At 35.4% G+C, this 63,017-nt stretch overlaps 3 protein-coding genes across 3 annotated transcripts; all 3 read right to left on the reverse strand.

Moving 5' to 3' along the window:
* Nucleotides 1-11,603: 11,603 nt before the first annotated feature.
* On the reverse strand, nt 11,604-27,525 carry stim2a (tromal interaction molecule 2a). Its single transcript, XM_073842859.1, has 12 exons — nt 27,011-27,525; nt 26,725-26,855; nt 24,142-24,256; nt 23,928-24,039; nt 21,996-22,111; nt 21,346-21,523; nt 20,992-21,169; nt 20,748-20,909; nt 19,165-19,265; nt 18,792-19,030; nt 17,744-17,927; nt 11,604-17,354 (listed from the first exon to the last, which is right to left on the reverse strand). The coding sequence occupies exons 1-12, from the start codon at nt 27,126-27,128 to the stop codon at nt 16,010-16,012; spliced, it is 2,979 nt and encodes a 992-aa protein (XP_073698960.1). The 5' UTR covers nt 27,129-27,525; the 3' UTR covers nt 11,604-16,009.
* Nucleotides 27,526-30,787: 3,262 nt separating this feature from the next.
* rbpja (recombination signal binding protein for immunoglobulin kappa J region a) lies at nt 30,788-39,513 on the reverse strand. Its single transcript, XM_073842823.1, has 10 exons — nt 39,467-39,513; nt 39,274-39,369; nt 38,092-38,257; nt 37,264-37,438; nt 37,052-37,189; nt 36,786-36,898; nt 36,452-36,592; nt 36,146-36,301; nt 35,937-36,040; nt 30,788-35,454 (listed from the first exon to the last, which is right to left on the reverse strand). The coding sequence occupies exons 2-10, from the start codon at nt 39,360-39,362 to the stop codon at nt 35,112-35,114; spliced, it is 1,425 nt and encodes a 474-aa protein (XP_073698924.1). The 5' UTR covers nt 39,363-39,369; nt 39,467-39,513; the 3' UTR covers nt 30,788-35,111.
* An 8,521-nt stretch (nt 39,514-48,034) lies between these two features.
* Nucleotides 48,035-59,031, reverse strand: slc34a2a (solute carrier family 34 member 2a). The gene is made up of 13 exons (XM_073842947.1): nt 58,810-59,031; nt 57,248-57,311; nt 57,044-57,154; nt 55,673-55,801; nt 55,289-55,432; nt 54,970-55,081; nt 52,611-52,806; nt 52,240-52,335; nt 52,053-52,140; nt 51,801-51,968; nt 51,558-51,674; nt 49,920-50,044; nt 48,035-49,829 (listed from the first exon to the last, which is right to left on the reverse strand). The coding sequence occupies exons 2-13, from the start codon at nt 57,306-57,308 to the stop codon at nt 49,275-49,277; spliced, it is 1,902 nt and encodes a 633-aa protein (XP_073699048.1). The 5' UTR covers nt 57,309-57,311; nt 58,810-59,031; the 3' UTR covers nt 48,035-49,274.
* Nucleotides 59,032-63,017: the final 3,986 nt, after the last annotated feature.

Below are 63,017 nucleotides of genomic sequence, written 5' to 3' on the forward strand. Positions count from 1 at the left end.
GGTGTGAACTGACATTTAATGGTATGTTATTAATTCTGTTTTTTCCTCCTTTTGTGCCATGCAATAGGCCTTCACTTGACATTAACACACCAGAGGAGGACTCCAATTCCAAGTCCAACCTACAGCATAGCAAGAGATCCCGTCTGTCTTCTACATCTTCTACTGTTGGAGAAGATGGCAGGGAAAGTGAAAATGATGCTGTATCAACAGAAAGGTGGCGTAGCTCAGACGAAATAGACACTGAACCTCTTTTGCTAGAGTTCACGCCTGTTCAAGTACCTGGTCCAAAGGTTTTACGAAACACGTGTAGCAGTCCTCTGCAGTTTTTTCAGCTGTTGTTTCCAAAAATAATGATGCAGTCTATTGTAGGGCACACAAATGTCTATGGGACCAAGTGCGAAGATGTGGGTGAGCGCTGGCGCTACATTTCTCTAAAAGAGTTGAAGGCGTACATAGGGCTTGTAATTTACACAGGTCTTTTGAAGTGCTCTTTACTGACAGAATACTGGAGGGAGTCCCGGTACTTCAGTCCATCCTTTCCTGCACAAGTCATGTCTTATCAAAAATTTATGACGATCGGCAATACCCTTCATTTCAGCAATACCAAAGAGGATGAGCAAAATCACTCAAAGAAGGGAACAGCAGCCTATGAACAGTTAGGTAAAATTCTACCTCCGTATCAGCTCATTCGAGAAGCCTGCAAGACCTATTTTCATCCCTTTCAGAACCTCACCATTGATGAAAGAATAGTGGCACCACAGTCTAGAACTGGACTCAAAGGCATGGAAAACAAATCCACAGATAGAGGGTACAAACTCTTTGCGCTGACCGACTGCACCTGTGGCTATACTTGGGACTTCTTTATTTATGAGGGGAAGTCATGTGCATCGCAGAACGAGGGCCTTAGCTATGAGTCCGTTATGGCACTGGTGGATGAAAATATGTTGGGCTCTGGGTACAAACTGTTCGTGGATAAATTTTACACCAGTCCCACTCTCTTCAGTGACCTTCTGGGTAAAAATATATATGCTTGTGGTCCTGTTTTGCCAACCAGGAAAGGCTTCCCAAAAATCTTGGTGAACAAATTGTCGAAGAACGCTCCACGCGGCACCATGCGTTGGATTAGGGACAGCGATCTTCTGTTTGTCGAGTGGAAAGACTCACAGGAAGTGCAGATGTGCTCCACCTTCCATAAAGCCTATGAAGGTGATACTGTGCAGAGGAAGGTGAAGGATGATTCACACTGGACCCTTATGGAGGTTCCCATTCCAGCTGTGGTCTTGGACTACAACAGGTTAGTAGAATTTCGATGGAAATCGTAATACACCATACACTCTTAAAAATAAAAGTTCAAAAGGTTCTTCAAGCGATGCCATAGAAGAACCATTTTTGGTTCTACAAAGAACCATTCAGTCAAAGGTGCTTTAAAGAACCATTTCTTGTTTACCTTTTTATAATCTGAAGAACCTTGTCACAAAGAACCTTTTGTGAAACAGAAAGGTTCTTCAGATGTTAAAGGTTTTTTATGGAACCATTTAGACAAAAAGGTTCTTCTATGGCATCGTGAAGCACCTTTATTTTTAAGAGTGTAGTAACTTGTGCTGTCCAGCAAACCTCTTCCAGAGTAGGATTTATATCCTGATCTAAAGGAATTTGATTGATTTTATCAACTCTGAACCTGCTTTGAAAGTAGAGGACGCTTAGGTAATTTTGTTTTGCCTGTGTATTATCACAGGAGTGTTTACCTTTAAAGGAACTGTATGTAAGAAATGTATTTCAGTTAATCATAAAATGGATCACTAGACATTAAGAAATCATGTTAATTTCAAATACTTATATCACTGACAGTGGTCCGGCCAGGATATTGTCATTTAAAAGTGAAAGTTGCAGCCCACAACTGATGTTATTATTGTCATTTTGTGTTTTGGTCTGAGGCTCCACCCTCCAGCTATCTAATAATCATGAAGTCAGTAGAGTTTCGTGATCGGGGTTGCCAGCTCAGCTCTAGTTACAGCTGCAGAACGTGTCAGATAAAACCTGTATATCGTTACAAAACCTAAAAGCCTCGTTATGAATCCGAAATACGTTGTGACAAAGTCTGAAATAAAACATGGAGAGATAAAACATAGGAGATGCCCTTGAAAGATGGAGACGGCTGAAAACGGAGAAGAATTTGAAGACAGATGCCAACGTTGCTAATTTTCTCCTGGACAGGTAAGATTCATCTATGTTTGGCTAACTTTGCTTCCGTACACAGTGGATTTTCCACGGTCGGCCGTGCTAAATGCGTTCATAAAAAGCTTTATATCGCACCACTAGCAGGGTATGAAAACAATCTATGTTCCGACTGAAATGTGGTATTACAGTACATCTTTACGAAATATTTGGCTAATCGCCATTAGTAAATGTTTGCGATACATAATTACTTTGCAAAACATCTCTCGTGAAGCATAAACATAATTAACAGAAGAAAAAAAAAATACTGCTAGGACTCGTCACTTGCCATTGGAAGCTCCTTGTAGCAGCCTACGTTCCTGCTGGATCCTGCAGCTTAGCTGGCAACCTGGAGTCAGGGGGGAGGGGGAGGGGATACACCGTTCTACAGTATTTTGAAAGTGATTGCAGTACCAGTTTTGGCCACAATCCTACATATGGTTCCTTTAAGTTTGAAGTTTCCTTTTAGGTTTAAATTATTGGCTTTTTCTTTTTACCTAGGAACGTCAGGACAATGGAACCATCCAATTTCATCACTGGACATTACAGACTTCTACATAAACCAAAGAAGTGGTATCAGTGTGTTTTTTATCATCTTTTGGACATCGCTGTAGAGAATGCGTTCATTTTGCATGAACAAGTGGCTGAGAGAAACAAACAAAAACCTCTGACACGGAAAACATTCCTCGAGACGCTTGTTTTACAGCTTACAGAAATGGATGCTGAGAACAGTTCTGAATCTCCACCAGATTTCTTGGCTCATCCTGCGGTTCCAGTCTCGCCTTCTCTTTCCACTCCTATCTCCTATGCTCCTCCCACACCTCCCAAATCATCACTTCCTGATGGATCCCACAGGCCCAAGCACTTAGTGCCGGACAGTACTGTTGGTAGGCGCAAATGCAAGCTCTGCCGACTGAAAACTCCAGTCATGTGTGTGACTTGTGACGTCCCATTGTGCTTTCTACCCAAGCGTGACTGTTTTAATGAGTGGCATGAAACCAAGTTTTTTGATTCATGATGGTATTGAATTTGAACAGATGTTTTTCTTCTACTTTATTTCCAGACACTTGTTTGGATTTTCAAATAAAGGTTTTGTTCTAAAATAGAAATAAATATGGGTATTTCAAATATCATCTACTTTCACAAAAGTTTGGGCTTCATCAAGTGTTTTTGATGTTTATGAAAGAAGTTTCTTATACTCACTGAGGCTGCATTTATTTGATTAAATTCGATTTTACAATTGAACATAGTTTTTATTAATATACAGTTTAGGTCAAAAGTTCACATACACCTTGCAGAATCTGCAAAATGTTCATTATTTTACAAAAATAAGAGAGATCATACAAAATGCATATTATTTTATTTAGTACTGACCTAAATAAGATATTTCACATAAAAGACGTTTACATATAGTCCATCATAGAATATAATAGTTGAATTTATCAAAATGACCCTGTTCAAAAATTTACATATACGCTTTATTCTTAATACTGTGTTGCTACCTGAATGATCCACAGCTGTTTTTTGTTTAGTGATGGTTTTTCATGAGTCCCTTGTTTGTCCTGAACAGTTAAACTGCCTGTTGCTCTTCAAAAAAAAAAAATTTATGTCCCACAAATTCTTTGGTTTTTCAGCATTTTTCTGTATTTGAACCCTTTCCAACAATGACTGTATGATTTTTAGAACCACCTTTTCACACTGGGGACAACTGAAGGGCTTATTTTGCCTAAATATCATTTTTTTTTTTTTTTTCATTTAGTACTGCCCTTCAGAAGCTACAGAAGATACATACATGTTTCCCAGAACAGCATAAGAACGGGAACAGACGTGAAGGTACAGCGGGCAGACAAACAAGAGACTATAAACAACTATCCATAAATAAATAAATAAAAAACAGCTCATTCAGGTAACACAGTATTAAGAATCAAGTCTATGTAAACTTTTGAACAGGGTAATTTTTATAAATTCAACTATTATTTTCTCTTGTGGACTACATGTAAATGTCTTTTTTGTGAAATATCTTATGGAAAATAACTTGCATTTTCTTATTTTAGTAACATAATTCACATTTTGCAGATTCTGCAAGGTGTATGTAAACTTTTGACCTCAACTGTATTTTCAAATATATTTTATTCCTCTAATGAAAAAACTGACTTTCAAGCAGCCATTACTCCAGTTCTCAGCATTGCATAATCATTCTCATTTAATAAGTAGCATACAGGCACATTTAACTGGTTGTTTTTATTTTTGGCAGACTAGATTTCACATTTGTTAAATGACACATTTGTGTGACCCCCAATCTGTTACATGCTCATATGGAAAACTTTCTGGTTTCCTTCCTAACTGAGAATGAAAGACCGTTCTGCTGTAATTAGTCAAAACTGAGAATGTCAACATGCAGAGATGTCTAAACAGTGGCCTTTCAACTGAACTCGAAAAACATCACACTCAAACATATAAAAATAAAACTTTATAAATATATAGTTTTAGATCTACTTCTATATATTAAATCACTTTGTTTTATGTGTTTTTTCTATTACAGCCCTGTATATGTGTGGGCAGAGATGTGTCGATTTGTATTATAATGGTGCTCCACTGTAAAAACAAGAAAATATTCAAAATAACAATTTGCAGTCCATAAGTATACACTTTTTAATTATAAAAATAATCATGATTGCAGTTTCATAAAAAAAAAAAAAAAAAAAAAAACAGGAACGTTCTGACGATTATTTTACATAACAGTGATCTTTACATAACAGTGATCTTAACACTAATGTGAATACCCTGTTAAAAAACAGCTAAGGACCAGCTTAAACCAGCATCCCAGCATCAAAACCTACCTAACCATCATATGCTGTTAGGAGAGTACACAATGGCTACATTTTCACAGTCAAGACTGTTATACATATTTAGGTGATGTAACAGTTAAAGATAAAAAATGTATGTAAAATGTATTGCATCTTTCAGAATTAGGGCTTTTCGCCTTGCGCTTAACCCCGGGTGTAGGCATTTTAAAAGTTTAAAACCAGGTCAATGAAGAGGTTAAAAAAAAGAGACGTTTCATTCTTACCTTTATAGTCTGAAAAGTCCATTCAGGAAAAGCTTTTCCCATCAATGTCCCCAACACCACAAATATGCAAAAAAAGACCGCAACAGAGGGATATACTGTGTAAAACTACGGCAAGCCGTTTTAGCCTAAAATATACTAAGCGTTACTCATCGTAATTGCATTTTTACTAGTAACAATTCAATTAGAGAGCTCTATAATTAATTTTTTACTAGTAACAATGCCAATTGGAGCGCTCTCTTATTGAATTCTTACTAGTAACAATTATAATTAGAGCGCTCTCTAATTCAATTATTACTAGTAAAAATGCAATTACAGAGCACTACAATTCATTTTTTACTTGTAAAGAACCACATTAAAGATATGTTTAATTGCAGAGCTCTGTAATTGAATTAAAGAGATCTCTAATTCAGTTCCTACTAGTAACAATTGAATTAGAGAGCTCTCTAAATGGAATTGCTACTAGTAAAAACTGAATTAGAAAGCTCTCTGATTGGAATTTCTACTAGTAAAAATTGATTTAGAGAGCTCTCTAATTGGAACTGTTACTAGTAATAACTAGTAATAATAACTTATATTTCTGACTGTTTATCAAGATACATTCCTAACCGAATGCTACGTTCCTCTAGTGCTGGACTTTTAACATATTACACAGTAAATCTGAAGCGATCTGGCGGTACTTCTTTTATTTTTATTTTATTTTTAATACTTAGATTGGTTATACTCTTTTCTTACTTTATGTAATTGTTTATTTTATATATATTTTTAATTTGCTTATATTTGTTAAGTTTAAAGTTTTAATTATTCTACATTGATGTTTTTATGTTTGTTTCATGCCTCGTTCTCGTTTATTTAGATCTCCATTAGCTGTTAAAAACAGCTAGTCTTCCTGGAGTCTATACAACATGCTGCTACAATACATTCACATAATTTTCCAATGATCACCAATGATCACACTAATAAAGTATAAAACAAATACACAAAAACAACCCAGCAACCAAACAAAACAAACAGAAACAAACACCGACCTAGTTTATAATCACATTATTTCCAAAATAAATCGGCAAACTCTATAGATTACATTGACAGTTGTTTATAAAAAAAAAAAAAAATAATAATAATATACAGTATAAATCATAAAATGATTAATGTTTAATGCCTGTGAAGTACTTTGAGTTGCATTTATGTATGAAAAGTGCTATACAAATAAAATTATTATTATTATTATTATTAATTAAATTGTAGAGCTCTGTAATTAAAAATTGATGAAGTCAATGGAGACATATGACTAGTAAAAATTCATTTGTAGAGTTCTCTAATTGAAATTGTTTCTAGTAGGAATTGAATTAGAGAGCACTGTAATTGTAACTAGTAAAAATTTATTTAAAGAGCTTTCTAATTGCCATTGTTACTAGTAGGAATTGGGTTATAGAGCTCTCTAATTGAATTGTTACTTGTAAAAATGCTTTTACAACGAGTAATGCTTAATATATTTTAGGCTAAAATGGCTTGCCATATGAAACATGAGTTTCTGAATACACAGGATTTATCAACTCCGGGTTTATTATGAACAGTCTGAAATATGCTCTGCGTCTACCAGCAGTTTCGAATGACCGAGGGTTACCAAGAGTTCCAGAATCATCTTCTTTAGCCTATGTTCTTTTTATTTTGACCTCAGTGTAAGTACAAAAGTCTGAATTCGGGACGGTCTTTTTCTTCAGCATGGAAAGTGTGTTCAGTGATGCGTAGCACACTTCATCTTCACTCTGTGGGAAAATAAAACTTTTTATGTAGGCTACTTAATATCAACAAATTAACATAGGCTAGGCCTACTGCGTTGTCAGGATGTACATATGTAATGCAGTACCTCATAATGTCTGTTCTCAGTCTGTGTTGCTGCAGAAACTGGAAATTGAAATTAAAATAACTATTCAAAATGTAAATCAAATATTGCAATATCAGAATAATCATCTAGTGTCTGGCACGCCATGACTCTGTCTCTGGTGAAGTAATTAAGTTGAGGAGTGAATGATCACCTGTAGTTTTCCTCTGACAGAGGCAGAACGCACAGATGGAGAAGAGGAGAACACACACTGGACACACACTGAACAGCAGCTTCCAGCAGAGGTCTGATACAGGAGGAGTGAAGGTGCTGTTGAACCTCTCTACATGTGGAGACACTGTCTCTAAAGAAACGTAAGTGAAAGTTACTGCACATTTTGTATTGATAATACACCGGGGCTAGACTGGTAACATTAAAGGCTGACTACACTGCATGCGACAAAGCGACCATTTCTATCTATCTATCTATCTATCTATCTACAGAGATGAAGAAATAATAAAGCCACTTGATTTGAAATTTTGCATATACAGGTGTGCCAAAAAATGTACATCTCAAGGGAAAGTCCATTAATTTCAATAATTGGTTTCAAAAAGTGAAACTTGTATGATATAGTATTTGTTCACTACACACAAAGTGAAATATTTCAAGCCTTTGTTATAAATTTTAATGATTATGGATTAAAGATGAAAAAAAAACAAATCCAGTATTTCACAAAATTAGAATATCATGACAAAGTTCAACACTGTAGGCTCCCTGTGTCCCAATCTAGTCAGCTAATTAACGCAAAACACCTGCAAAGACTTCCTCAGTCTTTAAATTGTCTCAGTCTGGCTTAGTAGGCATCAGAATCATGGGGAATACTGCTGACTTGACGGTTGTGCAGAAGACCATCATTGACAGGAGGAAAAGTCTCAAAAAGGCAATTGCAATAGAAGCTGGATGCTCACAGAGCGCAGTATCGAAGTATATTAACAGAGTGTTAAGAGAAAGGGAAAAATGTGGCTGGAAAAGGTGCACAAGTGACAGGGATGACCGTAACCTTGAGAAGATTGTCAAGCAAGGGCGGTTCATAAATCTGGGGGAGCTTCATAAGGAGTGGACTGAGGCTGGTGTCAGTGCATCAAGAACCGTCACATACAGAAGTCTGCATGACATGGGCTACAGCTGGAGAATTCCATGCGTCAAGCCACTCCTGAACCAAAAACAACATCAGAAGCAACTGTGCTGGGCTAAGGAGAAAAAGTACTGGTCTGTTGCCCAGTGGTCCCAAATCCTGTTTTCAGATGAAAGCAAATGTTGCATTTCATTTGGAAATCAAATTTGCAATTCTGGAGGAAGACCGGAGAGGCACAAAAGTCAAGCTGTTTAAAGTTCAGTGTGAAGTTTTCAGTCAGTGATGGTTTGGGGAGCCATGTCATCTGCTGGTGTGGGTTCATTCTCTTTTATCAAGTCCACAGTCAACGTAGGCGTCTACCAGGAAATTTTAGAGCACTTCATGCTTCCTGCTGCCAACAAGCTTTTTGGAGATGGTGATTTTATTTTCCTGCAGGATTTGGCACCTGCCCATAAAGCCAAAACTACCAGTACCTGGTTTAATAGCCATGGAATAACTGTACTTGATTGGCCGGCAAACTAGCCTGACTAAAACCCCATTGAAAATCTATGGGGTATTGTCAAGAGAAAGATGAGGCAACTTGGGCCACCAACTTGGGCTACCATAACACCTCAACTTGTCAAAGGCTGATCGCCTCCATGCCACACCGCCTTGATGCTGGAATTAGTGCAAAAGGAGGCCCAACTGAGGACATAATACAGTACATTAACACACTTTTCAGAAGGCCAACATGTGTTTAAGATCCTTTTTTTTATTGGTCACATGAAATATTCTAATTTTGTGAAATACTGGATTTGGTTTTTATTTGTCTTCAATCCATAATCATCAAAATTTAAACAAATAAAGGCTTGAAATATTTCACTTTGTGTGTAGTGAAATAATAAAACATAAGATCCACTATTTGAAACAAATTATTGAAATAAATGGACTTTACCTCGATATTCAAATTTTTTGGCACATACCTGTGTATACACTACCAGTTTTTTTAACATTAAGATTTTTAATGTTTTTAAAGAAGTCTCTTGTACTTAATAAGCCTGCATATTTTTTACTATTTAAAATAACTGTTTTTTTAATGTAATGTATTCAAAGCTGAATTTTTAGCATCATTACTTCAGTCACATAATCCCTCAGAAATCATTCCAATAAGCTGATTTGCTGCCCAACAAACATGTATTATGTTTAAAAAGGTGGAGCATATTCTTTCACGGGTTTCTTTGATGAATAGAAAGTTTGGAAGAATAGCAATTATCTGAAATAGATAACATTATGCATGTCTTTATCATAACTTTTGATCACTTTAAAGCATCTTTGCTGAATAAAATTCATTCATTTCTATAATAAAAAAATATATATACTGACTATTTGAGCTTATTTGAATGCTATAGTGTATAATGTTACAAAAACCTTTTTTATTCAGATAAATGCTGATCCTTGGGTTCTTTCTATGTACCATATATCATGTGACACTAAAGACTAATGTTTTTTATTTTTATTTTCACTTTTTAAAAAGTATATTATTAGCATAACAATTTGACAGGGGTTTGTCAAATATTGCCACAGTTTCTTAAAATTTAACTCAATGAAGTAACATATTCGTAGAAATAATTTCTTACCCAAGACAGATAGTCGAGTACTTCTATTTCCATACTGGTACCCCGAGCTTCTGATGCTGTTTACATCACGTACTTCTCTTTTATTTATTGCACAGTAATACAGTCCCTCATCAAAGACACTGACGTTTGTAATATGTAGATCATAGGAATTACTGGAGCTGTTGGATACAAAACTGAAACGTGGAAATATTCCCATGAACAGATCATTAGCCTCTATTAACAGAGATGGTTGATGCTTATGTGAGCAGTTTCTCCACCAAACAATGTGTGATCCAAATGGAATGTTACAGTCACAGTAGAGAGTGATGCTGTCTCCTGCTTTAACTCTCATGTCCACTTCTGTCCCAAACACTCTCTGCTGTTCACAGAACAAAACACCTGCAAAAGCAAATACAAGTTCAAATATGTGAAATAATGACTGTCAATCAAATCAAAAGAATGCAACAATAAAGACAAAATGGACTTACCTACAAGTGTGATGACAATAACTATTGCTCGCTCCATCTCAGTGACTTATAAGAAAAGAAAAGCAAAGGGTCTTAAATGTAAATGTCATCTGACTGTGGTGGGAGGGATGTCTGACAAAGGGCTTAAGAGGTTGGGGATTTTTTCTTCTTCTTTTACTTAGATTAGGTGTTTTGTTCAATTCATTAGTATTTTAATTAGAATACATTATTGTCAACGTTTGATTTAGTAAAGCTCTGAAAGTAAAATACAAAGAAATGTCAAAAAATACATTTTCATTCTAATATAAAGTGATTTTTAAAATGTACCAAATGTTTTATTGTTGTCAGCATATCAGGGTTATTTGTGCCAATCAGTTCATGTTAAACCTAAGCTGAATTGAAATGCTGTAACTAGCCACATGTTGAGATTTAACTGTCTTTGTAAAAGCCCTTTGATTTTCAGAGGTAACATTTAAGAAGGCCATAACAGGAAACCTAATGTCACATCCTGTTATACAAATCACTTCTAAAGTTCTGTCAACTTCATTAATACCTCTTTCTTCAGTGAAATTCTAAATGTTTATTTTGACTTATGCCTAAATTTGCTATGTGTGCATGTTTTTTGAGTGTTTTTGTGATAATGTTTTTGCTTGTGATGTGTATTGCTCTGAAGCCTAATAAGATGTTCATACATTTCTGTAACCAAAACCTCAACCCACACATTTTTTCCATTTAGGTTTGTCATGTAAACTAAACAAGTACACACTGGTGCAGTGCGATCTGAAAGTTGTGGTTTTCCTGTTTCCTGCATCCTTTTGAATTTTTCGTTTAAAAAAACAGTATATGCAAATGAAAAATTAACCTCAAATATGCAATTGATTAGTTTTGTTATAAACTAATGAAGTCAATACAGCTATACTGTATATTAACACACACAGTTCAATTTAAACAGACAAATGCTCAAAAAATAGCATCAGCAATCAGTAACAACCACTGGAAACAACTGTGGTTAAAAACGTCAAAGAATGATTTGACACTTCACAAGAACCCCCTAAACAGCATCAAATCATCAAAGATTCTGGAAAACACCCTTTTTTTGGTAGATCAAACATTTCTAAAATTGGTAAGAAAAATGCAGACTCAAACTAGGGAGTTTCATGACACTTTAAATAACCAATGCTACCAGCCAACAAAGTGGTTTCTCATTGAAAATAATAACAACCAAAATATAAAACATATAAGTCGGATGCATTGTAACTACATTGTATCTTTAGAAACAAAAATAGGCTTACATGTTTGTTTGTAAATATCTTGTTTATTTGCTATTGCTTCAGAACATATGTCAGATCATTTTCAATGTCAGTCTTTATCTAAAATATTCACAGGCATCATGCAAAGTTTGGCAAATCCAGACACTAATTGTGGATATTTTCAAGGTGATAAAGATCTGTAAATCCATGACTGCTTGAATGTACATGTTCCAGCAATGTCAAACTATTTGATTAATGTAATAGCTGACCCCAAAATGAAAATTTTCTAAAAATGTACTTACCCTCAGGCATCCAAGAGGAGTTTGTTTCTTCATCGGAACAGATTTAGAGGAAATGTAGCATTACATCACTTGCTCACCAATGGATCCTCTGCAGTGAATGGCTGCCATCAGAATGAGTGCTCAAACAGCCGATAACATCACAATTATCCATAAATAATCCGAATGACTCCAGTCCATCAATTAACATCTTGTGAAGCAAACCCAGCAGGTACATATCATACGACGTTGATATTTGGTTAATTTTGGTTGTGACGTCAAATGACAAGTCAAGATCTAATGACAAACGTTAATTTGATGTCCAATATTGACGTCAGCTGATGCTGATATTTAGTTGTTTTTAGGTTGTGTTGCAAAGTATCCAAATTACAACATCAATCCAACATAATACTGATGTCAAACACTGATATTTAGTCATGAGGTATGGTGACCAAAACCCAACGTCTCCTAAACGTCATAATGGTAACATTCTGATGTCAATTCAATTTTCATTTTCAACCAAAATGCAACGCCTGTCCAACATCAGAGGTTGATGTCAGTCTGACGTTGGGTTCTGAAGACAACCTGATTTTCATCTTCAACCAAACTACAATGTCTGTCCAACATCAGAGGTTGACGTCAATCTGATTTTAGGTTCTGGCGTCAATTCGATTTTCAATATTCAACCAAAATGCAACGTCTGTCCGACGTATCAGATTGATGTCAATCTGACGTTGGGATCTGGCATCAATTCGTTTTTTATTTTCAACCAAAATGCAACGTCTGTCCAACATCTCAGATCAACATCAATCTGATGTTGGGTTCTGATGTCAATTCGATTTTCAATTTCAACCAAAATGCCACGTCAGTCTGACGTCTCAGATTAACATGAATCTAATGTTGGGTTCTGATGTCAATTTGTCTTTCCGACATTGGGGTCTATCGTATATCTGGGGCCTCATTTATAAAACTTTCTTACGCACTGATTTGATCTTAGAGTGTTTGTACGATCAAATCCACGTCAAAGTACAGATTTATAAAAACCGTCTTTGACGTGGAAAAGTACTTATCTCCACGTCAGATTCCAGCTTGGCGTACAACCGTTTCCTTGTGGTAATGCCTGGTATTGCAGATAGTTCAGCCTCACTATAATTTGATTTCTTGCGCTTCTTTTTGCTTGCCATTGTCACAGAGTTTTTGCTTTAGGAATGAGCTCATTTTATATGTTAATTAATTAAGCAGGGGCGTTTCGACGGTGGAACATTCAGCTGCACACAATTCCACGATCATTTGTGATTTATAACCGAATGACTGGCGCACGCATGGATTTCGTGTGTACGTTCGTTTCTCTGAATCGCTCTTACGATCAAATCAGAAAAGTTCTTAGATAAAATCAAGGATGGTTTCTACGCAAGTCTTTATAAATGAGGCCCCTGATGTTATACTGACGTCCAGTGCTTGCTGGGTCTGTAATAAACAAATGCATCATGAAGACGTTATAACTCAACTAGTCGTCTATCCATAATATTTCTCCAGTGAAGAAGTCATCTTTTCGTAATCAAGAGAGAAATATGTTTATAAGTGAAAACAATCCTAAACAGTTCTAAACAAATATGTTGGTAGGATTTGGTCTCAGAGGACAACACCAAAGCGACAGCTTAAAGTTAAAATGCCTTGATGGATTTGTTTCTTATAAGTGCTTCACTGCAGAAGATCCACTGGTGAGCAGGTGATATAATGCTACATTTCTCCAAATCTTTTCCGATGAAGAAACAGACTCATCTACATCTTGGATGGCCTGGGAGTAAGTAAATATTTAGCAAATTTTTAGTTCTTTAATGTACATTTTTAATCTGATTATATATTTTCACAACATCATACAGAATGGAAAAGGGCGGGATCCCACAAAATATCTTAAATGGCATTAAGATGAATGTCATTTCAAGAAGAATATTTCTCTATTCAAATTGAGAGAATTGCATACTGAAAAAATGTTGCCCCAAGTGCTGTACAATAAAATCAGCCAGACACCAAGGTAATACATATACCAGTCATAAAATGTGTGTACGGTCAAGGTCAAAAACTTCTGTAAAGGTTGTAAACTATGTTTTGGAAAATAAATGTCAGTCTTTGATGCCAAATATAACATATGTGACCCTGGACAACAAAACCAGTCATAAGCGTCAGTTTTTTAAAATGTAGATTTATATATAATATGTGACCCTGGACCACAAAACCAGTCTTAAGTCGCTGGGGTATATTTGTAGCAATAGCCAAAAATACATAGTATGGGTCAAAATGATTGATTTTTCTTTTATGCCAAAAATCATTAGGAAATTAAGTAAAGATCATGTTCCATGAAGATGTTTTGTAAAATTCCTACTGTAAACATATCAAAATGTAATTTTTGATTAGTAATATGCATTGTTAAGTACTTAATTTGGAGAACTTTAAAGGTGATTTTCTCAGTATTTTGATTTTTTTGCACCCTCAGATTCCAGATTTTCAAATAGATGTATCTCGGCCAAATACTGTCCTATCCTAACAAACCATACATCAATAGAAAGCTTGTTTATTGAGCTTTCATATGATACATCTCAGTTTTGTAAAATTTAACCTTATGACTGGTTTTGTGGTGCAGGGTCACATATATTGAATATTTAATGTCATGAATATTTTATTCATGAATAAATAAGCTTTTTATTTATTTGTGGTTTGTTAGGATAGGACAATATTTGGCCGTGATACATCTACAGTAGTCAACATTTGAAGTGGATCAAAAAAGTTCATCAAAGTTGTCCTAAGCCAAGAATGGCTATTGTTTTGGTTTTAGGACAACTTTGATGAAAGGTTTTGATCCACTTCAAATGTTGACTACTATATTTGAAAATCTGGAATCTGTGGATGCAAAAACATCAAAATATTGAGAAAATCGACCTTTAAAGTTGTCTAAATGAAGTTCTTAGCAATGAATATTTTTAATCAAAAATTTAGTTTAATTTCAAAAGAAATGTACACTATATTTTCATAGAACATGATCTTTACTATCCTAAAGATTTTTGGAATAAAAGAACAATACAATGCATTTTTGGTTATTGCTACAAATATACCTGTCACAGTTCTGTCTGTTTGTCTACTTGGTTTCTCCCTTTGTCTCCCCCCGTCGATCTGTCTGCTTTGGTTTTGCCCTCGTTTGTCCTGATCCCCGTCACCTGTTTCATGATTAGTTTTTCTTTATAAGTCTGTCTTTGAGTTCTTTACACTGTCGGCCTTTATTTGATGTTATTCGTTACGTGTGTGGATGTTCCTGTCTGTTTCTTGAAGAATATATTAAATATAGTGTTTATTGTTTCTCGTCTCGTCCGTCCAGCACGAGCACGTCATACCATAACAACACCCATGCTACTTAAGACTGTTTTTTTTTTTTTTTGGTCTAGGGTCACATATAATTAAATAGAAATATCATCTTTCTTTATTAAACTGCAGCTATTAAACTTTGAAAGATATGAAAGTAAAAATAAAAAATAATCCTTATTTAATCATTTATTTAATTATTTAAAACTTGTAAATAAATATGTAAATAAATATATTATATAGCACTTAATTACAGCTTCATTTAAATCAAATCAAAATACATTTATTAATAGGCTCATTTTTTAATATTAATTAAATATTAATATTGCTAGTCATGAAGTAAATATAGTATATTAGTTAACCTTCGGTAATTACTTTGTTTTCTTATCTTGCCTGAATTTTAATGACATTTTGTAAAAACCAGAAAGTAAACCAAATTAATAAAGTAAAGCACGTTGCGATTGTCTTCAATGCTACAATGATCTGTTAATATGCAAAAGTCTCATTACATCAGAGCAGAAAGCACACGACCATTTCTGCACAAATTATTTCAAATGATGAACACATCCACAATAAAGAAAGAAAAATGTGCAATTAATATCTCATTCAACAGCTTCACTGGACAGAACATCTTACGCCAAACAGTAGCTCTGAATCCAACTTGGAAAAGTGAAGCTCTGCTCCTTTGTTTCACAAGTTTGCATCCATTTAGCTGAGGCTCTAAGAAAAACCTTGGGCACTCCTTTTACGTTTTAGTTTACAAGCCAGCTTTCCAAGAAGAGACTTTGGCCTTTAAAAGTGTCTGAATTCCGACTTCTTGTTGACCTTTATGAGTTTTTATCTTTTTCTTTTTCCTTTTCCTTTTTCTTTTTGAATATATTCTTGAGCTTTGAAGATTTCTTGCTCTTGTCCTTACCGCTAGATTCTGAAGTAGACAAATTTGCTGATTGTCCTTCATTTCCAAAAAGGCTTTGGGATAAGGAAGACACTGAAGCCGCGTGACTGAGATCCCCAGGACTGGACATAAGAGGGTTCTCATATGACTTTTCTAGAATGCCATCATACACTAATGTACTGAGCGAGTCTGAGGCTGATTTCCAGAGCTTTAGGGAACCAACGGTGAGGTCAGGAGGGCCAAACTGTCCTGGGTTTGCAACTAGAAACTCCTCCTGCGATATCTTGCGCCTTGGAGCCTCCAGAGATAGACCCACAATCTCTCTCTGCATTTTTCCAGTGGGAGTTTCCACAGAGCGTTGTATCCGTTGTGTCTCCATTGCGACTTCTTGCTCATCTCGAGAGATTTTTTTGGAGGGAATTTCCATGCGGATATCCCTGTTCTCTTTAAAGGACTTGCTTCTCTCAAATTCCTCTTTCAGTATGTTCCTTGAAGCAGTATCCATGGAAATGTCTCTCATTTTTAGTCTTTCAAAATCCGTGGGCACATCAAATTCATCTTGTGCCATCATTCGTGAAGGGATGTCTCTGGATGAATCTGTTTTGCCTAACGTCTTAAATTTTTTAGAGCTTTCCACTGAACTATCAAAGGTTGCATCAAAGGAGTTTTCCCTAAACACTTTTCCCCGCTGGATAGTAGTTGGAAAATCCAGGTTTTCTTTGTGTTTAATGGAAGTGTTCATTACTGCATCTGAATATCTACTTCCACTTGTGGTATTTATATCAAATTCTGCTTTTGGTATCACTCTAGAAATACTGTCCATATGATCTTTTCTCTCTCTGAGTGATCGTTGTCTCTGACTATCCATGCTGATCGCTGCTGGAGAAATCTTTTCTGTATAGTACCTCATTGTGGAATCTAAAGATAGATCCCTGGGTAACTTCCTTAAATCTATGCTGGTCTCTGTTTCTCCTCTACTCAGTTGTTTGGGAGGGTCCATTAAGGCCTCTAGTTCATCTCTAGATGTCTTTCTTGATGGAGTATTAATGTCCAGTTCGTCTCGTGAAACTTTTCTTGAGGCATTCACCATCAAAGATTCGTCCATCTCCTCCTCTGAGATTTTGCGTGAGGGACTGTCTTCTTCATCCAGGGAGATCTTTCGGGGCATTTTATCAGAGAAAATATACTTTCTCCGAGGAGGGACATCAAGGGTGCTGTACATTCTGCTGATGGATGACCCAATAGAATCTGTATCTGAAGATGTTTCCATAGACTCCCTGTCAGAGAGAGGAACACTCAGGAAATGTTCAACCAAAAAAGATATTCATAAACTAACATTATCCTGGATTAATAAATTTTTAAAGGGGACATCGGATGTTCATTTTCCACAAGTTGGTATGATTCTTTAGGGTCTTCATGAAATGTCTGCAACACACTTTGGTTAAAAGTCATCAACGGTCATGTAAAACAACACCCTTTTTACCTTTTCAAAAATAGCTTTGTTCTCAGCAACCTGTTTCTCTGCATATCTTTTTAAATTATAAGACATTTATATGGAAACACCATTTAAAAGTGAATTTTGCATCCAATGTCCCCTATATGAATCTTTGAGCTGCTCTTTTCTATGCAGTTTAAAAACATAAGCCAAAATGCCTGGATGACATACTGTTTTACAAGAGGGGAGAATTTGATATGCTCTTCTTCTTCATCTCCATATCGGCGTAGTGGAGATCGTATGGGAATCAGTAGGTCTGGGTCAGGAGATACGATGACTGGTGATGGCACAATATGCCCAGATCGGCGAGAGCGAACCAGAGACCGTGGAGAACACTTCAGAGGTGCAACTGTGACTGAAAAGTAAAGCATGAATAATCAAGCATAAATCGAAAGCTATTTTTGATTACAATGAATAAAATGTCCTGATTGATATTACATTTTGATATCAGATTAACTGGCACAATAATCTCACTTTGTTTAATGTACAGTGGTGGCCAAAATTATTAGAACACTAGTATTTTCACCAGCTTAAAAATGATTTTAAGTCAGCTATTTCTACCTTTTGCTGTAGTGTGTCAGTAGGAAATATCAGTTTACATTTCCAAACATTCATTTTGCCATTGTTGTAATAATCCAGTCAGATTTTTGTTTGCACAAGGAGTCTGACAACAGCCAGTGCTCCACACAAAGATCTGATCTCATCATCATCTGTCTGGAATGACATGAAGAAACTGAACAAACTGAGACAGAATAAATTCAGAAGAACTGTGGCAATGTCCACAAGATGCTTCATGAAACCTACAAAGCTACAGTACTGTTACAAGTTTTAGGCACTTGTGTAAAAATGCTGTAAAATTAGGATGCTGTCAAAAATAGATTGTCTTTATCAATTTACTTTTATTAACTAAATTAAATCAACATTTGGTGTGACCATCCTTTACGTTTAAAGCAGCTTTTGTCCTAGGTGCACTTGCACATAGTTTTTAGGTAGGTCTCTTGAAGCATTTTGGAGACGTTGCCACAGTTCTTCTGGATTTAGTCTGTTTCAATTTGTTCTGTTTCTTCATGCCATTCCAGACAGACTGGACACACTACAGCAAAAGATAGAAATAACTGACTTAAAACCATTTTTTTATCTGGTGAAAATACTAGTGTTCTAATCATTTTGGCCATCACTGTATATAAAAACAGAAGAAAGAACAAACCAAAGTACCAACCAGGAATCTGTGGTATAATTTGTGGCATTTCTTCCTCCATGTCCTCCACTGAAACAGGCACTTGATAGGACTGCATTGCAGCCCGGGGCATTAGCATCCAGTTGGGGTCTGGGTAGAGTGTAGCGGTGAGACTGGGTAGGCCTGCATTTTTCATCACAGGAAATCCACACAAGCCCTCAATCTGCTGCCACCGGTGCAGACGCTCCCGTAGGCAGGCAGTCACCTCTGCCAGTGCATTCCTTTAACAAAATACATATGCAGGTTACTGTAAGTGTACTCAAGATTTGTATATTGCCTTGAAATTTAAAATTTAGCATTGATACATTTTGAAAAATTTTCCTTTTTTCTTGCATTATTTATGTAGAGTAATTACTTGGCCTCCAGAATTCTCTGATCCACTTGATCCAATGAGGAGCTATGTGCAACATGTAGCGTACCCAACACAGAACTCCTTTTTTTCTTGATTTTCTCAGCCTGTGCAAAAGTAAAAAGTGATTGAATAATTACAGATTGTAAATATTAAAGAATTAGCCCACTGCAAAATTAAAATTTCCTGGTAATTTACTCACCCCCATGTCATCCAAGATGTTCATGGCTTTCTTTCTTCAGTCCAAAGGAAATTAAGGTTTCTAAAGCAACCATTCCAGGATTTTCTCCATATAGTGGACTTCAATGGGGATCAACAGGTTGAAGGTCCATATTGCAGTTTCATGGCAGCTTCAAAGGGTTCTACACGATCCCAGCCAAGGAATAAGGATCTTATCTAGCAAAACAATCTAACATTTTCAAAAAAAAAAAATTTATACTAACATTTTTATACTTTTTAACCACAAATGCTTGTCTTGCACTAGCTGTGCATCCACGACTTCATGCATTACATAGTCACTAGGGATGCACCGAAATGAAAATTCTTGGCTGAAGCCGAACAAACTTAAATACTGGGTCGAAGGCCGATTACCGATTTTCCCCCATGTATTTTGCCAATTTTTTTCATCATTGCATAAATTAAATAGCCAAAATGTGCTTTTTAGTTTTGTCTTGCTTTAAAAAAAAAAAAAAAAAAAAAATTACAAAACAACAATTTAAAAATATTTACTTAACACTGAACTTTTTTAACATTCTAGTAGACATTATAGCCTACCAACAAACCACAATTTAACTTAAAATTAATAAGTTAGTAAAATAATACTCTTTTCCATTTTTAAGACCCCCTTCTTGAATCAGGCATGTGTTTTTTAATGTACAAATAAATACAGCCTTGCTGGGCAAAGAAGAATGTTATAGTAAATATATTAATATACAGTAGCTTTTAATAGAGAGTTATCATTATTTTTGTCTTTTTTATTTTATTTTACAGAACAACAGTAAAATGACAATACTAACATTTATGAATGTTGACTTTTATTTTAGCGGAAACCCGCAAAGTGAACGTGCAAAGAAAGTCTTTACAGTAAAAGGTAACACAATGATGTTGGACGATTTTAAAGTTGGAGGAGAAATAAGATGTCGTTTCTCGCTCTATCCTTTCTTTTTGTACCGAAGTACAGAGACGAATAGCTAACTACTTGTGACATTTCCAATGAGATTACATAATGTGTGAACTTGAAGATGAGCATTTGTGGTTAAAAAGTAGATACATTTTTATTTTTTTAGAAAATGGCCAATCGTTTCGCTAGACAAGACCCTTATTCCTCGCCGGGGATCATGTAAAGCCTCTTGAAGCTGCACTGAAACTGCAATTCGGACTTTCAACCTGCTGATCCCCAGTGAAGTCCTGGAACCTGCAATGTCTTCCTTAAAAACCTTAATTTCTTAAATTCTAATAAAATACATGAACATCTTGGATGACATAGGGGTGAGTAAATTTTCAGGAAATTTTTATTCTGGAAATGAACTCAAAAGGCTAAACAACTGAAACCTAAAATTTGATTTGAGATTCATTAATCACTAAAATACCTCATCTTTTGCTGTGGCGAGTTGTTGCTCTGCACTTTGCTTCTTGACATTGTAGTACTGGACCTCTACCTCATGGGTGAGCTGTAGCCACAGCTGCAAAGATTCAGGAAGTGACCAAAGGCACTGCATGTCTTTTTCGGCCCTCTTCAATGCATTACGCACCTGTAAAAGGAGCCCAGAGAACCATGGGATGTAGTGGAGTCTTGTTAGGAGATGTTTAACCCTGAGAAATGCAGATCTTTACCTGTTCAAGCTCTTCTTCTGCATAACGAAGACGGGTGAGTTCACTCACTGCTCCATCTCGGAGTCTGTGCAGGCGGTTGGCCTCTTCCTGAGCTCCCTCAATCTCATCCCTCATCTTTTCCTCTAGATTCTTCTTTTCTACCGTCACTGTGCGCTTCTCTTCCTGGGCCTTTTCCAACCTTCAAACACATTTTTAAAAAAAGACCGATATAAAACCAGTAAAACCACTACTGGATTCCTGAATTATGAAAAATTATGAATTGAGACTTGTTGAATCAAGTTTGAATCAAACAGGTTTATTTATTTTGGTGAATAACCGTATGATTTATTTTAGAAATCTAAAAGATGCACTCACTGTCCCTGTAAGTCCCTGAGGCTTTGTTCAGCGCTTTGCAAGCTTTCCAGGTCCTTCATCATCTTTGAAATATGTATCTTAGATGCTTTATTCTGTACTCGTGCAAACCAGCATCCACCGATCCCCATTACTACTGACACTATCAGAAGCAGGTCTTTCATCCAGTTGTGTGGGGGTCCTGGAGCAAAGGTACAGGGGGATATTAGTCAGACAGGCAATGAAACATTTTGTGATGACTGTGTGCTTATTGTGCATGCTGACAGTATATCTGCTGAATACATTTTACACTCTCAGAGATGCATTCTGCTGTGTGTTCTCAACAGTAGTGCATGGATATTTGATTTCGCATGCTTAAATGATACACATCAGTCAGAGCTATATTTAAGAATGACATTTGAAAAGCCAAGCCTGTTCGATCAGAATTCATTATACTGTTTCTTCAGTTCCAATCGAACATACAATGCGTACAATTTAATGGATGGAATCACTGCCACTGGACTGCACAAGTTGTTTAGTGCAGCCATTTGACTTCACAATTCATTTTCAAACGAGCTTATGTTGATCAGAGACTGAAATGTTCATATCCTGAGTCTATAACAGAGTTTGAAACATGGTCAAAATATGTCAATATATGTAAAGTGTATACATACGTGTAGGTGGGCCAAAAAGCACTACATCCAGGGCTTTGAGCTTGAGTTTTTGTTTGTGTTGCTGGTCCTGGATCTTCAGATATGTGCTCATAAATGATGGCTCATTGGAAGCAATCCTGTAAATACAAAGCAAGAAATTATTAGTTGTATCACTTAATCATTCAGATTAACTAAACACATTACCATTTTTGGGGTGAATACAATTTGATTTTAAAGATATTAATTCTTCTGTTCAGAAATTATGCAAAAAAGTAATCAAAGTACGGATTCCACAAAAATATGAAGCAGCAAAACTGTTTTTAACTTTGATAATTATTAGAAAATGTTTCTTGAATAGCACATCAAAATATTACAATAATTTCTCATACAGCACTGAAGAAAGAGTCATGTAGCACTGAAACTAGAGTAATCATGCTGAAAATTCAGGTTTGCCATCACAGGAATAAATTACATTTTAAAATATATTAAAATAGAAAACAGTTTTTTTTAATTATCTTAATGTTTAACTGTTTTTATGTATTTTTCAAAGGACGTGTCACATTTATTTAAAGCACCTACCTCATTTTACATTATAGCGTTTTCATTCTGTTCTCTGTGACTTCTAATGCTATTAAAAATAGCTATATAATAATATATTGGAACTATAATACCTAGCACTGTAAACTGATATGCCTATTAAGTGTTTAACCTTTGAGAATAGGTTTGATTTAGGGTAGAGACAGGATTAGAGGCTAAAAACGATATATATATATGTGACCCTGGACCACAAAACCAGTCTTAAGTAGCACAGGTATATTTGTAGCAATAGCCAAAAACACATTGTATGGGTTTTTCTTTTATGCCAAAAATCATTAGGTTTTTAAGTAAAGATCATGTTCCATGAAGATATTTTGTAAATTTCCTGCCGTAAATAATATGTGACCCTGGACCACAAATCCAGTCTTAAGTCGCTGGGGTATATTTGTAGCAATAGCCAAAAATACATTGTATGGGTCAAAATTATAGATTTTTCTTTTATGCCAAAAATCATTAGGAAATTAAGTAAAGATCATGTTCCATTAAGATTTTTTTGTAAAATTCCTACTATAAATATATCAAAATGTAATTTTTGATTAGTAATATGCATTGTTAAGAACTTAATTTGGAGAACTTTAAAGGTGATTTTCTCAGTATTTTGATTTTTTTGCACCCTCAGATTCCAGATTTTCAAATAGATGTATCTCGGCCAAATATTGTCCTATCCTAACAAACCATACATCAATAGAAAGCTTATTTATTGAGCTTTCATATGTTGTATACATCTCAATTTTGTAAAATTTTACCTTATGACTGGTTTTGTGGTCCAGGGTCACATATATCAAAACATTTTGATTAGTAATATTCAAGGCTATATTCAAGAATTTCTTTTGGACAACTTTAAAGGCGATTTTCTCAGTATTTAGATTTTTTTGCACCCTCAGATTTCAGATTTTCAAATAATTTTGTTTAGTATCTCGGCCAAATATTGTCATGGAAAGCTGTAGACATGTAATTTTTATGTAATTTATATTATTTACATAAATAGTATATAAAGGATTTGTAAGACTTTTTACATTTCTAAATCTGTGCACTTACATTTTAGATGATATAGAAACATCTATCCACCTTATTCTTTAACGTGGAAGTAAGCTTATGATGAGAAGAAAAACAACATGCAGTAACTGTAAAACCTGTGTGTTCATAAGTCAATTACATTAAAATAACATAGTAAGACACCAATTTGCAATATTAAGGAGCAAAACAAGCTGTTTTGTACAGCTAAAAACAGCTGGACGCGGATGAGACTGGAAGCCAGAAACATAAAATGTACAAATTGCACTTGGCAAAACTTTAGACAAATTTAAAATGATTCCAGGCTGAATTTTCATTTGGTTCAATCTTGATTTGTCTCACCTGGGCAAGGTGTTCCCACTGACACGCAGCTCTTTGAAACCCTTTTCATACTGAGGCAACTCAACAAACTCTCGTAGCCACCACAAGACATCCTCCTGAGTCCAGTTATGAACTGACAAGGTGAAAGAAAGCAGTGAAAAAGGCCAAAGAAGGAAAGAAAGTCACTATTTTACATTGGGAACACGGCAAGACTCAATCATGGAGACCATCTTACCCTCAGAAGATTTCCAGGCCTTCCAAAGCTCCTCCAAAGTAATATGCTGGTCCTCCTGATGGAGTTTACTGTGCTTGTTTGCCTGTTGTTGCTGCTGCATATCCTCAATGATGAACTACAGTAAGAAACAGATGAAGAAATGCAGACGCAAGAGAAATTTAAATTAACTTAAAAAAAACAACCTACACAAATCCTACAAATGCAGTGACACTTGAAACAACAGCTGAGTAAACATTCAAGATCAAAAGAGCTCAAGTGTCTGCGTATGTGTTTTGCTATCTGTCTCTGCCGTAATCAGACGCACCACGTGATTCCAGGCTTCTTTGCTGCTTCGATCAACCTAAAACATATCTATAGCAACAAGGAAAAGTAACCCAATACTAGAGACTGACGTACTTCAGGACGCTACTTAGAAACTCATCCCACCCTGTTATGTTCTCCCACTGCCAAGCCTGAACAGTGTGTCTTAGGTGCTGGATGGAAACATGTGTTTCTAAATTGACCAACAGGCTCAGGAAAAGAACTCAAGGGTGCTCTGGCATAACACTTCAGCTCTTACACAAACATCACATAGACATACCAAAATGGTAAAGCTGAGCTTGTTAGTCTGAATGTGAATTTAGAAGTTTCACAACCTCAGATTAATATATTATTTTAATATATTATTTTTAACATTAATTATGTTTTTAACTGATTAGAAGTGGTTTATTTAGGGTAAGGTTGGGATTAGAGGCTCGAAATGATCTATAAACACTACCAGTCAAAATGATTTTTTATGTTTTTGGAAAGAAGTCTCTTTTGCTCACCAAGCCTGCATTTTCTCAATCCATTTAAAATATTTTTACAATTTAAAATAACCATTCTCTATTTGAATATATTTAATAAAAAAAAAAAATAAAAAAAAAGCTGAATTCATTATTCCAGTCACATGATCCTTCAGAAATCATTCAAAAATTCTGATTTGCTGCTCAAAAATGTTTTTATTATTATGTTGAAAATAGCTGAGTAATTTTTTTTAAGGTTTCTTTGATGAACAGGAAGGTCAGAAGAACAGCATTTATCTAAAGTAGAAATCTTTTGTGACATTATAAAATTCTTATAGTTTTGTTCTATTATAGTTTTATCATTTCTTATCAAAAAAAAAATTAGAATGATTTCTGAAGGGTCATGTGAAACTGATGCTGAAAATTTAGATTATATACACTACCGTTCAAAAGTTTGGGGTCAGTACATTTTTATTGTTTCTTTTTTTGTTTTTTAAAAAATTAATACTTTTATTCACCAAGGATGTATTAAGTTAATAATTAAAAGTTTATTAAAAGTTAATAATAATTTACATTGTTATAAAAAATATATATTTTGAATAAACACTGTACTTTTTAAACTTTTTATTCATAAAAGAATCCTGGAAAAAAAAATCACAGGTTCCAAAAAAATATTTAGCAGCACAACAGTTGATATTATCCAACATTGATCATTCTAATAATAAATCAACATATTAGAATGATTTCTGAAAGATCATGTGACACTTAAGACTGGAGTAACAGCTGATAAAAATTCAGTTTTTCATCACAGGAATAAATCCTATTTTAAAGTATGTTAAAATAAAAAAACATTATTTTATATTGTAAAAACATTTTGCAATATTACTGTTTTTTTTCTGTATTTTTAATCAAATAAATGCAGCCTTGATGAGCATAAGAGACTTCTTTAAAGACTATTACAAGTCTTACTGACCCCAAACTTTTAAAACGGTACTGCATGTATATTATTTATTTATTTATTTATTTTTAAGTAAAAATATTTCACAATATTACTGCTTTTGCTGTATTTTGGATCAATTAAATGCAGGCTTGGTGAGCAGAAGAGACTTATTTATGTACTTTATTTATATTTCTAATACATCTAAAACAAAAAGGATTTGAATAGTTTTTAATGGCTTTCTAGAGTTGTGCATTTACATTTTAGATGCTTTTGAAATGTCTATATTGTATGTTTCAATATTCACAGCAAATTCCAGGTCTGCTGCGTTTGTTTGCAGGGAACAATTAGGTCAAAATGTAGTGATTTATCAATTTGGCTACAATAATAATAATATCAAAATGACTAAATAAAAAAATAAGAAAACTTATTTTGTGTATTTTGTGTAATATTTCACTGTAAAATAATTAGGTATTTAAAAATTTTATTGCAACTGTAAAATTATAAAACTACTATTTAGCTGTCTTAATTTCCTCACACTTTGAAACATACACAGCATATTAGTTAATTAAATAGCAGCCTTTGTGATAATCGTACGGAGCCATATCACAATTTTGGTTTTATTTTGATTAATTGTGCAGCCCTACTTTTAAAGCTTTGAAAAGTTGGATAATTTTTGGCAGTTATTCTTAAGAAAAAGTTATGATCAGCTATACAATATTTAATCAGCTGTTTAAACTGCTCTTTTCTTATCCATTTGACTGCAAATTTCATGAAAGTGCATTGGCCAGGAGGTGTGGAAAGTAAACCCTGCAGGATTGACATTAGGGTGCGAGGAAACTTCTTTCTGATTGTTTGTGAACATCTGTGAATGTTAATTACCTCAACACTCTCTTCCACCTCAATGCCTCCATCCTGATCATCATCCATCTCTCTATGGATGTGCTGAAGAGCCTCCAAGCTGAAGCGGTCAGCCTCTGTCATACATGGAGGGCTCACTTGCCAACATGGATCTGTGATGAAAAGTGGACAGAAAAGTGTTCACTTTACCATTTCACTGCAAATTGCATGGATGTGCAGAATGCGCAGTAGCATTCTGAAGTTCAGTGAATATTAACATTTTATTTATTTTTTTTTTTTTTTTAGATATTTGGTCATGCACACGTGCCTGTTGAGGTCACAGTCGTGTCCTTGTACAGTCCAGGGTGCTGCGGTTCATGGCTGGAACAGACGCAGATGATGATCCCGCGCAGCATGAGCAATACGGCGAGACAGAACGTATGCATCGCAGGGTTCAAGTGCCGCTTACTGTCTATGATTTAAAAAACACATGTGCATCCAAATGCAACGTTATGTGATATTGACGCTATAAACAGCTCCAGCTCCAAGAAAAGCTCCGGTTAGAAAAGCAACAGTGTGTACATTTCACAAAAAAGTAAATCATAAAAAACTGTTCGAAATGTTTGTTTGCAACTCCAAAGTATAAATAACAGCGTTCAAAAAGGCAGACACATCCCAAAAGCAGTTTTCGGCTAAAAAAGCTTCCTTGTTACATTCCAAAGCAAAGGAAAAACGAAATAAACAGAATAATAAACATGACTTAAAAAACAAAGTTGGTTCCACTTTAAAACCACGAAGTCAAAAGCAAAAACACCATGTCAAAGAATAGAAATCCTTCTGAAAGCCGGGTTCCTTATGAACGAAGTCCCTTATGAAGAAGCGATAGTACTTCTCTTTAGGAACGTTTAGATAATGAGTACTTGAAAGTGTTCTAGTTGCTAAATGTCACCAAACTTTGCGAGCTCACATTTTGCGTACGTCTGCTCTTCTAATGCCAGTAGCTAAGTCACTAATCCTTAAACGGCGTCTGACTCATGAATATTAATTAGATGGCGTGGCGCTTGCCAAGTAAACTGATTTGCTGAGGTATGAATATTAATTAGTTTATGTGATTGGACGCTACAAGAACTTTAGAAGAAACGTCAGTAATGACCAATTAATATTAATCATATTATAAAATATTCAATAACGGGTACGGATATTGTTCAAAACTAATACAAATGCGATTCATACAAAATGACTTTGAGTATCTTTCACATATAATGAACTTTAATTTGTGTGGCTTGAGGTAAAACAATGACTTAAATATGTTGAGTAAAATCGTTTCTAATATTGTCCTGTCTTGACTGACTTTTATTAACTTATTTTGTAACTTTTTTTAAAATCTCCACAACCAACACTACAATTATGAAATGCCAGTTCTGACAATATTAGGCATTTTTCATTAATAGGCTTTAATCAAGAACTTAAATTTGAAGGACTTTCACAGTAAAAACCACATTTACTCGACATGTACACACACAAACACCGCACAAACACATGCACCATCCTGGTCCTAGGATTAAATTTAGAGCCCTATCAGATTAACATGGCCGAAGACTCATACACTCAGAAACGGCAACAGAAAGAAAGTTTCAAGTTACACCTCAACAACTCCATATGGTCTAAAAATAAAACTGGGGCTTGACCGAGTGGATGCCAAGCAGTGGGGGGAAACGTTAGGCCCTTGGAGCATGTACAAGTGACAGGTGTCTGTCATTGTAATTCAGGGCAAACTCACTTCAAAGTGAATATGAGAAACACCATCTCATTTCCGCCCCTGGTGGCCGCATAGATGTCATCAATCTATAAAGGGGGAAAAACACATTCTGATTTGCTTCTCATGAGGGATCGTTTAGCATAGAATGTTCTTGGTGACTTTAAAACATGGGTTTGGTTGTATGTATGTTTTAGCATGTCAAGTCTAATGTTTCTTTTTACTGGTTAGTGTTTGAAAAAGAATTTATGGGATTCCACCATAATAACTGGAGAATCTCTCATAAACAGTAGAGGGGAACTTGTATAACTCAATTATCATTTCAAGAGCCTTAGTGGTGTTGAGGTCTGATTTGTTTTTGGCACACCACAATGTAAGCCAATCCACTTCCCTGCTGTTTATATTGTGCACAGTAAGAGTGGTTAACAGTGGTTATGATCGGAATGATATACCATCATACCACTACTGTAAGGTTTCCTAAACACTGCTACTCAGCAGTGGCATGCCTAAACAGGGGATTCCCCCACAGCAAAAAAATAAATCTCTAGAAACATTTTTTTCCGGTACGAGGTACACATGAAGCAAGGGTTAGTTTACCAAAAATTGTGTCATTAATTACTCACCCTCATGTCATTCCAAACCTGTAAGACTTTCGTTCATCTTCGGAGCACAGATTTATGATGAAATCCGAGAGCTTTCTGACCCTGCACAGACAGCAATGCAACTGACACGCTTAAGGCTCAGAAAGGTAGTAAGGACATTGTTAAAATCGTCCATGTGACATCAGTGGTTCAACCTTAATTTTATGAAGCTATGAGAATACTTTTCATGTGCAAGGGAAACTAAAATAACAATTTTATTCAACAATTTCTTCTCTATCGTGTCTTCGACACGCATTCATCAGAGTACCATAATGCAAAAAAATATTAAGCAGCAAATCATTCATAAAAATAAGAACCATTATTCATAATCAAGCATCAAATCAGAGGAACAAAATTATTTCTGAAGGATCATGTGACACTAAAGACAAGTAATGTCTGCTCACAGAAATGCAGTTAAAGTCAAAAGTTTACATACACCTTGCAGAATCTGCAAAATGTTAATTATTTTATCAAAATAAGAGGGATAAGATCACACAAAATGCATGTTATTGTTTATTTAGTACTGACCTGAATAAAATATTTCACATAAAATGTTTACACATAGGCCACAAGAAAAAATAATAGTTTGAGTTTTCATACACTTGTTTCTTTATACTGTGTTGTTATCTGAACGATGCACAGCTGTTTTTTTTTTTTTTAATGATAGTTGTTCATGAGTCCCTTGTTTGTCCTGCCTGCTGTTCTTCAAAAAAAAACCTTCAGGTCCCACAAATTCTTTGGGTTTTTAAGCATTTTTTGTGCATTTGAACTCTTTCCAACAATAGTTGCGCTTCCATTACCCTTTAAATTGCGCAAATTGAAATTGCGAATTGAAAATACGCCTAATGGAAACGCGTAAATTGCACAAAAACTCAATATATCACAAAAAAGTTTTTACGGTCACATGGTTTTTCAGCCAATTTGAAAAAGGAATATTTCGAAAAAGGAATATATTTCGCAAAACAGAAATGGAAATTTTTTTTTTCGCATCTACAGGTCACATTCGATTAAATCCCATAAAATCTGTTGCCATGACTTATCGCAAGAGAAAAAAAAAATTATGTTTCAGTCGCAGAACATTGGTTAATGGAAACGGCGTCATTTCATAATACTTTTTAATCGACGTTTATAAAATATCGGTAAAGGAAATGCAGCTAATGACTATGATTTTGAGATCCATCTTTTCACACTAAGGAGAACTGAGGGACTATTATGGGATATGCAACTATTACAGAAGGTTCAAAGGCTAACTGATGCTTCAGAAGGAAACAATGCATTAGGGTCGGGGTGAAAACTGTGAAACTGTGAAAATGTGTACATTTGTCTTATTTTGCCTAAATATCACATTTGTTTCATTTAATACTAACCTTCAGAAGCTACAGAAGATACTTAATAGTTAAATTTACCCTGATCTTCAAATTCAAAAAGTTTTCACTTTTCCCCTTAGTGTGTAAAGATGGATCTCAAAATCTCAATCATTGTTGGAAAGGGTTCAAATACACAAAAATGCTAAAAAAAAATAATAATTTGTGCGACCTAAAGGATTTTTCTTAAGAACAGCGGACAGTTTAACTGTTCAGGACAAACAATTGAAGAAAAAAAAAAAAAAAACAGGTAACAACACAGTATTAAGAATCAAGTCTATGTAAACTTTTGAACGGGGTCATTTCTATTAATTCAACTATTCATCTCTTGTGGACTATATGTAAACGTCTTTTACTTGCAATATCTTATTCATGTCAGTACTAAAAAAAATAACATGAATTTTGTACGATCCCTCTTATTTTGGTAAAATAATTAACATTTAGCAGATTCTGCAATATGGTCAATATGGTCCAGCATTTTTCAGATCCTACTGACTTTCATTGTATTGGCAAAAACAGCCATTGTGATCTATAGAAAAACAAAAATCATACAGTTTTGGAATGACATGAGGGTGAACAAATGATGACAGAATGGCCATTTTTGCCTAAACTATCCCTTTACGCACACAGTAGTCATAGGGCAGTACTGTAATGTCAGTACCACGAGTCCTTGATGGTTTTGTATCATGCAATCAATTTAGCACAGTATAGATAAAAACAAACAACTTGACACTTTTTGAATCTATTACAGTGTTTAGTGATCCATTCCAAAAGCAACAGATACACTGGCCCTTTAGGAGTTAGACAGCACCAATACAGTTCAAATCTGCTAGAGAGCATGCACTCAAAACCAGAACAGCTGGTAGCCATTTGGCAAAGGCTGGTAACTTCCAAAATGTAAAACAATCCATTGAAACAGTTGAGAAAACAGACACCAATTTTCACCTTTTTTTTCTACAGACAGTGATCTAACACACTAGTTTCTGTTCAATGTAAGCACAGTGGCACAGGTGACAGGCAAACTAACTAATGTGATAGAAAAGATGAAAATCAACATGGTTAGTCTTGATCAGGTCCTCTGATTCGAACACACTGGAAGACAAGAGGAAAATAACACTGAAAACATAAGTGGAAAAGTTATGCGTGACCTTCACAATTTGACCTTTAGATTTGGCAGTTTCCTTTTCGGCACTTGCACAAGGTATGCTTTTTTTTTTTTTTAAATATTCTTCCCTGATTGAGGAATTGCTCACAGTAGATACTATTTAATGGCTTTGCAAGAATTACTGGGTTTTGGCTTTTACTTCTTCCAAAGCAAGTTTCTAATGCAGACCAAACAAGGCCTGACTACTTAAAAATGAGGAGATACAAAACAAGTTTCATAGTAGTTTTCCCTCAATCATGGAAGAAATATTTAGAAATATGAACATAATCGTTAAAAGAATACAAGAATGTTATATAAAATAATCAATATAACATTTAGACTCATATATTAATATTAGCCATGGTAGAAACCGATAAATTAAAAGAACCAAAACCACTGAGGAACTCAAGGCTGTTCCTATAAAAATCCCAAAGAGTAACAAAATGCAGTCCATACTGATTAAAAGCAAATTCCAGAGCGTGCTATTTCACAAGTGTCTCTTTCTCTCCAACCAGACGATGCATACAGAGTTGTATGGGGGAAAAGTACAACAAAAGAAACCCAGATGCAAAGAAAGAGCAGAATTGAGATGACATTATGCTCTGTGAATTATACTGAAAAAATATAAACAATCACACCCTTTTCAGAAAAGGACATCATTTGTAGTGTAATATTTCACCAACAGATCCTGTTATTAAGCAGTAGTGGTTTAAGGCCTCATTTTTAGTTTGCTTTAGACTACAGCTATTACAGAAGTGAACATTTGGTACTACACATTTTAAAATTAAAAAATTGCATGTGACATGAATTTTAAAGGGCACATTTTATGTAGCGAAGGCTGTGCCACTTTTGCAGTTTCATAAATCAAAATATATGAAAGGTAGGTTAAGATTTCCTGTAATCAACAAACCAAACATCTTCACGCAGCAAGTGCTTTTTCCAATTCTTTCCATTTAGCGTGACACAGATAAGCTAGTGGACTACCAGGGTTGCCAGGTCTGCATAATAAAACCAGCCCAATTGGTTATTAAACTGGCTCCAATCACATTCCGGTGGGTCCTCCTCAGTCAAAATCAGGTTCTAAGGGGGCAAGATGGTTTGTCTCAACCCGCGACAACAATATAAAAATAGCCAAATTCCGTGGGAAAACTGCATACTTGGCAACACTGTTGACTACAAGCAGGGATGGGTCCAAAAACAAGCTAGTCAATTAGTGAGGTTGACTAGTTTATCTAGATTTTTAGTATAACCGTACACATTCAAACATCCATTTGTGCATCCCAGTACAAGTTAAAAATTGCTAACTATAAGACTGATTAGTTGATTAGCTGATCAGGCAACTCATTCAGGGCCAGATTTACTAGGGTTAATTAGCACGAGACTGCAATACCATAAAAGTGTCAACAGGAGTGGAAAGTTTTGTGCAAATTAATGTATACAAACACAGCCACATAATTTCCAATGCAATGCAATCTACCAAGAGCAGCGCAAATTAGCAACCAAGCATGTCGGGCATAAAACAGGTTAAGACAGGCTTTTTTGGTGTTAAAGGTTCATTATGTAATATTGACAGCTAGCGATTGAAATGGGTTTCTGCCGCCCCCTCCTCCTGAGAGTCGACGCTCACACCGGTTGCCAGATTGAGGACAAGCAACAGGAACGAGTGCAGCTAACAATAGAAGGCAGTTGAGCTGAGTTGATTTATCCGCATTTTAATATGCCTCTGGTCATAGAGCTTTTTAGATGGATGCTGACTCAGAGTCAATTCGTTTGCTGCCTTCAGTGGCTTTAAAATACTGTGTTTTCCACCAACTGGCAACCCGGGCGGCAGTGGGCAGAATCACACAAACTAAAATGCAGACTTTCCAACACCGAATGCACATTTTCAAAGTAGAATAACTGGGCTGTAGCATTGTTTTTTAAAGAAACATGTATGTTAGCATGTTTCCTAAATACCTGTGAAGGTATTATGGTGTTTTTATGCTTTGGTACAGTCAAAAATTACATGCAGCATCTTAAAAAGAAAAAAGAAAAAAAAACTACAAATGCATATGTAATACGCACTGTGTGTCTTTAGTAAATCCTGACTATAGTTAATAACACCAAAAGAGAGTTTGCGCTCGTGCAAGCTGTTAGTAAATCTGGCCCTAAATTGGTTGATTCTGGAAATAAGTCATTTTGCACACCCCTATCTGGAAATACGGATTCCAAACTTTCATTCATTCATTCATGCTACTTGTAACATAACTGTACTTACAGAATTGCCACACTTTCTTCTCTAAATGATTTAACCACATGACAACAAAACAGCAATCTTCTACATGCTGATTTTAGTCAGTAATCATGACACTGAAAGCGTGAATGATATGCAAACAAGACCTGTACAGTCCTTCCCTACCACAGAATTTGAGTCAACCTATTAGAAAAATGGCTGACCCATTAAAAAGATTTGTGCGTTTATGTTCAACTAAATGTAAGCCATTTGGTGTGGAATTTTTATAGGCTACTGTTATGTTGGCAGCTTGAATATTACAGCCAGTACAAAAGGGCCAGATCAATGGCTACGCATATTTGATGAGTACGATACGGCACGTAAGGTCAACCGGCAATGTCAGTTAAAGCTTTTGTGTTAAAGACTTCATATGAGAAAAAAAAGTTTAACAAAGCAGAGCCACCTTCTCCCAAATACGCAAAAATGGCAACAATATTACATCTCGGTTTAGTGGAGAAAACAAAGAATGGGAAAAAGACCAATATACATGACAAAAATATTATTACAAAACAGAAAGGGTCTGGTGAAACTCCAGATGACTTAAGGCATTTGCCAAGACGAGTAAAGGCAGCTATAAGTTCAGGCTTTTAAAATGCATGAACCTTTTCCTTCTGAGCCCAAACGCTCACAAGAAATATACAAAACTATTTGGTAACAAAAGTTTACTATATGTTATAAAACTGAAAAAGGTGAAAAATGTACCTTAGCTAAAGCTTATAAAATTATATATCAATAAAAATAATAATAATAATAATATTCCTTGGTCCGTAAAAACTATATTACTATGATAACTTTTCTTCCAAGCCCAGTGCATTAAGCCCTTTAATAGAAAACATCATCTCCCAAAGCCATTTCCAGCTTGCACTTACTCAGAAAAGGCTTTGTTTTAAAGAGAAAGTGTTTTTTGTTGTTTTTTGATTGTTTTTTTTGTTTTCATGTAAGGCTAATGCATTGATCCCGTGGCAATCTTGATCCACGGCACACTCACTTCCGTTGCCACTTCCTCCGACACGAGGAAACAGATTGAAAAAGAACCGCAACAAAGAAAGACAGAGAGAGAGTAGAAAAGAGAAATCTTCATTTGTTCTGTCCAGTCTTTGTATGAAGTCTCATCTCTCTTTTCCTCTCTCTCTGTGGCACCATTATCCGTTTTTGTGATCCGTATCCCATGAATCTATGCAGGAGAGTCTACGAGTGGACGAATCACCATCTCTCACATACTCACACACGCAAACACACCGAGATTCCCAGGTTAGGAGACAGACATAGCCGAGGAAGAGGAAGATGAAGACACGCTCCCCGCTGCCGCATATCCTGCCTGGCTGTCGACGGCTGACTGCAGCAGTAGGCTGGAGGAGGAGGAGGATGAAGATGGTGAGGTGGAGGTGCTGTTAGCCCGCAGTATGGCTCCTGCGGCGCTGCAGTGAGGACGTGGTCCTGGCTCTGGCGTGTAGGTAAAAGTCAAAGCTGTGGAGTAAATGATGCCGTCGTTACGGACCAAAGTCACAGGAACCTGCACTGGCTGCCGAACCCAACGCCACCCCTCACGGAAAGCAGAGATGTCGGGAACCACGCAGAGCACACTTTCGCCACACCTGGAGGATACAGAATGCGTAACTATGACAATCATGTAATGAATATTCTCATTATGTTTGTTATCATTTCTATCATTAATTGCACACCCTCGTATCATTACAAACCCATAAAACCTTTGTTCATCTTTAAAACACAAAATTAAGGTATTTTTGATCAAATCCAAGTGCTTTCTGACTCTGCATAGACAGAAACGCAAATACCACGTTCAAGGCCCAAAAAGGTTACATGTACTATTTTACAATGTCTGTCCATACTACCTTTCTGGGTCTTGAACTTGGTAGTTGCATTGCTGTCTATGCAGGGTCAGAAAGCTCTCAGATTTCATCAAAAAATATCTTAATTTGTGTTCATTTTTGGGTGAACTATCCATTTAAATGCCAGATACAGTTTATTGTGCAACCAGGATATAATACCAGGACTCTTATTTTGAAATGTCTATATTTACTACTGTACAAGAGTGTAATTGGTGTGTTGGTTTCACCTGTACATTGTGTCTGCCTCGACATCTCCAAACCAGACTCTGAGGTTAGGCGTGAAATTCTGTCCTGTTAGTTCCAGCATGGCAACATCTCCTCCTCCGTTCAGCTACAACATGAAGAGTTTAAGGTTACTTTCTTATAAATAATATGACAATTCTTCCATGCTTTTTTAATATAAAACAGCTTGACGTAAGATGTAGTCATGCATTACCTGTAAACTTTCAACAACAGGCACGGGTGTGACAGGTGAGGGTACAGGGCCCATCCCCTCATAGAAAGTGTACTCTGCTTTGTCTGTGCTGATGATTGTCCATGACGCCCCATCGTTGATCATCTCTTTGTTCGTTTCTTTGGGACAGGGTGTGGCCTGAGAGTAGTAGGAAAATATTTTAATTGTTTACCATTAAAAAGGCTACAGAACCTCAAATCATTAAGAAAGAGAACCAAAACTGCAATTCTAAAAGAGATAACATGTTTTGATCAATTATAGTACATTATTTTAAATCTGTGGACTGACCTGGAACTGAATTATCCTCTCTTGTGACAGGCAGAGATACATCCTCTCTGTATCTTTTAGGTAGAAGGCACATTTATGTAGCTGGGACACAGGATCATCTGCATCCATTAGTGCTGTCTGCTTGTCCACTTTACGAATGATCTACACACAGACACACAACATTTCAGTTCCTAAAAATCCTTTGCTACACAAACACATTTGTACAAAAAATTTATAACGTCAATACACAGTCATTCCATGATTGAACAGAACACAAGCTCTTAGCCAAACCCTTTTAATCATGAACATTCACAGTCATTCTGACTTATGAACACTAAAGTGGATAATAGCTTACCAATCGGGGTAGAGCCATGCCTGTCACGGAACACACCAGCTTCACCGTCTGACCATAATGGATGTAACCATCTCTGACTGTAAACTCTTCACCCTCTGACTCTTCATCATCCACTGGAATTCAGAATTACACATTATTACCAATTCATGGTTAACAAGAAAAACTGATTTTAACTAAAAAGTCTTTCTTTCATTAGACGTAACAAACTCTGTGTGGCGCTATTTTAATATATAGTGTCTAATAGATATCCATGCTGAATAACTTACATAGATGAATGTAGAAGGCTCCCCACTGTTGTGAACTTGCATGAAAGTTTCCCCCTTCCACATGAAGGTATCGCGTACTGACAGTCTGAGACCGTAAGCGGTTAAAAAGAGCCACCTTCGTCCCAGAAGCTATGCACACTGTAAGAGACAATTGTGAAAATTCTGGACAAATTCTGACTTATTTAGTGACCCAAGAAATTCTTTTGACTCACGGTCTGCATTCTTCAGCGACTGTTTCTTTTTGGAAGGTTTGGAGATGACCTTGATTCGTTTGCTGAGGAAGACACCGATATCTGCGCTATTCCCGTAGAACATTTTCACTGACAGCATGAAGTGCTTCCGTTTGTCCGAGTCAGAAATGTACAAAGTTTTTGCTGTGCAAAAATTCTGCAGAAGCAAAGCACAAAAGTTATTTTGTAATCTTCTTGAAATTATTTTAGAAAGGCAGTTACAACAGAATGTTTTCACTGAACGTAAACAATGCCAGTGAACCGAACAAAACTCACATACTTTGCTGATTACTGCTGCTGAAAATGTCAATTATTGTCATGTTTTGGGCTATACTAATTGGTCAGTATGGGAAAAACATCTGGAGTACTATAGACTGCCAAAAGACTAACAAGTCAAGGAGAAGAGTGCAAAAAACTGTCTGAGAAACAAAAGAAGTTTGTGGTTGGCCAAACTGAACCAGGATTTCCAGGGCAAGATCTTGACAAAATTCTTGTTTGTTTCTATCATTTCAAGTCAGGTAGGTAAAAATATTTTCATATAATACCTTTACCACCTATTAACTTAAGTGTGTCATAATATTGCACCTTTTCCTGTTTACCAAGCCCTTCTCAATATGATTTAGCAGCTTCCACGTTTTTTTTTTTTTCCGGGGTTTAGACAGCATAAATTAGCAGAACAGCGTATTCAGTAGTACATTAACCATGTAGTCAATGCTGTTGTTTACATCCAAGTATCGCCTGTATAGCCAAATTGCGACGTAAGTGCAAATCCTCTATACATGCGTTGCTATAATAAAATCCATAAAGCACCTTGCCCTCCAAGTTGAGCTGCTGCATTTCTTGTTCACTGTTTCCAATGCCGATAAAGGCACAAGGTTGAGACTCCTGCTCTGAGCAGCCCTCTCTCTCCATCTGCTCCTTCTTTTTCTTCCAGCCACAACCCATCAGGTACACACATGGTGGAGGACAGAAAAATCTAAGAGAGTCAAAAAGAATTTACATGTACATTAAATTGTGTTGTGCATTAACTCAATTTTACCAAAACTAATTTAATCTACAAAAAATGCAATGTTTTACTTCTTAAAAAGTGTTGTATTCCCAAGTGAAACAAGATATTCAACAAGCAAAAAAGGAGTGTGAGACCTACAGTAACTGGACTGCAAACAGCAACCTTTACAACCCCATTAACATCTCTATTGGGGTCTATTGAAGTGAAGGTGTAAACAGGATCCACAATCAGCAGCAATAAGAAATGCATGTAACAAATGCGTCCTGATGCATTCCAGAACACAGCAAAGGATATCACTTATGTGACCCTGGACCACAAAACCAGTCTTTAGTAGCACGGGTATATTTGTAGCAATAGCCAAGGTCAAAATGACAAATTTTGAATCAATTTTCAATCAATATTGAGTAAAGATCATGTTCCATGAAAACATTTAGTAAATTTCCTACTGTAAATATATCAAAACGTAACTTTTGATTAGTAATATGCATAGCTAAGGACTTCATTTGGTTGACTTTCTCAATATTTAGATTTTTTTGCACCCTCAGATTCCAGATTTTCAAAGAGTTGTATCTCAGCCAAATATTGTCCAACAAATACATCAATGGAAATATTATTTATTAAGCTTCCAGATAATATATAAATCTTAATTTTAAAAAAATTGACCCTTATGACTGGTTTTGTGGTCCAGGAGCACATGTGCATAAATTCTGAGATTTCATAATTCAGAATATATCCAACCATAAGCGTTTATTAGAGACATGTAAATAACAAGTAAAATGCAAATTTTTCTCAGCTGACCATTCATGATTTCAGATTACAGTGACGATTCACGAAGACTAAGCATTTTTTAAGACCTGTAAGACCTGAAATGTTTATTAATCTTAATAGGCTCAGTTGTGATTTCATGTAGACCGTACAGTCAGTCAATAACACTCATCAACAGTTAATAACACCTTTGTTTACAGCTAAAATCCATCACTCACCTTTTTTCATTGCCGTACGATTTCTGTGCGACTTTTGCATGCAGTATGAGTACTGTCTGATCTCCTCTCTCCTTCAAGTAGTTGCGCATCGCCTCCCTGGAAAACCACAAAATACAATAGAAAAGTTAAGCGGTCATTTCCTAATATATAGCTGATAAACATCACACATGTAATGTCTTAACAGTGCATTTACCTTGTTAAACGCTTTGGCTGAGGGAGCTCCCCAAATTTCCTACAAAACGAAATAAGACACAGTCAAGACACTTCAAACATCTGATCCACACTACAAAATATTAATAATGATACAAAACAAAACTGTCAGAGCTTAGTTATCTGCCTACCAAGACAGCATTTTTAAGCAGGATAAACAAGTTCAAACGTGCATGAAATCCCCCAGTTTGCTGTCTATTTAGACAGCTCACTAGGTTTTGAGACACAGCCAAAATAAACCTAAAAGTGGAAATTGATACTGGCATTTTACATATTATGGGACGGGAGGTTACAAATACACAATTTTAAAGCTAAAAGTTGTTTAACTGAGAAACAAAGATAACGTTTTGAATCCTCTTGAAAGCTCTCAGCTTCTGTTACGGACCCACTAGACCAGCTAACTTGGCTGGCTAACATCTGCTAACCTGCCCCCTCTCTCTCTTACTCTCTCACTCACTCGTACACCAACTCACAAGTTGGCTCAAATTTTATACAAGTATTTTTAAAGATTAAACAATGTTAAAGAACCAAAACACGGCGTTAATAAACCCCTACAGTGTTTACAGTTACATATCTGCTGTCTATAGTATACAGTGTTTATGGAAAACTGCTAAAAATCCATCAGCTAACTAAAAGCTAAGCGGCTAACTGAATAAAAGAGCCCATCGTTGAAAACCCCCCAAACCACAGAAAAGTACGCCGAAACAGGCCGCCAACGCAGAGACAAGCGGCCATGGGTGTACGGAATTAAACCAACGCAAGTTATCTTCATTAAACAGACGAAACTTATTTTAGCTGTGACTTTTCCATCCCCCGTCCGTTGATAATTTCGCTGCTTACCCTGTCACAACAGGCGCCATCTTCACCAACTCTCTCTAATAACGCCAACAATCGCGAGACTTCCTCACACTGCCACAGACTGCATTTAGACGAGGGGGAGGGGCAGTGTGAGAAATAATACAGGAAGGGGGGACACAGGCGTGGGAAAGTTCCGAAGTCGCGCGAGAATTCACGGTCGCTTTTTATGGGAGCGTATGAGAGCTGGTCCCTTGGTCTCGCGAGAGTGAGTTGCGGACGGCGGCCAGCCAAACGCGTGTGAAAGTTCTCACGATGGGAAGACAGACCGCACCTTTTAAGCGCGGGCCGTGAGAAAAAAAATTTCTACAAGGAAAGAAGCCCGGGGACTAGGGCACCTACACCAGGAAATAGCGATCTGACGTGAAGCAGTTGAAAAAGGATGTTGTTATTAAAAGTCTTTAAAAGTTAGAAGTATAATAGGTTAAGTTTTGACCTCTTTCAACTGCATACGTTCCAGTAAACATTTTGAAATTGTTTACCTAACTTACACATTATATGTGGTCTAATTCATGCGATAGATCTACGATAACAACTAAAATGCTTTCACATCACCAGATGGCAGTGTTGTTTCACTATGGAAATGCTGCTTTATACCACACTGGAGAAAAAAAAATAAGGTATGTGATTTATTTCGAAACAATTAACGCAAAAAATTACTAGTAAATCAAATAATTACAACTAAACACCAGGTAACTCAATTAAATGAACATTGCATTTTTAAGTAGAAAGACTGAAATAATAGTATATCTTGTAAAGCGTAGGCTACTCCAATAATCATTGAACATCACTTTACAATGCATAAGCATTATGGCTGAGATAAGATAGACATCAACCATTGTATAAATTACAGGTAAAAACATTACCAATTCTATAGAAAGTACCACAAGTAGGTTCAGAAGTGGCCTAACACAGGTCCTTTTTTGGCAAAGCCTTGAAAATTAAAGATCTGTAATATTAAATACACAACAGTGTTGTTTTAGTATCACTGAGATGCTATTACAGCTTTTTATATTTTGAATTCATCCGAAAGTATAATACCAGTAAAGTCTGACCTTTTTATGATTTTTTAATGCAAAAATGTGTTTTCTGTGAGGTTTAGGTTTTACCGAGTTGCTCTTTTTAACTCAACACAACATGAACTGTTGAGGTCAAAAGTTTACACCCCCCCCCTTTTTTTTTCAGAATCTGCAAAATGTTAATTGTTTTACCAAAATAAGAGCAATCATACAAAATGCATATTATTGTTTATTTAGTACTGACCTGAATAAGATATTTTACATAAAATATGTTTACATATAGTCCACAAAAGAAAATAATACTTGAATTTATACATTTATAAAAATAACCCTGTTCAAAAGTTTATATCCCCTAATTCTTAGTACTGTGTTCTTACCTGAATGATCCACAGCTGTTCTTTTCGCAACATTTTAGTGTATTTGAACCCTTTTTCACAATGACTGTATGATTTTAAGATCCATCTTTTTACACTGACAACTCATTGCAACTATTTAGAAGGTTCAAACGCCCACTGATGCTCCAGAAGAAAAAGCCATGCATTAAGAGCCTTTTTGAATTTCAAGATCAGGGTAAATGTAACTTATTTTGTCTTCTAGAAAACATGTAACTATCTTCTGTAGCCTCTGAAGGGCAGTACTAAATTAAAAAAATATATATGATATTTAGGCAAAATAAGAAAAATGTACACATCTCCATTCTGTTAAAAAGTTTTCACCCCTGGCTCTTAATGCATAGTTTTTTCTTCTGGAGCATCAGTGAGTGTTTGAACCTTCTGTAATAGATGCATATGAGTCCCTCAGTTGCCCTCAATGTGAAAAAATAGATCTCAAAATCATACAGCAAAAATGCTGGAAAACCAAAGAATTTGTGGGATCACAAGGATTTTTCTTAAGAAAGTTTAACTGTTCAGGACAAACAAGGGACTCATGAACAACTATCACTAAACAAAAAAACACAGCTGTGAATCATCAGGTAAGAACACATTATTAAGAATCAAAAGGATGTAAACTTTTGAACAGGCTCATTTTTATGAATTCAACTATTATTTTCTCTTGTTGACTATATTTAAACACATTTTCTGTGAAATGCCTTATTCAGGTGAGTACTAAATAAACAATAACATGCGTTTTGTATGATCCCTCTTATTTACGTAAAATAATTAACATTTTGCAGATTCTGAAAGGGGGATGTAAACTTTTGACCTCACATGTAAGAAGAGTACAGTAGGCTAATATAGAAAATGTGCCTGCTAAATTAATACTTACATAATGATGTATTTTGCCCTTTGTTAAATCAACAGCAATAAGGCCATGAGTTCATGAAGTCTTTGAGAACATTTTAATTACTTAATTTCATTTTTAATTACTTAACATAATTGTCTTAAATGACATAATTTTTAAAACAATATGTATTTAATAGGGATACATATACATTTATAGACAATTTATAAGCTGTTCAAAAACAATACATATATATATATATATATATGGAAATATACTTGATCAAAATCTGATCTGCTGCCTGTTATTTATACAGTCACAATTATATTTGAATTTGGGGTTTTAGTGAACTCTTTAATGGTGTTATAGGCATTTAACTCTCAAGTTGTGTAAAAGTACAAAGGTTTAATGACAGACAGCCTGGTTTATTTGGGAACATGATGTCTTGGATCATTTGACATTAAGATTACCTGCCTACCTAATTATTATATAATCTTATTCCATGGTCAGCTTGAATACAGGTTTCTGATTGGCTGGCAGGTATGCAGTAAAACCGTTTAATTCACAGGTAGTTCTAAGGCAGTTTAATCACCAATTCAATTCAAGTTTTCAATTCAAGTTTATTTGTATAGCGCTTTTCACAATACAAATCGTTTCAAAGCAGCTGTACAAAAAAAAAATGTAGGCTAATATATTTAGTAGCTTATTAGTGGTGACTACTGTATGTTAAGTCGATGTACATATGGTATAAATATTAAAAACAGTAATGATGTAATCAAAAACAGATGATGAACACTAATAGTAATGATTATGTGTTGCAATCAAACTTGTAGAAAAAAGGTGTAGTGCTGTATGTTGTTTCAAACATCATCGGCGGTCCTCTAAATTTGACATTGCTCCCTCTTCTGACTGCTGTTATCAATCCCTCTCTATTTTTTACTCTTTTTATAAGTAGTGAAAATACACAGTTTCTGCTATTGTAACAAAGAGTCCACTGAGAGGCGGCGAGATGTAGTGAACCCAAGTGCAGTTTATTGAAATGATGTGAACTCCAAACAGTAAATCCAAACGTAGACGAGACTTGGACTTGAAACAAACAAACTTGACTTGGCTTGGCTTGGCTTGGCTTGAAACAGACTTGAAATAGACAAACAAACACTCACCAAACAGCAGGTTACAACATTAATACACGACAGGGGACCATTCATGGTTATCACAGTTATTATAATTTTATTACAGTTATTTATCATTTTACAATCAGTTTCTGGCTATAAAGGAGCTATTAACACTGTTATCGCAGAGAACAAAAAAATTAAACGATGTTTAAAAATAGACATTAAGACATTCAACATAGTTCAACATAGTTTATTTGTCAGTTATAATTTACCTTCACTATGCACCGTAGTTGGGTGAAAAGGGGACTAAATTACCAGGGCCCCAAGTGGGGGGAGGGCCCCTGAGGAGTGAAATTTTATTTTCCTTTAAATATAATTTTCCAATCACAATAAATGTTGTTAATTAATGTAAATTCCTGGCATTTAACTTGAACTCAGCTTCAGTGTTAATTTAACTCTATTTAGAGAGCGACCAAATGTTCTCTAAATAGAGTTGATTTTACTCTGGGGATTTTACTGTGTGGCCTTTGCTCTTGAGAAAAAAAAAACATGTTAAATTCTAAGACCTTTGTTTGCTATTACCATTTGAGACTACTGATATGGAAAAAAATGAACAAATTTTCCTGGTTTAGGAAAAAATATATTCTGTGTAGAAATACAATTTAATGCAATATATAACACGTTGTACAGATTGTAATATTGTAAAATTAAGTGGCATAATAGTATCTTACAGTACTTAATAAAGTCATGCTGCCCGAATGTAAATTGAAATGGAAAAGTTTTACAGTACATACTGTAAACAAAAATTAAATTACAGCATGATACTGGCGACTACAGTATAATTACTCACCTCAAAACCTGCTGCAAAATACTTACCGTTCTGTCAATAAACTCACCTTTAATGTTTTATACTTACCTCCGTCTCTGCCTCCTTGTATGACAAATACTGTAAATGTAATTTTGTGGTTCTGTTCAAAATCAGAATGTGGCTGACAACCCAGCTGCCAGTATTATACTGTAAATTTACAGGGAAAAGTTTTACAGTTTACTATTATTAACTATGACTTTTGCCTCAATAAATTCTGAATTTGCTGCTTATTAATTGTTAGTAAGGTAGTTGTTAACTTTAGGTTTGGGGTAAAGAGAACTAATGCAGAATAAGGCATGAATATATGCTTTATGAGAGCTCATAAACAGCCAGTATGCCATGCTAATAAGCAAGTTAATAGTGAGAATTTGTCTCTAAACTAGTAAAGTGTTACCAAATCATTAAAGCAAGTTTTAAAAATTGTTGCACAACAGATATTTCAAAGACGTTGAGGCAGTTCCAAGAATATTTCGACTCATATTTAATCATTATTGATCTTTTATTATTGATGAATGCACAAATGACAAAGCAGGGTTCATATGGTATTTGGTAATCTCTATAAATATTGCTGACAGACATTACTGCAGGATAACATGTCCAACCATAAAGATACAGCCAAAGAGGGCAAAGCCTCATCTTCATCCTGCTCTGAGTCTGCTTTATTCTGGTAATTATCATTTAATTCCTAACTTTAACAACCTTTTTCACTCTCTGCCATTCCTTTGTTCAGAAGGCCCTTAAATAGTGGCATGTCATAAACAGGTTGATAGAGGGTGAAACAGGTAGAGACAAAGCTTGAGTTAACTGCCTCAAACCTACCCACTGGCAATAAAATTTCCGATACATCATGAGTTTTCTGATAACATGCAAGAACAGAAGTGACTGATAATGATGCTCTAAGGAAAAATAATCATTAACTATATTAGAGGAAGAGATATTATTAAGAGGCATGTTACACTCCACAAATAAGTAAAAGAGGGATGACAGGAATGATATGAAAAAAAAAAACGTTTTTTAATTCATCCAAAAGAATTCTGTTTTCCTGCTGGTGGCAAATAATATTTGCTTTTTGAACAATTCATTAGGAGATTCGACTCGTAAGACTCAAAATAGTTTGTGAATCAGCCATGTTTTTGACTATTTGATAAGAATAGTTATAGTTATTTCACAGAATGAAAAACAAAAAAGTTTTTAGAGCACCATCTGGAGATAAAAATCTGATTTTATCTCGCAAAAAGCATGACTGACAGGTGATCTGACCAATCATATGGTTGAATCTGCCATGTTGTCCAACAAACAAATCAGACAAAAGAGTAGATTAACTTACGTAGAATGAAACCTAAAAAAATGTGTATTGAAATCTTTTCACAGTTGAAATAAAACACATTCTGATTTTCGTTCATGTTTATATGTGTTTTAAGTAAACAAGAAAAGACAAGAAAAAAAGTCAGAATTTTGTGTTTTTATCTTGCAGTTCTTGTAATTGCTAGTTTACTGTATATCACAATTCTCAGAAAAACTCAGAACTGGTAGTTTATATCTCACTTTTTTCTCACAATTTCTACCTCACAATTGTGTAAATTGTGTAAAGTAAAAGTTACTGAGAAACTCACTATTCTGACTTTTTCTCACAATTGCGAGTTTATATTTCGCAATTCTGAGAAAAAGTCAGAATTGTGAGTTTTCGTCTTGCATACTGTGAGTTTAATTTCACAATGAAGAGAAAAAAGAGAAAAAAAAAGTCAGAATTGTGAGGTGTAAACTTTCATAATTAACTATGCTTAAGCTAGTTCTTTTTTCTGAATCATTCAAAACTAAATATTATTTGCTGCTAGCTGGAAAACCAAATTCATTTGGAGTTCTTTTGGATTAATAAAAAAAAAAAATTATATCAAATGTGCTTTTTCATATCATTCCTGTCACCCCCCTTTTACTTATTTGTGCAGTGTAACATGCCCCGCAATAATATCTCTTCCTCTATTATAGTTAATGATTATTTTGCTTAGATCATCATTATCAGTCACATCTCCCCTGTTCTTGCATGTTATCGGACAAACTCATGATGTATCAGAAATTTTATGGCCAGTGGGTAGGTTTGAGGCAATAAAAAAAGTCTGAATTGCAAGATATAAACTCACACTTCTACAAGTTTATATCACGCAGTTCTGAGAAAAAGTCAAATTGTTAGTTTATGTCACAATTTTGAAAAAAAGTCAAGATTTCTGATATATACAGTGGGGAAGATAATTATTTGATCCCTTGCTGATTTTGTATGTTTGTCAACTGACAAAGAAATCATCAGTCTATAATTTTAATGGGTTTTGATTTGAACAGTGAGAGACATTTCAGAAAAGTTATAAATGATTTGCATTTTAATGAGTAAAATAGGTATTTGACGCCTTTGCAAAACATGACTTAGTATTTGGTGGCAAAACCCTTGTTGGCAATCACAGGGGTCAGACGTTTCTTGTAGTTGGGGATGGTGTTCTTGGAGTCTTAGGCAGCATTCCTCCTCCTCCAAACACGGAAAGTTGAGTTGATGCCAAAGAGCTTGATTTTGGTCTCGTCTGGCCACAACACTTTCACCCAGTTCTCTTCTGAATCATTCAGATGTTTACTTCAGACGGGCCTGTACATGTGCTTTCTTGAGCAGGGGACCTTGCGGGCACTGCAGGATTTCAGTCCTTCACGGTGTAGTGTGTTACCAATTGTTTTCTTATGGTCCTAGCTGCCTTGAGATCATTGACAAGATCATTGGCTGATTCCTCATCAATCTCATGATCATTGAAACTCCATGAGGTGAGATCTTGCATGGAGCCCCAAACCGAGGGAGATTGACAGTTATTTCGTGTTTCTTCTATTTGTGAATAATCGCACCAACTGTTGCCATCTTCTCACCAGGTTGCTTGACGATGGTCTTGTAGCCCATTCCAGCCTTGTTTAGGTCTACAATCTTGTCCCTGAAATCCTTGGACAGCTCTTTAGTCTTGGCCATGGTGGCGAGTTTGGAATCTGATTGATTGATTGCTTCTGTGGACAGGTGTCTTTTATACAGGTAACAAACTGAGATTAGGAGCACTCCCTTTAAGAGAGTGCTCCTAATCTCAGATCAATGCCTGTATAAAAGGAGCCAGAAATCTTACTGATTGATACAGGATCAAATATTTATTTCACTCATTAAAATCCAAATCAATTTATAACTTTTTTTTGTTGTTGTTGTTATTCTGTCTCTCACTGTTAAAATAAACCTACTATTAAAATTATAGACTGATCATTTTTTGTCAGTGGGCAAATGTACAAAATCAGCAGGGGATCAAGTAATTATTTTCCCCACTATAAACTCACAATTGTGAGTTGCTATCTTGCAATTCTGACTTTATAACTCGCAATTGTAAGTTCATACCTCACAATTCTTCAAAAAAAGAATTTGTGTGTATCGCAGTTCTGAGGAAAAAAGTCAGAATTGTGAGATAGAAAGTCGTAACAATTTTAATTTTACTTTTTTATTTTTTATTCAGTGGCAGAAACAGGCTTCCGTACAATGTAGCTGTAGGCTAAAGCAGGTTTTTTTTTTTGGTTGGTTGGTTGGTTTTTTAACACAATGCCAGAAATGCACATACAATGTACAGTACATACAAACTCTGGAAAAGGGAGAGGAAAAGAAGAAGCATGCAATGTGAGTTTGTATAGTGTTCAGCAAAGACTAGGTTAATTCTCATAATTCATTTGATTCATAATCTTTCATATATACATAAGTTTGTGGTCAATACACAATGAGTATGGAAATTTTATAAAGCAACTGTAATCTGAGTATGGGAGATTGAAACCCTAGGAGGGATGAATACAGTTTGGCTGCTTTCGTTTTGGACTAGGTCTTACATCAATAAAATGAATATATACTATATATACACACATAAAATAGGCCATAAAAATCTTTTTTATATAAAAAAAACCTTGTTTATGTAATAATTTTTACATTAGTCAATTTAGTTACATTGAAATATTCTTCAAAGTGAACAAGAGCAGGATATGACAGAGATGTAGAGACAGAATAAAAAATATTATTCGTTTCAACATTAACAATAATAATTCCTCCTTGTTTTACAAGATTATACCATTTCTGTACTGTACAGTAAAACATCTCTACAACATTATTATCAGACTTTAAAGTCAATATTACTTTCTCATTGTAACACAGTGGGGTTGTGTTTTGTAATACTGTTAAAATTCTAAATACATTCATTCAAACAAGAAATTACTGTGTACTATTGTAAAATCATGGCAATATTTTACAGCAAAGGCCCATGTTAAATAAAGTTTACATAAATAAAATGAAAACATTTAAATAGAGAATAGTGCACAGATCAGAACTAGAATCTTGTTTAAAACACAGTTTATGTTAAACTTTGTGTGTTAGCTTGCATTTATTTCCACTTAGAGGTATTCAAAATAAATGCATGCTTTTTTCGAATAAAAGAAAAATCAGAAAATCTCATAATACGTAACAAAAGATTGTGTATTTAACAATAACGTTTACAATATCCTGTACAAAACAGCATTTTTGTCTAAAAAATTTAATACAAGCAGCAAAATAAATGTAAGACTTTAAAAATAAATGGTTAAATTAAATATCGGGTTCATTTTCATTCTTGTTGTAAAGTCCACTGATATAGTTTGAGTTGGATATGTTCAGTAGTAATGCTGTGTTTAATTCTATAAAGAGGTTGCATTAAGGATTTCGCAGTTGTCTGATGTTTTCTTGGCCTCCTTAATCTCATCGGTCATTGTTGGATTGTCATACAGTTCAATTTCATGATTTTTATTTTCATCTTTTCCTGTCTCTTCATCTCCTTCCGTGCTATTGCAGCACTTGCAGCAACAGCAGCAGCGAGCGGCCATTACGGTAACTACTCTATCCCATGGTTCAAGAGAGTGGGCCCACAGAGGAAGAAAGTCCCAAGAGCGAAGAGCGGAGGGAAGCCACTGAGGTTTGCGATTCTGTATAATATTAACAATGATAGCAAAGATCAGAATGGCCACTATGGGAACAAGAACTCCCACGAGGACCTGCCAACCAGCCAAAGACAGGCCGAAGACCACCAGAGGGAAAATGAAGAAGCAGACGATGATGTAAAAGCCTGAAAACCAGCGGTATTGAGCTGTTATTTGACCAAGACCCTTTGCCATTCGAACGGGGATACGTGTGAAAGGGATCGGGTACCACAGCAAAATCCCGGAGAGGTTGAAGAAGAGATGAACCAAGGCGATCTGATGGAGAGAAGAGTTGCACCAATAGGTTATGGACTGGGTGAGTGTCTATATTCAGCATATTTAAATATATTTGCATGTTATGCTAACCTGTAATGAATTTGCAAGCGTTTCCCCTGGACTTGCCATGGCGGCTAATATTGCAGTAGTAGTTGTTCCGATATTGGATCCCAGAGAAAGCGGATATGCCCTTTCAATTTTTATAACACCAATACCTGAGACCAAAAAGAACACACATTTCATTATAAACTCAACTTCCATAAGCTAGGCCTTATTACTTCGTAGGAGCGTTGTTAAATAGTTAAATACACCCAAATGTTCTTTGAAAGAAGACAGTTGCCACAAATTATTTTCCACAAATTCACAGCAAAATAAATGTAAAAAAATCTAAACTGCTGTCTTAAAGCCAAAACCAATGGCACTGTTTACTCCTTCCTATGTCGTTTGAATTATTTTAAACTTTCTTCTTCATGTAATTGCATTAAATTTAAATCTTCTTTAACTTTTAAACCCCAAAAGTCAAGGTGACTTTTGGGGTTTAAAAGTTAAAGAAGATTTAACTTTTAAAATAAGTCAAATATTTCAATGTTTTTAAAGAAGATCCAAAGTACAGCAAAAACAGTAGAATATTTTTGCTATTTAAAATAACTGTTTTTCTATTTTGAATATATTTAAAAATGTAATTTATTCCGGTGATCAAAGCTCAGTTTTTAGTATCATTACTCCAGTCTTCAGTGTCATGATCCTTCAGAAATCATTCTAATATGCTAATTTGCTAATCAAGAAAGATTTTTCTTTATTATTATCAATTTTTAAAACAGTTGAGTACATTTTTTCAGGATTTTTTTGATGGGAGGGGATTATATAAATGAATACTTTTATCTAGAAAGGATTCTTTAAATTGATCAAAAGTGATGATATAGGCATTTATAATGTTACAAAAGATTTCTCTTTCAGATTAAATAGTGTTTTTCTGAACTTTCTATTCATCAAAGAAACCTGAAAAATTCTACTCTATTGTTTTCTACATAATAATAAACGTTTTTTTGAGCAGCGAATCAGAATAAGGATCATGTGACTGAAATAATGATGCTAAAAATTTAGGTTTGAAATCAAAGGAATAAATTACAGTTTAAAATATATTCAAATAGAAAACAGATATTTAAAATAGTAAAAATATTTCAAAATTATACTGTTTTTTTCCTGTACTTTGGATCAAATAAATGCAGGCTTGGTGAGCAGGAGAGACTTCTTTAAAAAAAAAAAAAAAAGCATAAAAAAATCTTACTGTTCAAAAACTTTTGACTGGTAGTGTATGTGGAAAACTAGCATAAAAATGTATAAAAGCAGTCCATATGACTTATGACAGAGTGATATTTAAGTTGTCCTGCACTCGTTCATTCATGAGAGAAGGACAGTAGACAAATCAGAGTTATTAACTAAAACTAAAATCATTAATGATCAAAAAAATTCTTAATGAAATTTTAAGTTTATTTCATTTCAGCTTGTTGCAACATTAGTTTAACCTTAAGTACTAAATTAATTAAAACTAAATGAAGTAAAACCATTAATTAATTAAATTCATTTAGACATCTTTAGACATTTTTGTCTCTCACAAATTGGACTGGAGTCAATCGAGTCAAATAGGTTTGAAAAAACATGAGAGTGAGTAAATAATCCCTAACTTTGACGATCAAAGACAATGAAAAGATAAATGGCTGCACTGACCAACAAGAGGAGTTATAGCCGAGGTAAAGACAGAACTGCTCTGGACAATAAAAGTCATTCCTGCGCCAACCACAATTGCAATGTATCCAGTCAGCCATGCAAATGGAAATGGAAAATCTGTGCGTACAAAAAGAAACAAACATATATTTAGTTTTACATACATATAAAAATATATTTGCATAACAGCCAACAGTTAACGTCTAAATCTGCTCTCTACTTCTAAAATATCTCAGGGATGCTGACCAGTGTTCATTATCTTCTTGATGACAACAGCAACCTGTCCCTTGAGCATCGAGTTGAGCAGTTTCACGATTAAAATGAGGCAAGTGCACAGAACGAGCAGAGAACAAGCCAGTAGAATCAGACCCACCGCCAGGTCAGAAAGAGTTGTGTCCACAAAAATGTGATTGCCTAGAATAGAGAGAGACCACAGATGAGCGAGAATTAGTCTATATTAGCAAAATTGTTCATGGATTATGTAGGTTTTAAACTCACATTTTTTGATGTTTATAATTTCTGTAACATTTTTCAATTCCCAGCAAGGGAAGTCAGTGCAGTTTGATGCTGTTTCATTCTGGAGAGTCTAGAAAAAAACATATTGTCAGTTGTCAGAAATATCTCCATAATGTCTGCAAAAATATAATGGCATTTTTTCCCGTATAAATCCGATTAGTATAATTACCGTGTTTGAGAATGTCTTGCACCAGACCTTGATGAGAGATTTGTTTTTGGCTTCAGGGTCTCCAGTTGCAATGCCGCTTATCACAGATTCATCAAGCTTACAAAAAAACACACACACATTTATTGATTATTTATATTAATACTTATAATCTCCTACTTAGTTTAAGATTACTAATCTGTCTTGCACTTTGTAAACAGCAACCCTTGTAACTTTGTACTGTACAGAAGGGCAATACAAGTGTTTGCGTAGAGTAATTAACTCTTTTGCTGCCTTGTTAAGAATGATAGCTTCTTACAACACACCGACAGAACTCACACCTACATGCACACACACACACACACACACACACACACATACACACTCATACACACCTGAACAATAGCGTTGGTAAGTGGGTCAGTGATAACATTCAGAAGGTCTGGTGCATTTTCTCCACTCTGGATATTGAATGATTCGACTATGAGGTCTGTGAGCTTCTCCAGGTAACCTGTGGCGATTTCCAGTGGCAAAAGCACCAGGACAGAAAGCCAGTTGAAGAAATCATGCACGGTGGCTCCCGCAAATGCCCTGGACACAGAAAAGAGTCATATCTCAATGAAATGTCATATAGGGAAATTATGATTTTGTCATTATCAAGTAATCTTAATTATGACAGAATTTTTTTGTGTGTGTTAACTGTCCCTTTAAGGGGATTTATCACCCAAAAAGGAAATTCTGTCATAATTATTCACCCTTATGTTGTTCCAAACCTGTAAGACCTTTAATCATCTTCAAAAACACTTATGACGATATTTTTGATGAAAGCCGAAAACTTTCTGACCTTGCATAGACAGCTCTATAAAACATTCAAACACCAAGAAACGTAGTAAGAACATCGTTAAAGTAGTCCATGTGACATTAGAGGTTCAACCGTAATGTTTTGAAGCTACGAGAATACTTTTTGCGCGTGCGTCGTGGTACTTTCGTGAACGTGCGGCGGAGACGAGAGACGAAATAGTTGAATAAATTGTTTATTATTGTTTTATTTGCGCACAAAAAGTATTCTTGTATGGCAAGCCGTTTTAGCCTAAAATATACCATGCGTTACTCGTAATTGCATTTTTACTAGTAACAATTAAATTAGAGAGCTCTATAATTCAATTCCTACTGGTAACAATGCCAATTAGAGAGCTTTCTAAATCAATTTTTACTAGTTACAATTACAATTAGAGAGCTTTATAATTCAATTCTTTCTAGTAACAATGCCAATTAGAGAGCTTTCTAAATCAATTTTTACTAGTTACAATTAGAGAGCTTTATAATTCAATTCTTTCTAGTAACAATGCCAATTAGAGAGCTCTCTAAATCAATTTTTACTAGTTACAATTACAATTAGAGAGCTTTATAATTCAATTCTTTCTAGTAACAATTCCAATTAGAGAGCTCTCTAAATCAATTTTTACTTGTAATAATTCCAATTAAAGAGCTCTCTAAGGCCCCGATCACACCGAACGCGTCTTTTAGTTCTAAAAACGCGAGGCGCACAGCACTGCCTTTTTTGGTGACTTTTAATAAAAGAGCAATGTGCTGCGTTTTTTTATGTTGCTAAGCAATGACCAAAACAGCTGTCCTGTCAGTCAAATCAAAGGATTATAGCGCGAGCGCTCTAAAATCTTAGTTTTTTGCTGTTAAGTAAACTGTCATATTAGCAGAAACCCTAAATAATACAGCTCCGGGTTACCCACGATAGACACCAAAGGTTTCTCCTCCTTTTCTGCAGTCTCCGGACTTTTTAAGCAACGGTAAACTTTCGTCACCAGAACAGAAGGCCCGCCTCTCTATTCATTCGATTGGACAATGGAAAAGAACGCGAATGACGTTGGGCGTTTTTCCGCTCAGAGTTGATTTTTTTTCAACTTCAGGCGCTCAGAGCGCTCCTGCAAAAACGCGAGGCGCAGCAGGCGGCGAAAACGCGAGGCGCCCAGTGCGCATAAGCAGCGCGGAGAACGCTGACTGCCAACAGAAAGCCATTCAAAAGAGGCGCCTCCAACTGCTAAAACGCGTTCGGTGTGATCGCGGCCTAATTCAGTTTTTACTAGTAAGAACTGTTACTAGTAAGAACTGAATTAGAGAACTCTTTCATTCAATAATGGAGCTCTGCAATTAAACATATCTTTAATGTGTTTTTTTTACTAGTAAAAAATGAATTGTAGAGCTCTGTAATTGCATTTTTACTAGTAATAATTAAATTAGAAAGCTCTCTAATCGGAATTGTTACTAGTAAAAACTGAAATAGAGAGCTCTCTGATTGGAATTATTACTAGTAAAAATTATGTTGTAGAGCTCTGTAATTAAAAATGATTTGAAGTCAATGGAGACATGACTAGTAAAAATTCATTTGTAGAGCTCTGTAATTGGAATTGTTACTAGTAAGAACTGAATTAGAGAGCTCTATAATTGGCATTGTTACTAGTAGGAATTAAATTATAGAGCTCTCTAATTCAATTCTTACTGGTAAAAATGCAATTACGACGATTAACACTTAGTATATTTTAGGCTAAAACGGCTTGCCATATTCGTGTAGCTTCATAACATCATAAAACTCATGGATTTTAGCAAAAATATCTTTATTTGTGTTCTGAAGATGATTACGGGTTTGGAACGACATGAGGGTGAGTAATTAATGACAGCATTTTTTATGTAATGTTCTGTTCATTTCGAGATAAGTTAATATTGAAGCCTTATCCTTACCTGCGGAACTTGTTCCTGTCAGCAACTTGCGTCATGGCTACAAAAGTATTTGTGACTGATGTGCCAATATTAGTCCCCATAATAATAGGAACAGCTGTTTTGACCTCCAGCACTGTTGAGAATTTCAAATGTATTAAAAGTAGAATGTACATAATTTGATTTGATTATGATTCTTTACTAAATTGTCATCAAGTCTGACATCCTGATTTAGATTTTTAGGCTGATGCACTGATTCATTCATTTTCACATTCCTAATCATCCTCATCACTGATGTGAGGTCGTAATTCTGAGTCAGTATTAGTAATCTTTTAATACTCACATCCAGAGGAGACCATGCTGACCACAATAGATGAGGAAGTACTCGAGCTCTGGACCAGGAGCGTTACCAACATCCCGATTACCAGGCCTGCTAATGGGTTTGATAGAACTGTATTTTCCTGGAAAATGTCCCCTGCTGCTTTACCTGAGAAAACACACTCTTTTGTTAGCGATAACCAACATGTCTTCTTTCATGTGTCACAGAAGTCTTACAGGTTTGGAACAACATAAGGGTGAGTAAATAATGACAGAGTTTTCATTTTAAGGTGAACTATCCCTTTAAAGCACAAAGAAACCAATGCATCCGAACCTAAAATGTGTTTCTTTGGTCAATTTCAGAATCACTGAAAACTGTACTTTAGTGTGAGTTTATTTTAAAGTTTACCTCCGACAAGCTGGAACGCTGAGCTGAGGATGTCCAGTGAGCAAACAAACATGTAGAGCAAACCAAGCAGCATAATCAGCTTTCCTGCTGTGAGAAAAACTCTCAGGACCTTCCCTTTAGTGTTCAGATCTAAACAGTTAAAGAGAGAAAATTAGAAAATAATAGTTAATTATTTATTTATTCTGTAAAGCCTTCTTTTTATTAAAGTTGGAGTATTCTGGGGTCCAAACTGAGCAGAAATATGCAATTTGTTAAGAGAATTTTAAAATATTAATAGTACAAATAATAATGCAATGTAATATAATGATAATTGAGGGATGTCCAAATAACATTCCTCAAAAGTCTGATGTATCATATGTGACCCTGGACCACAAAACCAGTCTTAAGTCGCTGGGGTATATTTGTAGCAATAGCCAAAAATACATTGCATGGGTCAAAATTTTAGATTTTTCTTTTATGCCAAAAATCATTAAGAAATTAAGTAAAGTTCATGTTCCATGAAGATTTTTTGTAAAATTCCTACTGTAAACATATCAAAATGTAATTTTTGGTTTGTAATATGCATTGTTAAGAACCTAATTTGTACAACTTTAAAGGTGATTTTCTCAGTCTTTTTGATTTTTTTGCATCCTCAGATTCCAGATTTTCAAATAGATGTATCTCAGTCAAATATTGTCCTATCCTAACAAACCATACATCAATAGAAAGCTTATTTATTGAGCTTTCATATGATGTATAAATCTCAGTTTTGTCAAATTTAACCTTATGACTGGTTTTGTGGTCCAGGTCATTATGTGATTTTTTTTATTTATTACTAACAATATTAAAGTTATTCTTACATTTACTAACAGTCCGTAAAGAGCAGCTCTTTTTTTACTTTTCAAGTTACTTTTTTCAGAATATGGTGCAAAGGCACCTTTTCAGGCTGCGGCTTATTAATTTCACTTTTAGTGTGAATGTTGGAAAAAATATAACCTTTTTTGTTATTAAAAATGAATAAGCAAGCCCAGCTCAGGTGACAAAAGTAATGCAAAAGTAACATAATTCACTACTTTCCATAAAACTAACTAAGCAATGTAATTAGTTAAAATTTTTATCGAGTAACACAATATTGTAATGCATTACTTTTAAAAGTAACTTTCCCCAACACTGTTAAGGGGACATTTTTTACAAATATCCCAAAAGGCCTTTAACATGCTGAAAAAGTCAGTCAGAAGGTATGTAGCAGATTGTGTACAAAATATTTGTTCAGCAGTTTTGATGTAGTTGATAATTTAGAGGCCTTAGATATTTGTGTATCAAATATAGTATAATAGGCTTTATAGAATTAAAAACAAAATATGTTTACAGTAAAGCATGCACTCAGCATACCTGCCCATTTATCCCCTGTGTCCTGCAAATCAGGCATTTCCCAGGGATCATCGTCAATTAGAGCTGCTGTGGATACAGCAGGAGCTATGGAGAGAGACTTCTTTCTAGGAACTGAGAAAAGCAAGAAGCTTTAATAAAACAGTTTTTTTTTTACACACAATTATACACAAATACAATTTAAACTCAAAAGTTCACTGCACATACCGTCAAGTGTTTCTGTTGGCTTCTCTTCAGATTCATCCTCTTGCTTTGGTCGTGGTGCCATTGTCTGTGAAATATAAATATCCGTTATGTTACTCATTTATTGATTCCTTTTCAGTTTTATGGACTACATAATAACTATGGTAATATTCTCTAATAAAGCTATTATCAATAACTATCAATCATACTCCAGGCAGGTTCTATAAAGATAAAAAAAAGTACCACTAATTACTATTATGTAATTGGTTTATTGGGGTGAAAAAAATAGCAAGATATGATATGAAAGATAAATATGTTCCATTTATTAAAACCTCTGTAAAGTATGTCAACAATTCAAAATACAGATTAATATAAATTATAAGAATTCAAAGTTCATACTTTAAAAAGACATTTTTAAAATGTAAGTTTTAAATTTGGAGTATTTATTTCTTTAGTGTTTGTAAGTAAATGGACACAATGCATAGAGCATCACAATAATCAGAGCTTCCTCCAATTGATTGAACTCACATGGTTTTGTATTGATTTCTGCTCTGTGCCAAATAATTTCCACTCTGGCTTTAGCGCTGGCAATGAACAGAGTACGACTTACATTGTGGCTCTTCTAAGTTATTGGCAATATATACAAATATCAAATGAATTTTAAAATATTTCTAAGTGATACAAGAGATTGCATCTTTGGATAGTAATGAGTTAATAGTGTTTAGTGTTTTCCTAGAAAGAATGAAATGATGATGATGCTATTGCACAACAAGTTATTTTAGGGTGAATTTAAAGTCTGTTGAAATAATCGGTCAGATTAGAAATCTGTATTCTATAATTTAATAAGAATTAGAAGGAGGGACTAGATGCCGTTTAAAAATGTATATTTATGTGATTTAAATATACATTACATTATTTTATATTACATTTAACTGCACTTGCAAGGCTCACTGTTTTAAATATGAATTAGCCTTTTATGTATACACTGTAAAAAGTTTTCACCAGATTCAATTTAAAAACCTACACTGTAAAAAAAATCCCAGTTTCATCTTAAAAACTTAATTTTAGCAGCTGCCTTTAAATTTTAAGTTAAATTAACTTAAGTCATTTAAACTTACAAGTTAAATCAACTCATTTTTAAAGTTAAAAGTTAAAGTTAAAATGACTTGTAGTTTTAAGTTGATTTAACTTAAAAACTTAAGGCAGCTGCTGAACTTAGGTTTTTAAGTTGAATCTGGTGAAAACTTTTTACAGTGTAAGTTCAGCAGCTGCCTTAAGTTTTTGAGTTAAATCAAGTCATTTGAACTTATTACAATAAAAATTAGTTGATATAACTTGTAAGTTTAAATGACTTAAGTTGATTTAACTTAAAATCTTAAGGCAGCTGCTAAACTTAAGTTTTTAAGTTGAACCTGGTGAAAACTTTTTACAGTGTAAATGTAATTAATTTGAATTGATTAATTAAAATATACATTTTCAACAATAAGATTATATTTATTATTTTAACTATATAAATGAAATATTTTAACATTTTTTAAACATCATTTTACCTGACTAAAGGCATTTGAACAGATAAAAACACTCACCTGTGGTGTAGTCAGGTTGGCTGTCCAAACACTTCTGTCTCAGCTTAAATCAGTTGTTACTTTGAGATCTCAATTAAAAACACTACAGCCTGAACAGAAGCACTTGTCTTGAAGGAGACCACTTGGTGAGACACACGTGTCCAGGAAACCTGTCTCAAATTCTGTTGTTCGGAGTGGCTCAGTCCATCCTCTGCTCAGTCAGACACATTTATAGCCCCCCGGCGGATCACTTAGGATTCCCCTGTCCAAGGTTTACCACGTCAGTGATAACACTCGGAAAAGGGAGTGTGTCTGTGTGTGTGTGTACGTGTGGGCCCATTCATGCGCATGGTTCAAAGTGTCCGAGTGTGGCATCAGATAATGACTGCGTGAAGGTATCTGGTTCATGGAAGATCTATAATGTGCAAGTGCGTTTTATGATGTGCCATGATGTGCCCTTTTAAAGTACTTCCACAAAGTATAGATAAGAGACTTAGACACAGATTGAGACTTTGAATTGTCTATTAACCTAATGGACTAAAATAACTAGAACTAAAACTGAAATAAAAATGATACAAAATGGTATAATTCACCTCATTCCAAATAATTTACCTAATATTCCTCATCCATAAAATAAACTAGGAGAGGGACTTCCTCAAAAATGGATATTACCAAAAAGCCCAGAGGACAAAATTGAACTGTTGTGTGCGGAAAAAGCTAGTGTGTGTGTGTGTGTGTGTGTGTGTGTGTGTGTGTGTGTGTGTGTGTGTGTGTGTGTGTGTGTGTGTGTGTGTGTGTGTGTGTGTGTGTGTGTGTGTCTGTGTCTGTGTGTGTGTGTGTGTGTGTGTGTGTGTGTGTGTGTGTGTGTGTGTGTGTGTGTGTGTGTGTGTGTGTGTGTGTGTGTGTCTGTGTCTGTGTCTGTGTCTGTGTCTGTGTCTGTGTCTGTGTCTGTGTCTGTGTCTGTGTCTGTGTCTGTGTCTGTGTGTGTGTGTGTGTGTGTGTGTGTGTGTGTGTGTGTGTGTGTGTGTGTGCACCTGGTATTCATCACGTTGTGGGGACCAAATGTCCCCACGAGGATAGGAATACCAGTAGATTTTGACCTTGTGGGGACATTTCTCAGGTCCCCATGAGGAAACAGGCTTATAAATCATGCCCAATGAGTTTTTTTGAGGAAGTAGAAGTGTGCACAATCTCCTGTGAGGGCTAGGTTTAGGTGTAGGGTAGGTGTAGGGTGATAGAAAGTACGGTTTGTACAGTATAAAAACCATTACGCCTATGGAATGTCCCCATAAAACATGTAAACCCGACATGTGTATGTGTGTGTGTGTGTGTGTGTGTGTGTGTGTGTGTGTGTGTGTGTGTGTGTGTGTGTGTGTGTATTCACTACATTTAATACCAGTAAATTTTTACCTTGTGGGGTCCCCATAAGTAAACAATCTAATAAAACATACAGAATGCAGTGCTTTAAAAAATCTAAAAATGCAGAAAGTTTTGTGTAAGGGGTAGCTTTAGGTTTAGGGTTACAGTAAGGGGATAGAAAATACAGTTTGTACATTAGAAAAACCAGTACGCCTATTGAAAGTCCCCATAATGATAGGAATACCAGTGTGTGTGTGTGTGTGTGTGTGTGTGTGTGTGTGTGTGTGTGTGTGTGTGTGTGTGTGTGTGTGTGTGTGTGTGGTGAACCCCGAATCTAGGACACTGATCAATACATGAACATTCCTGTTGACCCTGCATCTGCACTGCATCACATGACAATCAGTTTCTGAATGAATTAAATTATTATGATAGTTGGAGAAACATTTAGCCTATCCATTCATGTTCTAAACCCCTTGTGGTTGCAAGGAGCCTATTCCAGCTTCTTGTGCTGTATGCAGGGAAATACTCTGAATGAATGGCCAGTTCATCACAGGGCAATGGGGGAAACAATCTCTTATAATATGTTTATTTATTAGATGTCATATTAAGAGCTATAAAATAGAATATAATAGTTATAAATTGAATTTAGTATAGTAATGCAGAAGAATGCAGGTTTGTGTTGCAGATGTACTTCTCATTAGTTCTTTCTCCACATCAAAACTGTATAAAGTGGAAATTGTGATTGAAGAGTGAAACTGCAGTGCTCTCTGCTGGTTTAAAAGCACTGGTGAGTGTCAACTCTTTTGTCTTATTTCATTTGTGAAACTGAAAGTAATCATACTATTTATAGAGATAATATGTGAAACCAGGGATAGATGTCACACTTTTTTTGCATCAAAATGAATATTGAATGTGAATATTGTGACTGCATGCCCTAATAGTAGCATAAGCAGCTATAACATCTGTTACTTGCTGTTTCTTTGTAATTAATTGTGTAATTTACTAGCAATTTCTGAGTGAAAATTGTTTCCGCAGCAATTTTCCAGTCTGCATACAAACAGATGGACCCTGTGACCTTAAAATAGACAGAAGCAAAGCAATACAATTGTGATCGATCACTAGACTGAATAAATGATTTTCCCAGTTTAGACTAATGGAGCCACTAGCTGTTTTTAGTTCAGTTATCACCACATCTAAAACCACTGATTATGAGACAGAATAGAGTACACAAATCTTTCTGTTATTGGCCTACGTAAAGTGACATATTAGTATCCTCAGACAACACAGAGAGCCACTTGGGCAACCACTAACTCTTGTCTCTGTCTCTCTCATTTACTGTTAAATGTTAGTTAATTTTATTAAAATCGATAGTAAACTTGAATTCACATGCTTTAATTTTCAAATAATTTGTTACAGTTGAGCATTAAAAGCGTTAAAAAATAACTGTGGTTTATCACACTTGAGTTCAGATACACCCAGGCCTGATTACTGTTCGCAATCAAGAAATCACTTGAATAGGACCTGTCTGACAAAGTGAAGTAAACCGAAAGATCCTCAAAAGGAACAAATGAGAAAGAAAGTAATTGAGATCTATCAGTCTGGAAAAGGTTATAAAGCCATTTCTAAAGCTTTGGGACTCCTGCAAACCACAGTGAGAGCCATTATCCACAAATGGCAAAAACATGGAACAGTGGTGAACCTTCCCAGGAGTGGCCGGCCGACCAAAATTACCCCAATTGCGCAGCGACGGCTCATCCAAGAGGTCACAAAAGACCCCACAACAACATCTAAAGAACTGCTGGCCTCTCTTGCCTCAGTTAAGGTCAGTGTTCATGACTCCACCATAAGAAAGAGACTGGACAAGACTGGGTTTCAAGATGAAAACCGCTGCTGAGCAAAAAGAACATAAAGGCTTGTCTCAGTTTCGCCAGAACACATCTTAATGATCCCCAAGACATTTGGGAAAATACTCTGTGGACTGACGAGACAAAAGTTGAACGTTTTGGAAGGTGTGTGTCCCATTACATCTGGCGTAAAAGTAACACAGCATTTCAGAAAAAGAACATCATACCAACAGTAAAATATGGTGGTGGTAGTGTGATGGTCTGGGACTGTTTTGCTGCTTCTGGACCTGGAAGACTTGCTGTGATAAATGGAACCATGAATTCTGCTGTCTTCCAAAAAATCCTGAAGGACAATGTCCGGCCATCTGTTTGTGACCTCAAGCTGAAGCAAACTTGGGTTCTGCAGGAGGACAATGATCCAAAACACACCTGCAAATCCACCTCTGAATGGCTGAAGAAAAACAAAATGAAGACTTTGGAGTGGCCTAGTCAAAGTCCTGACCTGAATCCTATTGAGATGCTGTGGCATGAAAAAAAAAAACCCTCCAATGTGGCTGAATTAACAATTCTGCCCAGATGAGAGGGCCAAAATTCCTGCACAACGCTGTAACAGACTCTTGAAGAACCGCTTGATTGTAGTTGTTGCTGCTAAGGGTGGCCCAACCAGTTAATAAAGTTTAGGGGGCAAACACTTTTTCACACAGGGCCATGTGGGTTTGGATTTTGTTTTCCCTTCATAATAAAACAACGTCATTAAAAAACAGCATGCCCTGCTGAAAAAAACAGCATATGCTGGTTAGGTATGTTTTGGTGCTGGGATGCTGGTTTTAGCTGGTTTATGCTGTTTTTTTGCTGGTTTATGCTGGTCCTTTGCTGGTTAATGCTGGTCCTTAGCTGGTTAATGCTGGTCCTTTGCTGGTTTATGCTGGCCGTTTGCTGGTTTATGCTGGTCCTTTGCTGGTTTATGCTGGTCATGTTGCTGGTCAAGGACCAGCATAAACCAGCAAAGGACCAGCATAAACCAGC

This window comes from Garra rufa, chromosome 6, assembly GCF_049309525.1.
Source record: "Garra rufa chromosome 6, GarRuf1.0, whole genome shotgun sequence".
Classification (NCBI taxonomy): domain Eukaryota; kingdom Metazoa; phylum Chordata; class Actinopteri; order Cypriniformes; family Cyprinidae; genus Garra; species Garra rufa.

Excerpts from the sequence above, each read along its gene's own strand:
- stim2a (XM_073842859.1), bottom strand. The coding sequence starts at position 27,128 with ATGCATACGTTCTGTCTCGCCGTATTGCTCATGCTGCGCGGGATCATC. Across the intron at positions 19,266-20,747 it reads TCGCCACAGCAAAAGATGAG|GCTGAGAAAATCAAGAAAAA; the intron begins GTATTTTAGTGA and ends ACTTTTGCACAG. Across the intron at positions 17,355-17,743 it reads TTCTCCCCTCTTGTAAAACA|GGAGTCTATGGAAACATCTT; the intron begins GTATGTCATCCA and ends TCTCTCTGACAG.
- rbpja (XM_073842823.1), bottom strand. The coding sequence starts at position 39,362 with ATGCGCAACTACTTGAAGGAGAGAGGAGATCAGACAGTACTCATACTG. Across the intron at positions 37,439-38,091 it reads AGCTCAACTTGGAGGGCAAG|AATTTTTGCACAGCAAAAAC; the intron begins GTGCTTTATGGA and ends TTGCTTCTGCAG. Across the intron at positions 36,041-36,145 it reads CTGTTGTTGAAAGTTTACAG|CTGAACGGAGGAGGAGATGT; the intron begins GTAATGCATGAC and ends TTCATGTTGTAG.
- slc34a2a (XM_073842947.1), bottom strand. The coding sequence starts at position 57,308 with ATGGCACCACGACCAAAGCAAGAGGATGAATCTGAAGAGAAGCCAACA. Across the intron at positions 57,155-57,247 it reads GCCAACAGAAACACTTGACG|TTCCTAGAAAGAAGTCTCTC; the intron begins GTATGTGCAGTG and ends TGCTTTTCTCAG. Across the intron at positions 55,433-55,672 it reads AGCGTTCCAGCTTGTCGGAG|GTAAAGCAGCAGGGGACATT; the intron begins GTAAACTTTAAA and ends GTGTTTTCTCAG.